Genomic DNA, 60948 nt, shown 5'->3' on the forward strand with positions numbered 1-60948 from the left:
TGGACTAGCCAAAACATCGAAAAATAGAAGTAAGAATATATGGGTGCTTTCCACATTTGCCACAGAGAGCAGTGACCTTAACAATATAAAATGAAGTAGGAAAAACAAATTCCTGGCCCATGCCATTAACTCTCTAATCATCAACTCTTTCAATAACTTGAGAATTTCCAGAATTCCAGACATGCATTACCATACATGAACTGGTATGTTTTGTTTTTTTTCTCTCACTCTTTTTAGGGGCCCGTCTTTTATTTCCTGGGGGGTGGGGTGGGGGGGTCTTGATTTTCAGAACGAAAGGATTCAGGAAAATAATTAATGTACTGATTTTTCACTATTTTGGAGGATATAAACGCCCAGTTGCTTTCCTATTAAAGAACGATATTAAAAAAGAAAATTGCCCCCCCCCCCCCCACCAAAGTATTATTAAATTGCAGTTTATGCATAAGCTTTGATGTTGACACATTACCCTTAATTGCAAAATTAAGGTATACAGACTGAAGCAAAATGTAGACAGTTGAGGTAGTTGTAAGTTGGGGTCTTGACCATTACCTTCTCCTGTCAATATTAAATTTCAGACCCCATTCTTTTGTACAGGCGTACAGCTAACCATCAAAATTTATTGAGCTAACAATATCGACCTTTTGGGTAAAATGCAATGATATGTTACAATTTATTTTTTGAGCCTCTCCTATTAATACAAGCTTCTTATTAGGGATGATGATTTATACATATGGAAATTTTAAAGAAGCTTGAATATAGTTCACATGATATAAAAATAAACTTAGATGCCCGATAAATCAAAGTATTATATATATCATGGTGAGATATGCGTTTTTTTATGAACTTGGATTACTATTGCTAATCTATTTTGGTTATTTGGTAAAAGAAGTCAAGAAATGGATAACAAATAAAAAAATTAAGTACCTTAATAGATTTATGATTGATTGCTTGCAATAATGAAAAATGGTACTAAAAAGCCCCATTTGAGTTATTTGGTCAAAGAATCACTCCTGATTACTTATAGACAATATATCTATAGCCCCATTTCCTATTTTGCCCTTATGAAGAATTTATACAAATTGTGATTTTATTGTTTTGCAAGGAATTAAAGAGGTTAGGGTTCAAATCATTAAAAAAAAATGGACAGCGTGCAAATCAAAAAAAAAAAAAAAACACTTTAAGGGCGCAAAATGCAACTTGCAACGGACTCTATAACGTATGCACTATGCTGCATTTGGGAAAGGATGAACAATCAATCCCAAAAAGGAATCCGTAAATTCCCTTCCAATCGATTGGATACTAAGCACAATGATTTATTTCACGGTCGATGTCAATTTTTTTTCTATTCTTTAAGCTATAATAGTAATTACTAGTATATTCAGCACTTCGATCGAACCGATGAGTCAAAAAGAAAAAAAGAGAAGAAAAAACTCATGTCTTAGAACAGATGACTAAATGGTTTCATTTAATGACCATGTGGTTAAGTTATGACTAGTCATAGTCGTCAATGACTCTATGATCGCACTATTAATAGTGTTTCAATATTAATTGGACAAGCTGGTTATGACTAATTCGCTGACAAAGAAATATTTCTACTTAAAAGTTAAAACACTTTTCAATGCCAAAATAATAATATGGATTTTGGATTGAAGTTAACTAAATAAAAAGCTTACCAAGTTGAACCACTAGTAAAGTTTCACAAAAAGCTACTTTTCCATTATTATTATTATGACCAACAACTTTTGTACAAACTGTAAATATTTCTGTGCTGCAAAAATAAGTTATGAACAAGTCCACCAACTCTCTACCATTGACTTGGTGAAATATTTATGATGCATGGCTTGAGCTGTGAGAAGCTAGCCTTTGGCTCAATTAATAATATTGTGGGGTACAAATTGGCTCCATTTTCACTTGCATTTCTGTTGTGAAACTTGAATGCGCTAGGTACTGATCGCCAACCCTAATCAATTATTCCCCATTATTCAAGTCAGAAACTATTAAAGTCCCTCTTTTTAATTAACATTTCATCAAACTTTCATTGCCTTTTGATTTTGCCATCTAAGATAAACACACAAGTTGCTAAAAAAATTCAGTATTTTGTTTTTTTCTTTCTAGAAGACGTGCACTTCTTGTTGATGTTTACTAGAAATATTTGATCTCTCTTCTCTCTTGTCTTTTTTTCTTTCACACTCTAAGCAAACAAAATCTCAAGATATGGAAAAAAAAAAAAAAATGACCCCCAAAAATAAAGGGATGCACAGTTTTTCCACTCATGAGTTTTAGATAGAAATATGACATTTACCTACTTTTAATATTAATTAATGTTTCATCTTTGTACACATGCCTATGTTCTTTCAATGCGTGCACATATAACACTTGCAAATATTACAACAAACAAAATTCAGGTAACGATGTACTTTGGTCTCCAACTCTCCATGCTCTGATTGATCATGCATGTCCTAATTATACCTTTCTTTTTTTTCCTTCCTTTTTTCCCCAACGTAACTAATTCTTGCAATACATTTAGCTGAAGAGAAATTGAAATATAGGACCTGTTTTTGCATAAGCAAACACGTGTACAATAATTCCAAGAGGATATGGTGCAGCAATTTGGAGTGGAAGGTACTATTTTATGTATGGCGTTAAGACGTGGCACTTGAGATGAATTAGTATATAATTACTACTTATTATATACGTTTTAGATTACTCACTTGACATCCTTGCCCAAGAAAATATTGTGAACATATTTAATTACACGACGAAACCTGATAATGCATATTAAATTAATAGCAAATCCCTTTTCTTGTTGTAGGAGTTGGGTTTTTCGTGTGGTTTTTAACTTCTACGTACTAGCTAGCATGATCTGTGTCCAATCTAAAGGGTAGTCAAATTTGAGACAATTAAATTCACTAGTGATTTAATGGACAATACCGACAACCTCAAAGGTCAAAACTGAAAATTAGGTATGTGTTGTATGCTGAGATTTATATGCTGAAAATTAGTTCAGCATAGAAATGCTATGGGTTAATAGCATGATTCTACTTCTAAAATCAGCTTATTTTGAAATGTGATTTTCAAAAAAGTACTATTTTTTATGAGAAGTATTTTGTGTTTGGTTAATCAATTTGAAAATCACTTTTGAGCAATAATTAGTGTTTGGCTAAGCTTTTAGTTAAAAAATATTTCTAAGTATATTTTTCTCAAAAATGCTCTTGGGGGAGGCTATTTTTTTCTCTTTCTCAAAAAATGTTTATGCTTTTACTCAAAAATACTTTTTTTTCCTTCTAAAGCTTAACGAAACACCTTAACTTTGGGAAAAAAATACTTTTAACAAACAAAAAAAATACTTTTGGCCAAACATGGTTTTGTAAGGGTCTAATTATTCAAGTAGTAAACACTAGACATTTAAGTAACTAGTCTCTCGGCACGTGCATTGCACGTGTATGCCGAGTTATGTAGTACACAATATTTTTAGAATAATATAAATATTATTAAAGTAATTTTTTGAATAAATAATTATATATGAATGAATAAAATATCAGTCGGGCGAATGACCAATGTGGATTTTCGTATAGTCACTTATTTGCCAAGGTCAAGATGATTGGATATTGTGGGTGACTTATTTTTATTAATTTTAATTTTATGAGGTATAAATATATATTCCTAGTGTATATTACTATCATCTGTTTTGGTTGCGCTGTCATAATCATGATTCTTGTTGTCGGCGTTGATATCTCCCTTAAGAGTAATGTAAAGTTGGCTATGTGAAAACGCGATGTGGTAGAGACTGTCCGATATTGGGATTTGTTTGACGTATGTTTTATTTATCGTCATTGCAAAACATAAAAGTAGATGAAAATATTTTCTGATAAAATTGAAAGGATATCCTTCATTTTCACGGAGGAAAATAATAAATTCTTGGAATAAACACATGCTTGATAGCAGTTATAATTTCTGCATGTATACATTGTTGTCATATCCTCTACAAATCATCCATGTACTATTGTATAAGCTTTTTGAAAGGTCCAATATTTAAGTCATTTACTCGGAAATTTAGATTATGAACTTAAAATGTAGTAATTGTTCAAGTGCTAAAATAGTTATTAAAGAACGACCAATATCCCTTTGATATTTTTTTAACAAATAATTAAGTGTCACAAATTTAAAACTATTGTTTTCAAATTACAAATTTTGTAGGAGTTTTAATATGTGTCTTTTATAATTTGAGTTTGAATATGCACGTCTTTTGCAATAAATATGACTCGATAGTGCTTATTGACTATTCCATTCTCTCTTAGCTTGTCACCCACTTCTTCAATGTAATTTGACAAAATAAACATTTTGAATCTCATTCTTCCTTCAAGGTTTAATTTCTTTAACATTCAGTACATTTGGTGGACAAAAAGTAAATTACTTCTTCATAAAACAAACTAATTTATTAGTTCATAATACCAATCATAAATACCACATTGAATAATTATATAAAATAGTACTTATTATATTCAATGATATTATCATAAAATAAACATAGATTTATCGTTTCTCTCCTAAAGAGTCGTGTCTTTCAATAAAATAACTAACCTTTCATGTCATTCTCTCGTGTTCCATAGAGTTCCATGAACCAGAGCTATTCCCAAAGTTCGGACAAATTTTGATACCGTTGTAGTCCCTTTCACTGAATGGTCTTGCGAGTGCACATTGTTATACATATACAGAATTATGTCAAAATAATAAGCCATATATATATATAAAATCTTATAATATTAATAATTCATGCGCTAATTCTGAAAAAACCAAAATAAGAAACAAATGGAGAAACAAAAAATTATGAACTTCAAATTGGGATCCATCAACAGCGGATCTACAACATTCTGGACTTGCTTTCTTTCATGAATCTCCCTTTCGTCAACGTGATGTCAGTGTTGAACACTTTATTTTTCATTATTTTTATCTTTTTCCTTCTCAATTGGTCGATTACTCCTACAATTACTCTATCACGGACATGTTGGTATAACTTGCAAAACAAACAACACACTTTTTAATCAAAATAATTACTATTATTGTTCTATAAATATTGAAAAAGAATCTAAAAGAACCAAATTGTGCAACCATTTTTTTAATAATGAATAATTGTAAGAGACTTGATGAAATTACGAAATCGGTGTTAGGCAAAGGGATTTTAGGAAGTTGTCATTAGTATTTTATGCGCCAGAATATAGTGGCTACTAAAGAGGCCGAAGTTGCACTCTTTAATACTTTTTTACTACAAGAATTTAACCCAATGAAAACAAATAAGACTACTCCTACGAATATAATGAATATTTTTCATCATTTTTTTCTTTTACTATTGGAGTACAAGACTTAGGAAAAATGAATGTCAATATTTCTAAACGTTGGTTAATGAGTTGGCCGATGATTAAGAAAAATGACTCATCTGTGTGCATTTGCTGCAACAGAACAATAAGTCTTTAAATAGGTGTGGCATTTAGAATTTAAAACCGCCAACAGTTTAAACTGATTTTCAAAAGGTTAGTTATCAACTGGAGCATCACAACTTTTGGAAATAGACATATCTAATTGGTTGCCTTCTTTCACGTTAAGTCTTATTTTTAGTATAATATTTTAGTAATTAAATGATATTTCTACATATATTTATTAGAAGGATATTTTGGGATTCAACTTTTTAGTTTTGGGGTTCCCACTTTTATAATAATATAGATAATGTCACATAAACAACTACGATACACATAATTTTTCGTAATACATACATTAAAAATTGGACTCACCATAAATACATAGTTATATATTTACATATGTACACATGTATATATAAACTTGTGACAACAATAAAGTTACTAAACAACTTTATAACTTTAATATGCTAGGTTAATTGTCAGTATCTTTTTAAAACAAAGTAGATTAGCCAACGTGAATAGTTATTGGCTTTGACTAATTTTCATGAATGAATGCTAATCGACAGATACATTATATTATAGTAAGTATTACTTTAGTTGATATAAAATCATGAATCAAAAAATAGTATTGATATGACTAAGCAAGCCAATAATAATCATACAAATCATTAGCCAATATTCAAGGAAAATAAAAGGATTGAAAGAGTCCATAGAAACTTATCTGCTAAGAAGGTTCCATATCACAGATAGATGTGAACCAAAACCATGAACTTTTTTCTTTTTTAATCTCAATTGCATTTCTAGAATTTTGCCTTTAAGGTTATTTTCTTATTTATAATTTCAATTGAATGCCGACCAAAAACGTTTGCCTTTAGATTTAAAGATTGTGAAGAGTCATCACTTTTACTAATGTAAAGGATCACATCCCTTCAAATAAATTTGGTGTTTATTTAAAAAATTTGGTAAAAATAAAATATTTAAATTACTTAGAAGGGAACTTTTTAGTTAAAGGCTTCCCACTTTTATAATAACTAGTCTTACGATACGTGTGTTACGCGTGTATACTATCTCAATGGATAAAAGTATTCTAAAATGTCGTATAGATATTATATTGAAATATTGTTTCTAAGCTATAAAATAAAAGTTTATTTTTCTAAAAATGATAAATGTTAATCCTATGTACTTAACTCAATAAAAAAAGAAACTGCTCCATAGAAGTTCTCAATAATTCGTCAATGTGTTCAGTCAAAAAGTTATTCTAATTTTATAATTTTACCACTTAAAATTCAAAAATTATCATTCTTCCTTCACAATTTCAGCAGATAACGTTTTTAAAATCCTAATTTAAGAAGTTCACTAAATAAAATTAAGTTGATGAATACATTGACCAACAAGGAAACTAAACCTTAGTGTCCATAGAGAGCAAATTAAAAAGTGAGATATTAACTACGGTTTCCTATAAAGATATTTTATAAATATATTGCATTTAAGTTTTCTTCTTGTTCTTTTATTCTTTTTTCCTTTTGAACGGACGACAATTTTGAATTTCCTTAATAGGGATATTAACTAATTTATTTTCTTTTTTTAAACCAACGACAATTGCTCTTTGTTAGGGATATAGTTATTGAAGGAGTTTCCACTTATTCTCTTCTTCTTTTTCATTTTTTGTCATATGGCAGATTTATTTTTTGTAAAAATTAAACTGTATTTGTATTTACTATTTTGTCCAACCAAATATGTACTTATGAATTTCGTTATATATATCTAGGATTTGCATAATTATAGAACAAAAAAGTTCTTAAAAAACGATTGAGTAGGAATACCTTCGGATTATGTAAGTCCTTTTAGATTTCGTATGACTTTTTCAAAATTTTTGCTCTAGAATATTGTATGTCAAGATATTATTTTGTTAAGGAATATAATTGTATTCCTAATATTGAGAAATATAAATAAACGATAGATAAAGCTTTTGAATAAATATTTTAATTGACTTTAAAGTCTTAATATGAGGATTCATAAATATAGTTTGTGATAACATACTTTAAATAAGGAAAGAATATTTATAAATTAAAATTTAATTGATTTTAAAGTCCTAAGTTGTAGGACTTTTTTTTACATAGTTCAAATAAGGAAGGATTTAGTAATTACGATTTTAGTTGTTTTTAATGTCCTAAATATTAAGAAAAAATCATTCAATGACTATTTTATCCGGTATAAACTTTATGTTTAAAGGGTAAAAAAGGCGAATATCATTTAGCTAAGGGTTTTCGTACTTTTAATATAGTATAGACTAGTCTTAGGGTACGCGCTTTGCGCGTATACCCAATACAAATGAATATATTATTTTAAAAAATATAAAATATTATTAAATAATGTGATTGGCTTGTAAAATAAAAGTTAAAAAAGTATAAGCTACTAAAAAGATGAATGTTGATCGCGGAGAAATTTTTGCCATAGAAGTCCTCAAATACATAATTGTGATTATGAGGACTTCTGGGAGAATATTTTATGAAAATTATTGATATATTTGTGACCTAAGTAAACAAATAATAAGATTTATCAAATAAAATAAATTTAAAAATTAAATATTTTGGTCTTTTGGGAATAAAGATGTTGGCTTATAGCTCATAAAAAATTGGATAAGTCAAAACATCTAAAAATTACTAATGTGGGCTTAATATTTTATAATAAATAATTAAATATATAGAAATATCGAAAATCGTCATTTGTTGAAATAATTTAAAAGACGATGACAATTCGTTAAGAATAAATTTCGTCTATAAGTTGAATATATTTTTTTTTATTAAAATTAGGACACCAACGATGATATCTTTCTTCTTTCATTGGTTAACAAAGAAAATTGCATCTTGTTGAGCCTTAAGTTTTAGTTTTCTCATAAATGAAATGTCACGACCCAATTTCATCTATAGGTCGTGATGGCGCCCAACACTATATCTAGGCAAGTCAACTAATAAATTAAACATATATAAAAAAATTAAATCCAAGAAAAATAATAAGACACAAAATTCTACCAATGTGTGTGCCAAGACCTGGTGTCACAAGTGTATGAGCATCTAGTAGATTATACAAAATCATTAATACTGTCTGAAATAAAAATAGACAGAATGAAAAATACAAGGAGAGACACTGGTAGCTGCAGAACGGCTCAGAAAGGCAGCTCACCACTATGCCCCTCGATAACGTGGGTGTAAGACGATAGGTCCTACCCAAAAAGTGCAGCAAGTGTAGTATGAGTACGTAAACAACGTGTACCCAGTAAGTATCAAGCCTAATCTCAAAGTGGTAGAGACGAGATGACCGACTTTGACACTCGCTATGGGTCAATAATAATAATTGAAACAAAACTAGAATATCTAGATTAGCATGATTCACAGAATATATCAATAATTTATTTAACCAGTAGCAATAATTAAATTTCTTTCAATTTCAATAAATTTCCAAATTTATCAATTAGTCTCATTTACAGGAATAACAATAATTCCTTAACAAGCAGGAATAATAATTCATTAAATTCCAAAGATTTTTAATTTATCAATTAGCTTCACAAGCTTCAATAAACTATCAAAATATCGTGTAATTATTATTATTAAGCACGATTTCTGCCGAGGTCGTACGGCCCGATCCAGAGTTTCGTGTACACTGCCGAGGGACGTGCGGCACGATCCATAGATGCATCTATCATGCCGAGGCGTTCGGCCCGCTCCACAAGAAAGGAAGATATTTTCTTATGTACCTCCGGAATTAGAGTATATTTATTATAAGATAAATTCACGAGGAAGAATAATTTCTCTTAACAATTAATTAATTTAAACAGAAAATCAACTATATGAGATTTTCTCTCTCTCTCTCTCTCACAGAAAATCAAATATATAAATTTTTCATCCTTTAATATTTTTAACTAACAATTCACAACATATATATAAATATATCAAATAATATTAATTAAACAAGGAATACAATTTACACAAGTAATTCATGCTTTGAGTCCTAAACTACCCGGACTTTAGCATTAATAGTAGCTACGCACGGACTCTCGTCACCTCGTGCGTACGTAGCCCCCACAATTAGCAACAATTATTTAATTTTAATCACCTATGAGGTAATTTCCCCCTCACAAGATTAGACAAGAGACTTACCTCGTCTTGCTCCAATTTAATCCACTCGAAGGCCTTTTCCACGATTATCCAACTTTATCTGGCTCGAATCTAGTCAAAATAATTCGATACAATCACTAAAAATTATAGGAATCAATTCTATAAGAAAATACTATATTTTTAATAAAAATTTTAAAATTAATTAAAAACTTTGTACTTGGGGCCCACGTCTCAGAATCCAGCGAAAGTTACGAAATCCGATAACCCATTCAATTAAGAGTCTAACCATATCAGTTTCACTCAAATCCGACTCCGAATCGATACCGAAATCTCAAAAATTCGTTTCTATGAGATTTCTAAAAATTTTCCAAATTTCAATCTCAAAACACTAATTAAATGATGAGAAAAATGATATATTTGTGTTTATAGACCAAATCCGAGTTAGAATCACTTACCCCAATGTCTTTCCTTGAAAATCTATTAAAAATCGCCTCTGCTCAAGCTCCAATTTGTTAAAAATGGCGAATGGGACGAATGCCCTCTTTTTATAAAACTGCCTAGACAGCCTTCGGAACGGGGCCTCAATCGTGGCTTCGATCATGGCCCTCGAGCCTAGGCCTCGATCGTGGCTTCGATCACAGGCTCGAGCCTGGACCTCGGTCATGGCTTCGATTATGGCATCGAGCCTGGTCCTTCTATCATAGCCTCAATCATGGCATCGAGCTTGAGCCTTCGATTGTGACCTTTGATCTTGGGTCTCGATCCTGGCCCTCGAGCCTTGCCTTCGATCATGGCACTCGAGCTGGACCTTCGATCATGGGCTCGATCGTCCTTGATTCTGGGCTCGATTTTCGGGCTCGATTTATTTGGGCTCGATTCTGGCAGAAGAAGTTTCCAACAAAAGGAAATTGCAGCAGCTGTTGTAGTTCAAAATTTGATCCGTTAACCATCCGAAACTCACCCGAGACCCTCGGGACCTCAACCAAATATACCAACAAATCCTAAAATATCATACGAACTTATTTGAAACCTCAAATCACATAAAACGACGCTAAAATCACGAATCATGTTCCAATTCAAGCTTAATGAAACTTAAAATTTCCAACTTCTACATTCGATGTCGAAACCTATCAAATCAAGTTCGATTGATCTCAAATTTTGCACACAAGTCATAAATAACATAACGGAGCTATAAAAATTTTCAGAACTGGATTCCGACTCCGGTATCAAAAAGTCAGCTCCCCGGTCAAACTTCCAAATTTAAATTCTTGTTTTAGCCATTTCAAGTCTAATTTCACTACGGACTTTCAAATAAAATTCCGATCATGCTCCTAAGTCCAAAACCACCATACGGAGCTGTTGGAATCATCAAAATTCTATTCCGGGGTCGTTTGCACATAATTTGATATCTGGTCACTATTTGAACTTAAACTTTTAATTTTTTATCAAAATTCCATATCTCAGGCTAGGGACCTCGGAATTTGATTCCGGGCATACGCTCAAGTCCCAAATCACGATACAGACCTACCGAAGCTGTTAAAATACTTATCCGAGTCCGTTTGCTCAAAATATTGACCAAAGTCAACTCAGTTGAGTTTTAAAGCTCTAATTCATATTTTAATCTATTTTTCACATAAAAACTTTTCAGAAAATTTTACGGATTACGCACGTAAGTCGAGGAATGATAAATAGTACTTTTCGAGGTCTTAGAGCACAGAATTAATTATTAAATTTAAAGATGACATTTTTGGGTGAAACTATTTTGTTTTTGTTCTTCATGCTTATAGCATGGTTGAGCCCTTTATATTATGACTATTGCATAGAAGTTCATATATAAAAGGATTTAATGTGCAAATTTTTTAGTTGATTTTAAAATTTTTAAATTTTAGAAAAATAATTTAATAACTATTTTGTCCAATGTGAAAGTTATTTTTTAAAGGTAAAAAAAGCAAACGATATTTCGCTAAGGGTTTTTTGCTATAAAAAATTATCATTTGTTGAAATACTTAGAAAAGAGATGATGACAATTCGGTTAGAATAAAATTTGTCTATAAGTTCAATAACGTTTTCTATCAAATTATGGACACACAAAGATGATATTTTAAATTCCTAAAAATTTGGAAAAAAGCTTAAATTATACTTTTATCTAGTGTGAAATTTATTTTTAAAGGGCAAAAAAGACGAACGACATTTCACTAAGTGTTTTTGTGCTTTTAATATAGTATAAATATAGATATAGATTAACGAGCTGTTTAAAGTTGACCTCGACCCAATATGTTGGATCTCACGGTCCTCAAACTACATCTGTTAATTTGTATGGTGTGTCATTATGAATTTCTACCCTGCCTAGAACTAGTAATCAAGAATATTAGTTAGAGTAGTAATGGTGTTGTTTGTAGTTGTACCTGTGATACAGGGTTCCGGCATTTTCTTCTCTCTCTGCTTGTAGTTCTTTCATTAGTTTATACTATTTCCAGTTTATAATAAGTGATTTTTTATTCTTTGACATACCCCTTAATAAAATATTAACTCCTAGAAAAAAAAAAAACTTTTTTGACTAAATTACCCATAATATTGCATATTGTTAACTTAACACATTGGGATATGTAAATAAGGACAAAATTTAAAAAAAATAAAGTTAATTTCTTCTAGATTATGTAAAAGGTCACTTATCGTGGACCAAAAAAAATGGCAAAAACAACTATTTATTATGGGAGTAAAATTCTTTTATTTATAAAAAAATGTTCTAAATGCACTAACTTGCATGATGTTTGAGATCACCTTGTTAATTAACTTACACACGTGTCATCAATTTACACAAGTATATGACCCATTGGGTTTTAAGGGGTTGGTTCAATGATCAGGGTTCGTTCTTGAACTCGAAGGTCCTCTAAGCTTACCATTTTCCTTTGCCTACCCTTAACCACTCCAGAGAAGAAAATAAATAAATTAGCGAAAGGGGTATTTCTATCTCACATGTAATTGCTTAGGTGGCGGATCAATTGAATGGATGAATTAAAATTAAATCTTAACGAAATATCTTAAATTAAACTTGTTTAATATAATTTTTATATACTTCGTTTTATGTCATTATATGTTCTAATTTTTCTTTTCAATTGACAATACAGTCAATCCACTTAATTTTTATTGATACAGTCAATCCATTTTATTTTTCTTTTCTAATTTTTTCTGTTGAGGCATGCATATGTTTAGTAACCTAATGCGTTGAAATTTTCAATCTTCAAAGTTGTTTTATTTACGAGAAGAAAAAACCAACCAATGCTATTTGCTCTTTATCTTTCAACTGATTTGATCTGATGATATATATATATATATATATATATATGTATGTATGTATATACGTGCCATTTGAGTAATGAAGTAAGCTAAGTAACGTACTACTACTGTGAGTATCTGTATTCCATTTAATTTCGTGCAGCAATAGCCAGTAAGTCTCTGTCTTCGATTTTCTTGTGGTTTGTACTCAGTTGACTTAGACTTTTGCAATTTCATAGAAAGGAGACCGAGTCACATGCATATCAAGGGTTATGACTGCGACTAGTCAATTATTAAGGCAGAAAAAAATAGAATTAGAATTTGGAGATACATTTTAATGAGTTAATTACTTAAATGGCCATCCAAGGTAGTAATAAAAGAACACAAGGTATTAGAGGTGCTTAAAACATTTGTTCTGATCAATTCAAGTAGATTACCCTTTTTTTTGTTAATTCCGTAATTTTAATATTTCATATCCATCACTATTTTATGCTAAGTGTAAATAACTTTATCCCACTTTCTTCTTGTTTAGATCGAACTCCTTTCTTTTCCTTTCCATTCAAACCAAAATCAACATCTAAACCAACTAGCTACTTGAATTTCATGATTAAGATTTTTTAAAACGGTAAGTCAGAAATATTTGTTATGATAGGGTTGAATAGAGACATTATCCCTTCATTGAAAAAAAAAAAAAAGAAGAGGCGCATTATCCAGGTTGAGCGACATAAAAATCTAATGAAAATAATATTGATGTCCAAGCTAATCGTATAATCGACAATTGGCTCCAAAAAACATGATAAGTTATGTGATTATGATTTTGATGATTTGTCAAACTTCGTTGAGGAACTAGATATAGGAACCTGATACAAATCAGTTCCTTTGCGCCCGGTGGACATGCTAAGTTGTTTGATCAAACTCTCAAAAAATCGGAAAAAGGAATAGATAAGAGAATAGATGGGATCAGTTCCCACAACTGTCGTACAGTCAACTCTACAACTGTAAAAGTTATTTCACTATACCGACTGGCAGCGGTACAACGGCACAGTCGCTGCTGCTAGAGGCCAAACCAAAAGTTGAAATGTCCTTATCTCTTTACACATGCTCTCTCATATATAAACATCATTATACAAGGTTTGACCTAATACTTGAGAATCTGAAAAACCCTATCATTCAAGCGTCAACAGCCATTGTTTCTCCAAGTGCACTCAAGAACAAAGCTGCTACAAACCAAAGACCAGATTCCAATACTGAAGATGTCTTGAGTCCTTAAGTTTGTTGTGTCTTTGTCTTTTGTTCTTTACTTGTATTACTGCACAACTTTTCAAAAGTATTTCGTAGGACCACTTTTAACCATTATTGTTTTGGTTGTTTGACTAGAGTTAGTCAAGAGTGTTGCTATATAATAGAGTTATTGCAAAGAGGTTACAATAGAGTTATTGTAAGGGGTGAGAGATTATAAGTTTAATTCCTAAATTGCAATAGGTTATAATCTGAAGCTTGCTCAGTTTTAGTGGAGTTGAAATCCTACCGGGGTAGGTCGTGATTTTTAATCCCTTGAGAATAGAGTTTTTTACGTAAATATCGTGTGTTCTTTATTTAATGCTTGTGTTACTGTGTGAACTCATAGAGAACCCGATTCTCTATACTGTTTGGTAGACTCTTCGTTTCTATCAAAACATTTTTAAGTCACATAAGAAGATGAATTTTTTAATCAAATTTCTTTTATCGGATGTCCCGCAGGGACTTGTTAATCCAATAATCGTTCCCAAATTATTTTTTCGAAAAAGAAGAATTAGAATTCTCTGCAGATTCATTACAGCATGTTCCGCTGTAGCACTGGCAATTCCAATATCAATCACGGGATCCGGGTTCGAAACCAGGCAGCGGGAATCATTTGAACAATGCTCTTAAATATCTTTTTTTGTTAGTTTTCCCCTTAAATTTCTTATATGTAATTTTAGAATATTCTTTATGTTTGTCTTTTAGCTTAGAAAAGTCGTATGATATTATTTTTATCCTCTTAATCTGGATGATATCATTCTCCTTTACCATTTAAAAGTAAAATGAGAAAAAGAAAATTGTTTTCAATATCTAGCAATTAATTTTTCCTTAGCATATGGAAATAGTCAATACCCAGAGAAAATAGGATATTAGTTGATTATAATAGAATTTGAAATAGCTAAATATACCTTTTCCTTTTTTCTTTTAATGTCATTGTCCTCTCTTCCACGGACACTACTTTAGTTAGTGTCATCAAGTTTTCTACTACTTCAATTCTTGCAATCGGTATTTACAGTTGGAAGACAAACAAAGACACAAATGTTGTGGTTTTAAAATACAACAGCAAGGCAGTAAAGGCCTACAGAAGAAGAAAAAAAGCAAGTAAACAAACCAGTATTTGCTGTATATGCTTTCATTACATTTAATGGCAGTCGTAGCATATATTGCCACATAAATACTGCTATATATATATACACAGAAGACACACCATATAAAACTAAATGAATGAATTATAAATAAATTTGCTGGCCAATAAATGCATGCTGCTATATGATGGTCTACCAAACTGGGCGAGTCCCAATTTAACTATTGAAGAAATTTCTAATATATATTTATATAAAATATATATCTACTGCACAGAAGAATAACTAAAGTTGCAGCCACTGTCACAAAATAGACTCCTTCTAGTCCATATAATCGTGTACAAATCGAACCGAAAAACCGCATCAAACCGAAAAGCCAAATCAAATCGATTAAAAAAATCTGACTATGCTTGATTTGATTTGGTTTGGTATTGAATAAAAAAATCTGAACCAAATCGCATATAAATATATATAATTTTTATATATACTTTTAAGATTTTATATAGAATTTTCTAAAAAATGTCTAGAAATATTTGGGATTCTCTTGCGTGATATAATATTTAATAGTATATGAAGTGTTCCATATTTATTAACCTTAAATAATGGGTTGTATGATCACTTTCTCATCAAATGTTACTGAAATGCGTCAATCTCTTTGTTCTTCAATATTCATATCATATGTTAAGATCTATTAAATTATTATATCTTTTTCGAATTTTGTAAAATGATTATTATTATTTAGGTATCATATTGATTTTTATGTTTAATTACTAAATTTGGTTAACCTTGAAAGTGTACATCAACGAAAAATTATTGTCAGACGACTAAAAAAATAACTATTATGTGCTACTAAGAAAATTTTCCCATAAGAAATTTTAATAGATAATATGTTTGTCAATTTTTTATATTTTTACTAAATATATATTTACTTATAAAGAATTTAATAAAGTAACATTGAAATAATATTTAAATAACAAAAAACTCGAAAAATCCGACAAAACTGAACCAATCCAAACCGTTATATAGTTGGTTTGATTTGATTTTGATAAAAATCGAACCAACCCGATTCACGTACGGCCCAAATGAGTATTTCAATGTTATTGCACACCCTCTTTAAGAAAGACATTTAATTTAATCACATGAGTATTTATTTAAACTATCTTGTTATCACCGCACACATTTATTTAAAATCTTGAATCTTCCTTCTCCCTTGTCATTTCTGCTTAGAGGAGAGGGAGCAGAGGACATAGTAGAGTAGCAAGATTTGACATGTCAACGCTAATTAGATCAAGTAATTCACATCCAAAATGAGATTCTAGACTTGTATCCAACTCCCAACCACTTAACGTGATCGTCATTTTTCTTTATATCCCTTTCTGTACAATACAAAAATACGATCACTTTCAATCATAAAGCTAATAGAGTAGGCAATAGGTAGTCATATTTATTGCCCCTCCCCCACGGGGTTCTTTTGTCATATTTGGTATCTCAATCAAGTCAACCCTTTCCGCGAGTGTACATAAATTTACAACTACTAAAAAGCTTTTATGGAATTTCACATTTTGACGGTGTGTAAAAACGACATCACAAGGAAAAAAAGGGTTAAAAAATGATTAGCCTAAATGTTTTGTTTGCTACATCAAACAAATGGGTCAAAACAAGTCGCAAACAACTTCTACCATGCTTTCTTTGCTACATCAAACAACCCTAGACCCCAGAATCATGTTAAGATATAACTTTCACAACACATGTTTTCGATATGAAATTAACAAATAAATTTGGAAGTAGATGAAACAATCCCTAAACAGAATAATCTTCTCAACTAAAAGGTCTGAATAGGACGAAGAGTTAAAGTCAGCTTCCTCCTCAAAGCCCCTAACTTTTCAACTTTCCTAATAATACAGTTTGGAGCATTGATTAACTTGATTGGTATATGAAATAAAATGGAAAAGGACCTAAACGGCTAAACCAAACTGGACTTCAAAGAAACTGCTGTCATTGTTCACTTAAGACACCTCAATTTGACTTCAAAGTGTGAGCGGCTACACACGTTCACACATACAATTAGTCAATTACAACGACTATAGCAGTAAACCAACTGAATCCCTCAAAAAACTAGAAAAGGAGAGACAATGAAACAAACACAAACTCCTCAATGACTCCCGCCACAAATATATCACTTGCTTGTGATTTGTAGCCATTTCCCGAAAAAAGGAGAGGGTGGATACAATTTAGCAAAAGGAGTAACATATTATTACCGCACATATTATTCGTATTGTCATTAAGTTCAAAATTCTGCAAAGCACTATATCTCCATTACGTCATATGATAATATCAATCTGAAGCCATAGCACAGGATTTTCAATTGCTCATAAAAATGACAAACAGTTTTTCCTAGGAGATAAACATTTTGGATAGAGCAACTGAGCAAGTGAGAGAGCTTAGGCAAGTAGTTCTTACGCCAGTGTTATCAAAGGCGAAAAGCACAAAACAGCTCTAACGCCTCGCGCGGGCCTTAATGAAAAAATGTGCAACTGGAGAAAAAATAAAAATATGTATATGTAGTACAAGACCAATAATTATAAGCATAAATAACAAATATATGGACAAAAAAATTAAAAAAATAATTATGATAAAGTGTAATATCAATTATTTAGTGTCGCCCTTTCAAGATTACATTCAGGAAAAGTATGCCTTAGAGCCTTGATACGACATTGAAGCGCCCGTAAAGCAAGGCAAAGCGCTCAACATGTTTTGAGTTGCGCTTCAGGGTTTAAGCACGCCTTTGACAATACTGCCTTACGCTCACCAAAAAATAAAATAAAATAAAATAAAGGAGAATTACGAACTTGATATCCATCCCTCTACCTATTCTATTCGTTCTTATGCTTTAGTTACACAAATATTGAAGGAAAGACCAGCCATGACCATGATCAATGCATTGGGGAAAGGTTAATTCAATTAAGGGGTACTCGTTTCTTTCTATCACCAAGTATCTGATCTCTTTGAAGCTAAAACGTTCGTCACCAAACATTTCACTTTAGACATAAGAAAACAACGTAGAAAACGTAGTTAATCATGTCAGACACAAGAGAACCACTTACTGGATATCCATCCCTCTTATGACATTCAGATAACAAGCATACCCACACAAAGGTGGTGCAATCATAGAGAGCAGGAGTAGGGGTCAAAGAAATAAAGGTAACTCGAAAACAATGAAAACTAAGATTAGGCCCAATCAAAATCCACATGAAATGGGCTAAAATAGGAGAGAGTGGCCTCCTACTAGTTCTTCTATGCTCAGCAGTACAAGATAAATCACAAGTGTTCCGCAGACTTGAAATTATAAGCATCTTTCATATTTGAAAGTGAAACTAAAATCTTTCATTTACAAATTCTCTGTCAAAACAACTATATGGACCCTTCCAAAAATATACTCCAAGAAAATCACCAAAGTACTATATATTTTTCTTTTCTCCAACTGTTTGACTAGAAAACTTCAGAAACTGCCATTGTTTCATGTTTGTGTACATAAAAATAAAAAAGAACTGAGAGAAGCAGAGGAGCATCATTACTGCCTCAGAGAGGAAAGGGTACCTTCTTGGTGGAGTTACCATCAAGTAAACAATATGCAGAAGAATAGAGCAGGCGATGAGAAAATATTTTAAAGTTGTAAAACGAGAGCGGGTCTCCCTTATGTCTTTTCTTTGAACAGGCGCATTGTACAGGAGGACGAAGAGACCATATAAAGCAATATATGGAAGAATCAGTTCATCACGCCTTAGAAGAGGGAACATAGAGAGCAAGGCAAAATATGTTAGCCAGCGAAAAATAAGAGGCTCATCTATCGCCAAGAAGCTTGCTGGAAGAAGAGGCAGCAGAATAGATTTCTCGTGAACTGTAATTTGGCCAAAAAAGCATCATTTAACGTTATACTGAAAGACGCCAATCACATATAAGTAGAAACACAGGCAGATAAGGGAAACAAACTAATTTTTTTGTACCTTGAAATGAGAAGAAGTAGAATGATAAAGCACTGCTGAGCAGTCCAAACAGAAAATTTCTTCTGCTCGGCGCCAATATTAGCAGCAGCATTGAGGGTAGACATGTGGAAACAGTTGAAACAAGACTAAGCATCCTTAGTGCTTGCGTACTGAACAATCTCTTCCACTTCACAATGACTGAAGTGGTACACCAAAAGTTAGCCACGTAATCCTCATATATGCCCCTCTCAAAAGGAGCTAGGCGGGAGAGAACCTGCATCAAGTATCAAAAGAAACTGATTAATAATCTCGCAGATGGTGATGGAAATCTTTGTCAAACAAGATGGACAAGGACTCAACCCTCAATCAAGTTGGCAATTTCTATTCAGAAAAGTAAGATATAAATATAATCAGGTTACAACTTTAGGGCCATTGTGACTATGAGAGTGTATTAGCACTGTTAACAATTTCCCAAACAACTTTTTATAAACTAAAAGGTATAGCTCAAAATTCCTGAAGTTCAATTATTTACTGGTCATTGTATAAATTTGATAACCCAGGGGTGCCGCCTAGCAGTCAATGAAGTAGGATGAAAATCATGGAAGACCAAAGTTTAAATCCCAACATAGGCAAAAAGGCTAGGTGATTTCTTTCGATCTGCATAACCCTTGGTGGGGAAAGTTACCCGATACTAGTGCTGGTGGGAGGTAGTAGGTAGCCGGTGGAATAGTCTAGGTGGCGCAAGCTAAACAGACATCACCATTTTCAAGAAAAACATAAATTGGTAAACGGCTTCAATGGTATGTTAACTTGACTTTTGTGACTTCTGTGCGTTTGATTTTGACATGAACTAAGTGGGTCGAGAGGATGTCGAATGGAGTATCTACCAAGTTACAAGAGAGACAATGCTTGCTCCTAGTAATCACAACAGTTACGTCTCAGTTTAACTTTTAGTTCTTTAATGTTTTCATGTATTATCCACCAAATCCTCCCTGCGAACCTCAAGAAAATACACCTCAGACAGAGAAACTCACCAACTAGGTGAACTTTCATGAGAAATCAGAAGGCAAGAAGGATGAAACAATCAGCAGAAGTTTACATAGACAAGTAAAACCTCAAATCAGTAGCCCCTGTATATGATCATCTTACTAGTGTTCTCATTCACTCAACCTCTTTTTGGAATTTTCCTCCTGTACTTTACCTCTAAAAGGTTGTAACTCATCTATCTAATATAAGAAAGCCCACTATATGCTCCTACTATAGTCATTCTCATTCTCCTATATTTTACGGATAAAGAAAAGGAAGAATGTAAACAGTAGTTATATAAATGATTAGTCGAAACGGTGGGTTAATACGGAATCTCCTTATTTCTATATTTTTATTCATGGAAACAATATTGATTATAGTATATAAAAATGGAATATGTGTAAAAATTTTAGTTGTATAATTTATGTATTACTCTGTCCTAATTTATGTGTCATACTTCCCTTTTTAGTTTGTCCAAAAAAGAATGTCGTACTTTCTTATTTGGCGAAATACATAAACGTCCCCTTTAAGTTGTCATCATCGATGAACTGAACACCACAATTGAGGCCATTTCCAGATAGACACTTTATTTGTTCACAAAGGAAGATCAACTAAACACCTGACCATGTCAGCCCACATCGCGTGAAATGGGACATGAGTTGCCTACCTAAAATTAAGTTTTTCTCTTTTCTTTTCCTAAAATAATGTGGACCCCACCTAATTTTCACACCTCCTTCTCCTCCAATTTTATCCTCCACCAATCGACACCCTCCTCTACCCTAAATCACCTCTGCCTCCATTTTCTCGTGCTTAATTTCCTTCTGTTTCATTCCTTTCCACCATACCTTCACTTCAGTATACAATTCAACATACACTAGCTGGTTGAACAGAAACTACTTGCTAATACAACTCTTCAATATATTTACTGGAGGTTTACATTTTCTCTGCCCCCTTCAAAGAAAGACAAGATTTTGAGGAAATCACAAGATCCAAAATCAAGATCGGTTCAAGTCAAAGAATTATAAAAGAAGAGAATTTATGATGGAGGTTTTGTTCAAGATTCAGTTTTTTAAATATCAATTATCAATTTGTTAGTTTCAGTCTATCAATTTGTGGGAATTGGTTCTTAATTATCAATTTGTTGGTTTTAGTCTATTATCTTTTCGCCGAATGCATTTTATTCTGGGACAATCTGGTGGATTTGAGTAGAGGGGACGGGCAGAAGAAGAAGAAGGAGAAGGGGGGAGGGGAAAGTGGGGAGCGCTAGTTTAGGAAAAGAAGGTTTCTTTTTTTAGTAATTACATGTGTCAAATTCTTATGGTAAAATTACACGTGTCATTTTTTGATTGGTCCATTTGACATGTCATTGGCAAGTGCAACTCATGCATATGGTCTGCTGTACTCGGGTGTTTACTTGACCTACTTAATAGCCACTTGAAGTGTTAAAATGAAAAAGGGTTCAGTTGAAGTATTTGTCTGATCGTTGAGGACAACTTAAAGGGGTCGTTTATGTATTTCGCCTTCTTATTTGGAAGTAATTTAACTTTAAACTTCTTAATTTACCCTTAATGAAATGAATTATAGCTACACATATGTAAGACTTGTTTTAGACCACAAATTTTAAAAGTCAACCAAGTCAAACAACACCACATAAATTAGGACGAAGAAAATAATATATGTATTAGTTATAGTTTATATAATTAACTCTTATAAATCTTGTATTTACGAAAATTTCCCTTATAACTTTAAGTTAGTGTTTGTGGGTTCGAATGTACACAACAATGGTCGAAATCATTTGATACCATGTAATGGAGGGTAAGAATTAAGATTTATGTCCTCTTATGTGTTATTGTTTTTTGTTTTGTTTTTTTGCTAAAATGTGTTATTGTTATTTTGGATATAAACAAGTTGGCGTCATGGAATATTTTGATAGAAATAAAAAATAAATAAAATAGTAACTATAGAGTATCAAGTTTACTTACCTTTCAACACTAACTCAGTCTTCCTTATTCGTTTATTAGATATGACTAGAAATCAATTGTTCTTTTTTATATGCAAATTCCACCGTGGGCGTGAAATTACCCCATCACAGCATAAGTCATTCCCATCCCTACCCTTCTGGGTGGTATGGTAACATCTGCAGTTGCCACTCTAACGTCATTGTGAGGCACTAACATTACTTCTTTTATAAAACCGAAAATGATATTTAGCGCAATAAAAAACTGCTAAAGCATCTTTAGTATGTAATTAAGAATTTATAATGTAATCAATATGGATAATCCTGAACTGTTTTACTGTACATGCAAGTTCTACAAATGCAATAAGCAAATTCAAGACAATAAGGTAAAATCATTGTTTTAAAAGCAAACCTCTATCTGCAGGGATATAAACCCTAAGGAAAGAGGCGTGACAGCCTAGAGTTTTAAAAATGCATATATTTAGTACAGTGATACTATTTCAATAAGAAAAAATACCAAAAAGGGTTAGAAACAAGATAATGCTCATCATTGCTAAAGAATCTTTGTTAAATTTTTCTATTGATAACCGAGAAATTCCCTTGGGCCCATGGTGCACGACAGAGGCGGACCCATGTGTATGGGTGAGGGGTCACCGGACCCCGTAAACTTCGGCCGAAATCCCGTATATATATATACGTATATATCTTGAAAATGGTTAATTTAAAGCAGTTGGCACCCTGAATACTAAAAAGGCACTGGTTGAGCAGAATAATGTGCCCCCGTCGCGTAAAAATTGTGGGTCCGCCTCTGATGCACGATTCGAAATTCAGTGGATAATAGGTCCACTCTTCTACCCTTTGCCATTAAAATACCAAGCTTTTGTCTGTGGCAAGGTTTGAACCCGTGACATGCACCTATTCCACACATCACATCACGTGTTGCGCTCTTACCACTAGACCAAAGCCCTAGGGGAAAAAGAATCTATGTTAAATTAAATAATGTTTTACATGAAATTATTCTTTTCTCATAGAAATCAATTAAATGGCAAAAAAATTATCAATCTTAGAAAGAAAAGCTCCATTTTCACATAAACCTAGACACTAATATTGGCATCGTGACTTTCTTTTGCTCTCCCCTTTTTCACCAAAAGTTAAACTTAAAGCAAATGTTTATGATAAGATTGTTAGATAGTAAAGTGTAAAATACTCATATGTTCATATAGTGTTAATCTCCGATGTCACAAACATAGCTATACACATTGTACAATGTGCCTATAAAAAGATATCGTAAGACATAAGAATTCATGTCTTCACCCAATTCTTTTCCCATTTCGCTTTTTTCTCAAAAAGATTTTCAACATAAGTGTATCATCTATTTTCATTATTTTTTAACAAAATTGAGGCCAAAAGGTTACTTGCTTAGGCTTTTGCTTTACCTCAAGCAATTTCAGCTCGCCATTCACCAAGGCAAGCCTTAGCACGAGTCCTGAAACTGTATTTTGAAAAAGCAAATATAATAATCGTAACTCCTCCAACTATTAACTGAGGAGATTTTAGGATATTGGATGTCATCTTTCAAACCAATGGAGCCAGTAACCCAAAGCACGTAAATCATGATTCAATGTACTTGTAATTTAAAGCACCATTCTTTTACCTCCAAAGGTGCTTCCAAAGAATAAAGATATGGCCACCAAAGAACAATGAACGTTCCTAACACCGCCAAGCCCAATTTCAAGACCTCAAGAAAAGGATTCTGCCGCCTTAAGCATTTACCAAAGAGATAGCCAAAAAATGCAGGTGCAAAATAGGCACTCATCTGCATAAATCATGATCTGTAAGTAATATTTGATAATACATCAGAGCTAAGAACCACACATCAATAACTTTAAAGAGTAACTCCCAATAAACCTAGTAGATAGTCAATCATGATAACAAACCTTTGGCATAAGTTTAAAATCACATTAAGTTACTCAAGCAAGATATCATAAATTCACCATCAAACTTAAAAGCGCGTAGCTAAATATGATTCCAAGTAATTATTACCATACAATTCAAAGCATACTTTTGTCATTACCATACCATTCAATTTCGTACAAGGAGGTATACTAAGTATGAAGATTTTGATGTGTCAACCAGTCAGCTTGAGGACATATAAATGTATTCAGATCTATCAAACTCATAAATGACCCTACTTCCTCTCCTAGGCAATTCTGTCCTTTTCATCTATGGAAAATGACTCTACTTCCTCACTTTAGCAATTTTGTCCTTTTCATCTCTCGAGAATGGCCCCACTCCCTCTCTTTAGCAACTCTATCCTTTTCATCTCTAAAATTGGCTTCATATTGTTAGAGCCCCACATTGGTTGAGGGTGTGAATGGGTTCTCTTTACGTGGTATTGGATAATACTCACCTCATAAGCTACCTTTTGGAGTGGAGTTAGGTCAAAGATCCATTTTTTCCTAAGACATACGGGATACTACCAAATATAAATTAGCATAGCCATTCAGTCACCACTCATAAATAGCTTTTCCACCAGAAATGAAAAGTAAACGTGAACACCCACAATTTGGTACTTCCTTTTTTTTTTTTGATTTTGTACCGGGTGTCCGAGTCTCTTTGAGCCCCGACTAATCCCGGGGGTGCACAGGCCCTCGGCAAGGAGTTTCCCGCAAGTGACAATTTGGTACTTCCTTATACAACTATACAAGAAAAGATATGCACAAAGTACATATTCAGATTTGCTTTGAGGTAAATATGCACAGACAGATATATTACCTGTTTATGGTTAAGAGCAAGAGTGAACAAAATAGAACCAAAAATGTCTCTATCAGATAGGATTGCAGAAACAGCAGCAACAGTAAACCCCAAGCTAATACAATTATACTGCATCAAAGAAATTGAAATCAAAAATCAAAGCTTTCGAACAAATGAACAAAAACTTCAAAATCTAAGGGGCAAATCACAGGCCACGAGAGATATAGTACCTGAAAATGACCATGATCAATCAATATGAGACATGGATTCAACAAAATCATGGCAAAGTGCCACATATTACCACTTTTCGGCCCGTCATGAGTACCAGAGTAATAAACAGTAACAAAATAAATAACAGCGGGAAAAAATATTAGGACGTCGGATAATAACACTGTCCACCGCATCAACAATTTTCTGCATAAAAAACGCATCAAATTCTTTTATTATCTCATCTCCCAGTAGATACTCCGAAAAAAATCAGAACTTTGAAGTTAAGTCATACCCAATATAAGATTCGTAGCCGCGGGAAGTGAAGAGTGCAACTGACTGTGGATCAAAAAATCTAAGGAAAAGACCATGAATGTAGCTTTGGTACGCTGTAAGAGGAGGGTAATCAAGACCCCAATATTTCAGATCATTGACAGTACTATTTTGGTACCATTCTTTAACCGGGAGATTGAGTGTGATCTCCATCCAATGACGCTGAGCTTCGTAATCTCCGTATTTGGGAGGAGTTCCAGCGCCTGAATAAGGGTGGATTGATACTGCTACTCGGACTAAAATTGCAAAGAGAGTGATGCAAACGAAGGAAGCTGTAGTGCCCCTTTGAGTCAGAAAAGACCAGAGGTTGGATTCGGAATCGTCACTTGTTGGATACGTTGCTTTTTTCTTCTTCTCCATTTTACTCTGAGAGATTTCACCGGAGAGAAAAAATATAGGAGCTTAATACTCAATTTGGGCGGAGACGGAGAGCGCAATCGGTTGGCGGAGGGGGGAAGAATTCAATCACCCCGAAAAGGAATTCGGGCTGCTCCTTTCGTGTAAATAAAAAGGGACGGACTTTTGTATAATGAGGGGGAAGTGCACAGTTAGCTGTTTAGCCACTATTTAAAATGTATTTAATCTTTAGCCGGTATTTAATAAATTTTTATCCATCCGGATGAAAATACCCCTGTGCTAGACATGAATATTGTGTAAATATAAGGACATAGTGTCCTTAACTTTATGAATGATGTGTAAATATTAAGAACAAAGTGTCCTGTATATTCACCTTCCTTTGTTAAATTTTAGGACATCATATTCTTAACTTCATATGTGCTGTGTAAATATTAAGGACATGACGTCCTTAACTTGTATTTGCACTTTCTGTTGTTAAACTTTAGGACTTCATGTCCTTAACTTCATATGTGCAGTGTAAATATTAAGGACATGGTGTCTTTAACTTCATGTGTGCAGTGTAAATGTTAAGGACATAGTGTCCTTAACTTTATGAGTGTTGTGTAAATATTAAGGGCATGGTGTCCTTAACTTCATGAATGTTGTGTAAATATTAAGGACAAAGTATCCTGTATTTATACCTTTCATTGTTAAACTTTAGGACATCATGTCCTTAACTTCATATGTGCAGTGTAAATATTAAGGACATGACCTCCTTAACTTCACGTGTGCAATGTAAATGTTAAGGATACCATATCCTTAATATTTACACAGATTTACCCGTATACATATATATTACGAGTCTTCTTTAATTTCTTAATTTCGTAACTTATCAAATATCATCACATAAAATTAAACAAAGAGAATACTAATTAGTATACATATTATAATTTAAATATGTGTTTACTTTTTTAATAGAATAAAACTTTATTTACTATTATAAGGATTAGATTTGCCATCTTAGTGCTTTTAATCCATGTGCTATTCATTTTATTTTGCATTTATCCCTCAAAAAATAGCAAAAATTCTCGCATATTATTTATTGGAAAAATAAAGTAACAGCGACGCAACAATTAATCAATGTTAAATTTTGTATGAAAATTAAATATTCTTAGTATACCAACCAAACAAATCCTACGCTTATTAATATATGTAAATTAAATAGGTGGTATCACATTATCTTCGAATTTTCTCTAATTCGTTTTTCATTATCTAACAAATCACTTGGATGGGAAGACAGTAGGTTGTTAATATCCCAACTGAAAATAAAATATTTGCACAAGTCACAAAACAATCAATAATAACTTAAATCACTATAAAATTATTTCGAACATATATGGCGCATACAGTCGACTCAATTATGGCAGCTAAAACCTACTCTACATATACAGAAAATGCCATGCACTTAATAGCAACTTATTTGCACGACGATTTTGCTTTATCTTAAGAAAACTCTCTCTATATATACATATACTGTTTAATTTTAATTTTTAAAAATTCAGTATACAAGAAAATAAGAGACAATTTGTTTCACTACTATGTAGCATTAAGAATAGGAATCACCGTACTGTTACAACAAGATACATTCGTGCAACTACGGGTGTCATGAAAATCGAACCAAACCACAAAAAAATCGATACTTTTTAGGTTTGGTTTGGTTTTGATTTTGAATTTTAAAAACCGATCAAGTTTGGTTTGGTTTGGTTTTAATAAAATAAATAACCGAAAAAATCCGAACCAAACCGACTATAGAAGTAGCTATTTAAATTTATTATTACACATATATATATGTATCTTTTTATATAAAGTTACTAAAATTTTATGATACATATTAGTCATTTATATTTTTAGTCTAGTTCTTTGCTATTATAATAATTTAATTCTTTGCTTTTACATTCTAGTTTGATTTGTATTTTTCTTTTGCTAAGTACAAGAATTTATTTCATGTTAAAAATAATCGATTTTTAATTGAGTAATTAAATTATTCATCACTATTTGATTCAATTATCATCAATATATCTTGGTAAATAATAGATTTCTCAAAGATCAATTGGTTTGATAGTGTTACGTTGAAAATGTAGTCACCGAAATATGTGTTTGGTAGTATATGTCTCATATTTAAGAAAAAAAATAATAAATAACCGAAAAATCGAAAAACCGACAAAAACCGAATCGATAAAAAACCGATTTAATTGATTTGGTTTGATTTCAGTATTTAAAGAACCAACTTACTTGATTTAGTTTCTTTTTAGAGAAAAATCGATCCAAACCGAACTATGAACACTCGTACGTGCAACACCAAAGAAGTATTTTAACATATGAAGTGCTTAAAATAGAGCACTCTACAATTTCTTAAATTTAATTAAAAGACTTGCTTATCTTTCTTTTTTTCTTTTGGTCTTTTTTATTTTCTTGGATCCTCTTTTGTCAAATTAGAAGACTGTAGATACTGCGGATAACAGTAAACCGAAGAAACTGGCGGAAGCTGCACTCCACACGGCATCATATTATTGGCCAAATATGAGCTGTCAAGTTTGGGCGTTCACCAAATAATTGCCTTTCCATCGGCTATATAAAGCACGACAGAGAAGTCAGCTACGGTTTTCACTGTGATTCCGACTTCAGATTTTCTTCCCTCTGCAATCTTTCCGCCTGCGACGGCCGGCGGCCGGAAGTTGCACGTGCCGGTTCCAAAAAAAAAAAAAAGAGAGTAGAGGAACGGGTAAACAGTAGCTTGAAGATGAAGATTTTTGTGAAGACTTTGAAAGGCACTCACTTTGAGATCGAAGTGAAACCGGAAGACACCGTAATTATCAACCTTTTTCTCTTATTTTATATCGTATACGCTGCTCGAAAATTTTAATTTTTAGCAATCTAATTTGAGCGTCAAATTAATTAGCTCTAGCGGCATTGTAATCTGATTAGGGTTTTAGTTGCAGCTCATGTTGTTTTAGGGAACCACTTCAGTATACGTTTGAATGCTGCTTAGTAAATATTTTGGGTCATGCTTATGTTACTGCTTAAATAGTACTTGAATTTGGCGTTTCCCGAATAATTGTTTACTTCTCATTAGTTTTTAATTGTTGTACTGCAAATATTGCAGTACTTGACGATCAATTACTTGTTGCTGGTGTTGTAAAATGTTCCCTGTACCATTTTGCATAATGGCCATGGTAGTTGGACTAGTTGCATAAAAGTTGGGTTGCAAAAAGTGCTTCAACTTGTGGTTTGTTCAAGAGGTGCAAGCTTCGATATAGTTTATCTTTTCTTTTGTGTGTGTGGGGGGTTTTTTTTTTTTGGGGGGGGGGGGGGAGGAGGGAGGTGATCTGAATTACTTAGCTTTTTTATATTTGCTGGGGACAGTGGTTGTGGATATAGGTGTTTTGGTTTTAAGACTTCTTATATCAAGTTGCCTGATCAGGCATGTCATGCGGCCATATCATACTTAGTTGAAATAGGGGATATATGTTTGAATATAAATGTATTAATCCTACTATTAGTTTTAGTGTTGCATTATGTATCATTTCTCTGGTAATGTTCCCTCTTTTCCCCTCCTTTCCCTCCCTTGCCCTTTCCTTTGCATAAGCTGATGACCAAAATGGCTGATTATTCAGGTTGCGGATGTGAAGAAAAACATAGAATCAGTTCAGGGACAAGATTTCTACCCCGCTGCACAACAGATGCTTATTCATCAGGGTAAAGTTCTAAAGGACACTGCAACGCTTGAGGAAAACAAAGTTGCTGAAAATAGTTTCGTGGTCATTATGCTTTCCAAGGTACCAACTGTGCAGTTACAAGCATGTGCTGAGCAATAGGCTCTTCTATTGTTTAGCTTGACTTGAGAAAAGTTTAGGGGGAGGGGCTTGAAATTGGAAGGGCAGTTCTTCTTCTGTGAGCTGTGTGAATATGTCTTTTGTTTTGTTGGCTGATGTTGGTACTGTCCATATTTTCGTGGTTATTGTAGAATAAGGCCTCATCAACTGGAACCTCGTCTTCTCGAGCAGCTCCTTCAGATACGGTGAGAGCTTAATACCTTCCTAAGTTTCTCTTCTCTTGCTTGCATCACCACCACACTCTTTGCTTTCAGAATAAAATATATCTTCGCTTTAGATGCATTTATGCACCTCTATCTATTGCTTGGTGTGGCGATCTTCAGCCCTGGTTTGATGGTTGAGACTACATTTAAGTAATTTTTGCCACATAACTTATTGCGGAAAGAGATACGGCTTTGAGTAATGGCTATATTTTCATTTTCTCTTGTAGAATATCGATTCCCATGCCATTTCCGTGTAGCACTGCAAGTGTAACAATATTTTATTCAAGCAGTTGAAAGATGGTTATGTCAATCTAGATTTTGAGAGCTGATAACAACTGTTTGACTAGGCACAACCAGCTAGTTCCACTGGGCAAGCCCAAGCTAGACAGACAATAACAGCACCTCAAGCTCCCGCTGCAAGTGCTGCACCGTAAGTTTCTCTTCCTGGTATCTTTGGTTTCGTCACTGGTAGGTTTTACTTGAAATTTCTTTTCCCTTTTGTTGTTTTTGTTGGTTTAGTTTTAAGATTTGTTTGCTTTGCAGTCCACAATCTACTTCTGAGTCTGCTACTGCTCCTGCCCCTGTGCCTGGTGATGCTAGGTGAATACATATGACATGATTGTTTTAGGGACCTCCCTTTTATTTATGCTCGCGTTTACTATGTGATTAGTCTTGTCTTTATTGAGTATTACTCCATTCTGTCAAACAGTACTGTAACAGATGTGTATGACCTAGCAGCGTCAAACCTTGTTGCTGGAAGTAACTTGGAGGCCACAGTTCAACAAATTCTTGATATGGGTGGTGGAAGTTGGGATAGGGATACAGTTGTGCGTGCTTTACGTGCAGCATATAACAATCCGGAGAGAGCTGTTGACTACTTGTATTCTGTGAGTCTGCAGCTAATTTTGCTTTTGAGATCCTTGTCCATGTTCATTCTCTTGCACCTCATTCCTGGTTGGACTTTCTATGTGGTAAATTCAAACTTACGTGGTAGTTGGTTGTGCAGGAGTATCTGTGTATCATGTAGTACAGTGTTGATTTTCTTCTCCTTCTGCATGATCACCTTCCTTCTCTCTCTATGTTATCCTTCTCTTTCCCTGGTTTGTCTTCCACGATGATATTTTTCTTCTGCAATTTCTCACTTAATTGGTTAAAATGATGAATCTAGTTGTCTGGTTAATGTGAGAGATGCGGATTAATTCACCTTCTTGACCTTGGAGAGAACCTTCCCTCCCTTTTCTTCATTTTGTGCATTTGTTTTTTGATTAATGAGTTATCCCCTCTTTCAATTTTTTTAACGGTGTTTGACTGGGCATGGAGTTTATAATACTCATTTTGACTTGTGTGGTATATTAGTCGTAGTGGATGAAACCAATAGAGTGTTAGGTAAACTATTGCGAAAAATAACAAAAGCTCATATCAAATTGATTTGAATTCATGGAAGTTGTGAAAGATGGATAGAAATGGAAAAGCATCAAAACATTTCGGAACATCCTAAAATGAAGAGAGAGATAAATTGAAATTACAGGGAGTAGCTTTTATTGACAAAAGAGGCTTTTATTGAAAGCCCCGATTTACAAGTTGTATACAAGAGAGAGTTCACTATACAAAAACAGCTTCTAAAATCCTATCCAATCATCTATATAAACATGGGGTTTGCTGTGTACTCCAAACATACACAAAAATAACATAATGTTCTTACTGTGTAGCATTGAGTTTTTCCAACTCCTCAAATTTCTGTTGCATTTCTTTCTAGGTCATCCAAAACATGCACTCTCTCACGTTGTGTATTGCATTGCCTTTCTAGTTTATTCATTTCTAGGGTTTAGAGCCCGTTAAGATTAGCTTGAAAAATGTAGCTTTTAAGTGTTGTAGCTTGTTTTATAAATAAGCAGTTACCTATTTGGATAAAAGTGCTGAAACTTAAAAAAAGCTGTTGAAGTGTTTGGTAAACAAGTGCTGGTAAGCACTTTTTCCTGTTAAAAAGACAGAAATATCCTTAAAGCTGTTAACATTATAAAGGAGCCGATTACTATAATATATTTAATTCTAAATTAATGCAAATAAATAATAATTTATATTTTAATTTAATTTCAATTTAAATTGATTATTTCAGATAGTTTTTATAAATATAATTCTTAAGCACTCATTTTCCACCACTTTCAATCAAGTAAACTTCCATAAAAATGAAACGAGCTCATTGTCTTCCATAAATAAGAAAAAGAAAGAACAAAAATTATGCATTTTGACTTCTTGTTCTGAAGCATCTCATAAATTAAAGCTAAAACATAAAGCTAACACTTCAAATATACTTTTAAATTGACTCAAATACAATATTCATATAATTACAAGCATCAAGCTTCATAAATTTCATTAGCAATCAAATCATGAAGATCCATCCAAGGGAGATCACTTTGTTTTTCTACATTTCTCGCATTTATGTTGTTATTAGCTCTCGAAGATGTACCAATATCATGATCAATAGATAGAACATATCTCTCATTCTCAGCTGCTCGGAATGCATCATCCACATTGCATTTTTTTCTAATATAGTTGTGAATGGCCATAGTAGCAAGTACGATGTCTCTTTGAGTGTCATAGAAAGGCATGTCTCGCAAAATAGGCCGCCTTGCTTTCCAAACTTCAAATGTGCGCTCGACAATAATTCTACAAGAAGAATGCAAATAGTTAAATTTTCAATTCGTCCTCTTGGTTCTCGCAATTGTCGTGTCGCACCGCGGCGAAATTCTGCTAGGTGGTATCTCACATTATCTCCTTTGTATGGAGCCATATATCCCTTCATGTGCGGATATATAGAGCTATATATCCCTTCAACTTGTGTAACGATTGTTCCTTAATTTAAAGAAAGGGAGATATCGTCCGTTACATGGCTTGAGCAGGATATCCACACATGAAAGGATATATGACTTCACACAAAGGAGATAATGTGAGATGCCACCTAGCATAATTTCGCCACGGTGCGACACGACAATTGCGAGAACCAAGAGGACGAATTAAATTAAATATTTGCATTCTTCTTGTAGAAATATTGTAGAGCGCACATTTGGGGTATAGAAAGCAAGGTGGTCTATTTTGCGAGACAAGCCTTTCTATCATATTGACACTGTTAGTTTACAGCATGTATATAGTGTAGTATTGTCCCACATTGGTAGAAGAGTAGTATGTCCTTGTATAGTATAGCTATAAATAAGGACCTCTTGTATTGTATTGTTCATCTAATATCAATAACATATTTTCTCTCGTGCCTTCTCACATGGTATCAGAGCAATTGTGAGAGACTTATCGCTGTGCATAAATTCCAGCGATTCCGGGAAAGAGAAATCGCTGTGCATAAATTTCAGCGATTCCGGGAAAGAGAAATCAGTACTTTTTTTAAGGCTATTTTCTATCTGCTTCATTTCTGTCAGTGTTGTGCAAAATCCAACACTACCACAAGAGTCGTCACTGTCCGGTAACCAAACCCCAATGAAAAACTCCGGCAGCAGCCTCCTCACGCGCCACCAGAAGCTCACGCGCGTGAGCTCACGCGCCGGCGCGTACGACCACTTCCGGTCATTTTTTGAAAATCTTCCTTCAGAACAGTTGGGTCGCCTGGTAATTCCGATCCTACCCCTACTGTTTTCATTTCATTCCGACAACGTTGAGTTTTTTTCCGGCAGCTATAGTACTATTCCGATAGCTACAATAGATTCCGGCAAGCTACAATATTTCTGTATTCTGTTTCTGTGTTTCCGTACACTGTTTCAGTGGATTACCGTTGATTCTTTCTCCTATTTGGTAATAATTTGCAACAATGTCTTTGGGATTTGATGTTTTTGGGTTTAGAAACATGAGTTCTGGAAGCTCTAGTGCTATTATTACCTCGGAACCTTTAATGGGAGGTTCAAACTACTTAGCTTGGGCTTCATCTGTCGAGTTATGGTGTAGAGGTCAAGGTGTTCAAGATCATCTAATCAAACAGTCTAGCGATGGAGATGAAAAGACAATAGCACTTTGGGCAAAAATCGATGCTCAGTTATGTAGCATCTTGTGGCGATCTATTGATTCCAAGTTGATGCCCTTGTTTCGTCCATTCCAGACATGTTATTTGGTTTGGGCAAAGGCACGCACCTTATACACTAATGACATATCTCGCTTCTATTATGTGATATCACGGATGACAAACTTAAAGAAGCAGGAATTGGATATGTCTACTTACTTGGGTCAAGTACAGGCAGTCATGGAGGAATTTGAGAAGTTGATGCCAGTTTCTGCTAGTGTGGAAAAACAACAAGAGCAGCGACAGAAGATGTTTCTCGTTCTTACCCTCGCTGGACTTCTTAATGATCTTGATTCAGTACGCGACCAGATTTTGGCTAGTCCGTCTGTCCCGACAGTTGATGAATTATTCTCTCGATTACTCCGCCTTGCTGCAGCACCAAGTCCACCAGTGATCTCATCACAGATACTTGATTCCTCTGTTCTTGCATCCCAGACAATGGATGTTCGGGCATCTCAAACTATGGAGCATAGACGAGGAGGAGGTCGATTTGGAAGATCTAGACCCAAGTGTTCTTATTGTCACAAACTTGGACACACTCGTGAAATGTGCTTTTCCTTACATGGTCGTCCACCCAAAAATGCTTACATTGCTCAGACCGAGACTCCAGGTAACCAAGGATTTTCTTTATCTAAAGAAGAATATAATGAGCTCCTTCAGTATCGAGCAAGTAAGCAGACATCTCCACAAGTAGCCTCAGTTGCTCAGACTGATACTTCTGTTACTGGTAATTCTTTTGCTTGTGTTTCCCAGTCTAGCACTCTTGGCCCATGGGTCATGGACTCCGGCGCTTCTGATCACATCTCTGGTAATATATCACTTTTGTCAAATATTGTATATTCACAGTCTCTTCCCACTGTTACTTTAGCCAATGGATGTCAAACTAAGGCAAAAGGAGTTGGACAAGCTAATCCCTTGTCTTCTATCACCCTAGATTCCGTTCTTTATGTCCCTGGCTGTCCTTTTAGTCTTGCATCTGTTAGTCGTTTGACTCGTGCCCTCCATTGTGGTATATATTTTATTGACGATTCTTTTATTATGCAGGACCGCAGTACGGGACAGACAATTGGTACAGGACGTGAATCAGAAGGCCTTTACTACCTTAACTCACTCAGTCCTTCCACAACATGTCTAGTTACAGATCCTCCAGATCTAATCCACAGACGTTTAGGACATCCGAGTTTATCCAAACTTCAGAAGATGGTGCCTAGTTTATCTAGTTTGTCTACATTAGATTGTGAGTCGTGTCAACTTGGGAAACATACCCGAGCCTCCTTTTCGCGTAGTGTTGAGAGTCATGCAGAGTCTGTCTTCTCCTTAGTTCATTCTGATATATGGGGTCCTAGTAGAGTCAGTTCATCCTTGGGATTTCGTTATTTTGTCAGTTTCATTGATGATTATTCAAGATGTACTTGGTTTTTCTTAATGAAAGATCGTTCTGAGTTATTTTCTATATTTCAGAGTTTCTGTGCTGAAATCAAAAACCAATTTGGTGTTTCTATTCGCATTTTTCGCAGTGATAATGCCTTAGAATATTTATCTTCTCAATTTCAGCAGTTTATGACTTCTCAAGAAATTATTCATCAGACATCTTGTCCTTATACCCCTCAGCAAAATGGAGTTGCTGAGGGAAAGAATAGGCACCTTATTGAGACTGCTCGCACGCTTCTAATTGAATCTCGTGTTCCGCTGCGTTTTTGGGGCGATGCAGTTCTCACAGCTTGTTATTTGATTAATCGGATGCCTTCATCTCCCATCAAGAATCAGATTCCGCATTCAGTATTGTTTCCCCAGTCACCCTTATACTCTCTTCCACCTCGTGTTTTTGGGAGCATGTGTTTTGTTCATAACTTAGCTCTTGGGAATTCAGAAGGGATATCGTTGTTATTCTCCCGATCTTCGTAGGTACCTTATGTCAGCTGACGTCACATTTTTTGAGTCTAAACCTTTATTTACCTCTGCTGACCACCATGATATATCTGAGGTCTTACATACTACTCTTCTACCAATGTGGGACAATACTACACTATATACATGCTGTAAACTAACACTCCCCCTCAAGCAGGTGCATACAAATCATATATACCGAGCTTGTTACATATATAACCAATACAATGGACAGATTGATCGACTTAAGGCCCGTCTTGTTGCTAAAGGATATACTCAGATATTTGGGCTCGATTACAGTGATACCTTCTCTCCCGTGGCTAAAGTGGCTTCAGTCCGCCTTTTTCTATCCGTGGCTGCGGTTCGTCATTGGCCCCTCTATCAGCTGGACATTAAAAATGCCTTTCTTCACGATGATCTTGAGGATGAGGTTTACATGGAGCAACCACCTGGTTTTGTTGCTCAGGGAGAGTCTCGTGGCCTTGTATGTCGCTTGCGTCGGTCACTTTATGGCCTAAAGCAGTCTCCTCGAGCCTGGTTTGGTAAGTTCAGCACGGTTATCCAGGAGTTTGGCATGATTCGTAGTGAAGCTGATCACTCTGTGTTTTATCGGCACTCTGCTTCAAGTCTCTGTATTTATCTGGTAGTATATGTTGATGATATTGTTATTACTGGCAATGATCAGGATGGTATTACCAATCTGAAGCAGCATCTCTTCCAGCACTTCCAAACTAAGGATCTAGACAGATTGAAGTACTTTCTAGGTATTGAGGTTGCCCAGTCTAGCTCAGGTGTTGTTATTTCTCAAAGAAAATATGCTTTAGACATTCTTGAGGAGACGGGGATGATAGGTTGCAGACCTGTTGACGCTCCGATGGATCCGAATTCTAAACTTATGCCAGGACAGGGGGAGCCGCTTAGCGATCCTGCAAGCTATAGGCGGCTGGTTGAAAAATTAAATTATCTCACAGTGACTAGACCCGACATTTCTTATCTTGTGAGTGTTGTAAGTCAGTTTATGAATTCTCCCTGTGATAGTCATTGGGATGCAGTTGTCCGCATTATTCGATATATAAAATCGGCTCCAGGCAAAGGGTTACTCTTTGAGGATCGAGGTCATGAGCAGATCATTGGATACTCAGATGCTGATTGGGCAGGATCACCTTCTGATAGACGTTCTACGTCTGGATATTGTGTTTTAGTAGGAGGAAATTTGGTGTCCTGGAAGAGCAAGAAACAGAATGTAGTTGCTCGGTCTAGTGCAGAAGCAGAATATCGAGCAATGGCTATGGCAACATGTGAGCTAGTCTGGACCAAACAATTGCTCAAGGAGTTGAAATTTGGTGAAATCAGTCGGATGGAACTTGTGTGCGATAATCAAGCTGCCCTTCATATTGCATCAAATCCGGTGTTCCATGAGAGAACTAAACACATTGAGATTGATTGTCACTTCTTCAGAGAAAAGATACTTTCAGGAGAGATTGCTACAAAGTTTGTGAGGTCGAATGATCAACTTGCAGATATTTTTATCAAGTTTCTCACTGGTCCTCGTATTGGTTATATATGTAACAAGCTCGGTACATATGATTTGTATGCACCTGCTTGAGGGGGAGTGTTAGTTTACAGCATGTATATAGTGTAGTATTGTCCCACATTGGTAGAAGAGTAGTATGTCCTTGTATAGTATAGCTATAAATAAGGACCTCTTGTATTGTATTGTTCATCTAATATCAATAACATATTTTCTCCCGTGCCTTCTCACATGGTATCAGAGAGACATCGTACTGGCTACTATGGCATTCACAGCTATATTAGAAAAAAATGCAATGCGGATGATGCATTCCGAGCAGCTGAGAATGAGAGATGTGTTCCATCTATTGATATTGGTACATCTTCAAGAGCTAATAACAATATAGATGCGGGAAATGTAGAAGAACAAAGTGATCTCCTTTGGATGGGTCTTCGTGATTTGATTGCTAATGAAATTTGTGAAGCTTGATGCTTGTAATTATTTGAATCAATTTAAAAATATATTTGAAGTGTTAGCTTTAACTTATGAAATGTTTCAGAACAAGAAGTTAGAATGCATCATTTTTGTTGTTTCTTATTTATGAAGAACAATGAGCTCATTTCATTTTATGGAAGTTTACTTGGTGGAAAATGTGTGTTCAAGAATTATATTTATAAAATTATCTTAAGTAATCAAATTAAATTATTATTTATTTGCATTAATTCAAAATTAAATATATTGTAGAAATCAGCTCTTTTATAATGTTAAACAACTTTAAGGATATTTCTGTCGTTTTAATAGAAAAAAGTGCTTACCGGCACTTGTTTACCAAACACTTCAACAATTTTTTTTATGTTTCAGCACTTTTATCCAAACAGGTAACTGGTTATTTATAAAACAAGCTCCGGTACTTAAAAGCTGCTTTTAAGCACTTGTGCTAATAAGCTACTTTTTTCCAGCTAATCCAAACGGGCTCTAAGTAATTTCGTTGGTCAAAATAAAATGACTTTTAAGCTAAAAACGGAGAAGTTAGGTTCAGCCAACTTTTGGCTTTTTTTAAGCAGTTTTTTCTTTTGCCAAACACTCCAAAAAGCTAAAAAGTGCTTAATAGCTGGTTTGACTAGCTTTTAAGCCAATCCAAACGGGCTCTTAATATCCATTTTAAGCTGTTATGCTTAGGAAATGGGACTAATAAATGAATTAAGAAAATATCTTATATGGTCCTCCGTCCTCGTTTGTTGTCTTATTAAAGTGTACACCGCTATGTTCTTTTATTTTCTGTGGTTGCATCTTTAGCCTATCCTGAAAACACATGATTTTCTTTCAGGGTATTCCTGAACAAGCCGAAATTCCGCCTGTTGCCCCTACAGCTGCTGCTCCTGCCAGCGGACAGGCTGTAAACCCTTCAGCGCAAGAGGCTTCACTACCCACAGTTCCTTCCAGTGGGCCAAATGCTAATCCTTTGGATCTGTTTCCTCAGGTAGTAAGTATACCTGGAAGGTTAAATTTGCTTACTTATTGTTCGTTCTGGCCTTATCCTAAATTTGTATTTACCCAATCAGGGTCTACCAAATGTGGGTTCAAATGCCGGTTCTGGAAATTTGGATTTTCTACGCAATAGTCCACAGGTGGGTTATACACTTTCTCCAAAATAGATTATATAAATTTGAAAGCATAATTTTATATCCTTCTCCATTAACAGTTCCAGGCCCTTCGAGCAATGGTTCAAGCCAATCCACAAATCTTGCAGGTATTGGATTATACATGCTATGACTAATTGTTTGTTTGCTCCAAGTACTTTCAGACTTGCTAGAACCATGACATTTGTTTATCTGCAGCCTATGCTCCAGGAGTTGGGTAAGCAAAATCCGCATTTGATGCGGCTTATTCAAGAGCATCAACCCGACTTCCTGCGCCTCATCAATGAACCTGTTGAAGGGGAGGGGTGAGAACATCTGTTATTACCCGCCTAAACTGTTTTTCTGCATTTTAGAGCTTGTTCTATATGTGTCTTAGTCAATCTATTCTAGATCCTTTCTTTACCATCTTGAGCATGTATGCAAGACTGATTTTCTCACTATATGGTGTATCAAGGAATGCGCTCGGGCAGATGGCAGGAGCAATACCACAAGCGGTGACTGTTACACCTGAAGAGCGTGAGGCTATTGAACGTGTAAGTTATTTAGTTATCCTTTAGCTTTCATCAAATAAGTCGTCAATGGTAGACCTTATTTCATAATAGAATCTAGAAGGTTAAAATGTCACGGGGAACTTAAATGGGTAATTAACTGTTGCAAATGTTTTGACGTAACACTAGGCCATATTGAGAGTTGGGTTTTGAATTGTGTCACAATCATTCTGAGAAAGATTGCATTTGCAATTATTGATGTTTTAATGCGAATGTTTTTACTTTGATAGCTGAAAATGCTGATGGACCAGCTATGCAAGATATATAGTCAGCTAATATAAATTTCATGTATTGTCTATTACGGTTAGTGATATTATTTTGGCAGCTTGAAGCTATGGGGTTTGATCGAGCTTTAGTATTGGAAGTATACTTTGCGTGCAACAAAAATGAGGAGCTGGCTGCAAACTATCTATTAGATCACATGCATGAGTTTGACGAATGACATGGATTGAACTGGGTGCTATTTGACCTGTTATAGTTTCCATTATACGTTGTTTTTCTTCTCTTCATTTTAAATGTGTGTGACTTCCTTCCTATATATCTTGCCGTGTGGAGTACATTTTATTTCCTCATTCCCAGTGGCAAATCTTGGATACTCGGACCCTTTTGTATAATGGATATTATATCAGTAAAATCGTGCCCTAAAGTTAGACTAGGTACTTTTTTCCCAGTTGCCAAATCGGCTCTTGCCTTACCTCGGTATCTTTTGTGCTTAATTTACAGAATGTCCCTTGTAGAAAAAAATATCATCGTCTCAAATGCTGATAGCTACTTAACTAATTGGCTGGGACATGAGACCACAATACTATTATTCCTACTTCCGGGGCAAGGAAGGTGTACGAGAATTCGCTCCCCTTAAACAGATAGAATTCTCTCGTACATAAATAACCTTTTACTAAAGTGAAAGGAGAAAAACATTGGTGGATAATTTACTATTTAGTCCTTTTTCTTAACTATCCAATCAAATGTATAAACGTTAAACGAAATAGAATGTTCTCGTTTACAGAATATGGTGAGATAACAAGAGCATCTCTATTGCCTTTAACAATCAAATTTCTTTGTTTTTCTCAACTTCTTAATCAAAGAACTACTATGGAAGACAAGCTGGTCTCCACGGAAAGTGGCATTATTGTGGTCCTTTTTTATCTCGTCTGTTCTTCTGTTGCTTTTCACAAAGTGGGAATGTTGTTACATCCACTGTCTTTCCCGTTATGTCAAATTTTATTGCTTAAAAGTTTGACGGAAACTATTGAAACCAACTTATCTCACTTTAAACTTTTAGTAATGTGCATCTAAAGTGAATGGTTGCAAGTTTCAATTTAAACGTATATCGCAACACAGACCAATATTTTCCTGCTTAATGGCCACTCCAGCGGAAAAAGAAGACATCATTAAATAGTTTTGGCTGTGCATTCGAAATTTTAGATACCTGGTTAGATTTTTTAGTCCCATTGGTTGCTTTTTACATGGTTCTTATCATAAAATAATTTTCTAGAACATTTATTTTCTGAGTGAAGAAAGAAAAATGTAACTGGAAAAGTGAAAAGTTGAAAAAAGAACGATACCAATGATGCTGAACAAGTCAGCACGAAATAGCTGTTGGATTAGTTAATAAACATGAAAACGTCTTAATCAAAAAATAAACAGGAAAAAGTGTAAAAAGGCTGCCAGGTCTTTCTAGCACTCGCCTGTTCTTTAATAGTAGTAGTTTTAGTTTATCAAATGGAAGGCTATCGAATTGAAGTATTTGACATGTTCCACAACAGCCGTCGATCATCCATGAATTGAACAATGTCGTTGACAACTTCAAAGGTTGGAATAATAGAGTCTAATACGTTATCAAACAAAGGGAATTAAGATATCAACTTGTCCACAACAGCTGCTTCTCCTAAATAAGACTCCTTCAATTTGCATGTGTGCGTGCTCGCTTATATATAAACAAGCTTTCACTCCATCAGCAGCCTATCTCAAGAGCTTCATACAAACGAAACAAAGAACAAACATGGGACTTTTTGGAAGAAAATTCAAGGCATCAAGAGTTACAACACTGTCTAACCTTGCCATCTCAAGGATTGCCATTCTCAAAAATCAACACCAAGTTAGGTGCTCACTTACCCGTTCTGACGTTATCCAACTACTCCATCTTGGTCGCCAAGAAGATGCCCTTCATCGAGTAGGTTCTAATGATATACCCTACTCCCCCTTTCTTGCATGATGGTTTCTTCTCAAGGCTCAAGCAATTCAACTTCTCATCAATTTTACTTCACAGGTCGAACATGTTATCAAGGAACAGAACACACTAGATGCACTTGCAATGATGGAAATCTACTGCCATCTCCTAATCGAAAAAAGGGTGCTGATACAAACTAAAGGGTGAGTACTTCTCCTATCTTATCGAGATCTACAACTAGATTGGGCCTCTCTCGGATGGCTATCCACTACTAGAAGAATCCTACCTCCTTTTTTTACAATGCTTGACGATGTACCCGCCAATTTTTAAACAGGCAATGTCCTGAGGAGCTCGCAGAGGCAATCTCAAGCTTGATTTTTGCAGCTTCAAGATGGGGAGAATTCCCAGAGCTGCATGAACTTCGAGAGATTTTCACCTCGAGATATGGGAATGAATTTGCGGCTCAATGTGTTGAATTAAGAAATAATTGTAGCGTGCATCCTAAGGTAGGAGCTGAATGATGTGCACTTTATCCCCCTGCCCCTAAAATCTACAGGAGATTGACTTCTCAAACTAATCTGATCATGACATTTCTCCAGATGATACCCAAGCTATCGAAACGTCATACAGGATCAGGGAAAAGAAGGAATATGCTTCATGATATTGCGGCCCATTGTGGTGTCACTCTGTGTGCAGAGGATGAAGAAACTTCAGATATCATAATCGAAGTTAAGGTTAACAGCAAAGAGGAATGTTCTCAAGGTACTTTTTTTTAAAGAACTATTTTAATGGCAATCACTAATTATGATTGAAACTTCAAATGGCCTGAGATTTCTTACTATTATAGGTGAAGAGGGAGGCACAGAAGCAGCTTCAGTGATCATATTGGAGAAAAGTCAGATAGTATGAAATGCCTGTTGCTTCTCTATCAGCAGCACTACCAGCAAGAATTGTTTGGATCTATCCAAGCCTAATAAGAGCAAGGATTAAGGCATGGTTGACTGCCAAGCATCTTTGCAATCATGCAACCATACATTTTCAGTAGGGACAGAGTCGTGAAGAGATGCCACAGGGCCCAGAAAGAAAAAAGCAGCATCAGACAAGGTTCCTAGGGAAACATCAATAGAGCAGCTGCATGCGACAGAAGCTATTCAGGGATGAACTACTAGCTCCAATCATCTTATTCATTGGTGCTACATTGAGCACCTAGCTTTCTTCATATTATTTTTCTTAGGATCGGAACTTGCTTATCAGACAAGTTCCTAGGAAAGCATCAATAGAGCAGCTTCATGTGACAGAAGCTATTCAGGGATGAACTACTAGCTCCAATCATCTTATTCATTGGTGCTACATTGAGCACTTAGCTTTCATCATATTGTTGTTCTTAGGATCGGAACTTGCTTTTGGGGGGAGGGGGGGGGGGGAGATCGGAAGCTTTATGTTTAAACTAGATCATTTCTGCAGACAGACATACTTTAGATATAGATCAGTAAACAATCACATTCGTTCTGCAGACTTAGAGTTGAGATAATACCTTTATTACATTCTCATCTTTTGTTTGGCGCATCAGAATTGACGTCTAGTTATCCTTCTTAACATGAGAGTATTACACAATGATTACAATCAATTGGAACATAAGTGAATCAAATAGCAAGTTTTGGATAAAGAAAATGCAATTAGATTTTCTCCAATCAGATAAGTAACATCATGAAATTTTGAAAGATAGTTAAGTTTGTGAGAGCAGAGCGTCTATCGGAAAGAACCTCTCTACCTTTATAAGGTAGGGGTAAGGTCTGCGTACACACTACCCTCCCCAGACCCCACTTATGGGATTAGGGTTTGATGTTAGTTAAGTTTGTAAGAGTTCCTCAGATGGGGATCTCATGTAGGAAATAGATCATAATGAAATCCAAAAGAACAGAAGCAAGATTCACAATTAGATGTTTCACGCAAACAGTTTCTTCATTTAAGATCTAAGCAACATATTACAAGTACTTGGTGAATAGTGAATACAAGTTTAAGGCTCGCTGATTTTACTAATGTTGATTGTAAATAGAAGATGTAATTGCACCTAAAATGGCCAAGAGAAACTCTTCTTCCTTCCTTTTTGATGATTTTAAATTTTAAAACTGAATCAGTCAGTAATATTAATTGAAATAGAGCAAATTTCAGAAGTTCTGAAACAAGCATCGACCACATTCAGCTTACAAAACAACCAGTACAACTATAAAAGAACCCTATCACCAATAGGTGACCATACTACTTACACCAAAACAGAACCCTAATAAAAAGCAAAACAAAAAGTTACAGGAGGCAACAGGTAATCTTATCTGTTATCACTAATATAATCAGCAACAGCGGTTACAGCCAAATTTATAAATTAATATAAATTTATCCTTGTGTGTTTCATATTAATCTTCATGAAGTAGAATTAAAACCAGCAGTAACCACATAGGAAAAAAGAAATCATCTTGGGATTACAAAAACTCTGTAACATCATCAATTACAAGGTCTAAATTGCAATTCATAATATGAAAAGAATTGAGGAAATCTACAAGAATCAATTGCACACGATTGACTAACATTTTAAGTGATTTTTTTTAATAGGTACTAACCTTTTTAAGTGAAATAAGTTACAACAAACAGAATTATGACATTCAGTGGCAGCAAGATAAATCTTGTTCGATGACAGCTTACGCTAAATCACCACCACTCTGTTGCCACAAATTGATGATATCAGTGGCCTGGTTAAGGAGAATGATCATCTGCTTCTGGGATATCCAGGGCTTACTATCCAGCAAAACTTTAAGCTCCTCCCAAGCATCTTTTCTAGGCCAGAAATAATAAGGGCTCACAGGAACTGTACCATGACCAGGAATTACCTGGTCCAGCGCAATTCCAATGTTCTTGTCCATCCAAATAAACTTCAACACTATCCTAGGTTTCTCCATTGGCTTCACCATCACCCCGAGTTTATGTACATCCTACAGATTGTAACAGTTATAACAACAATACCAAGAGCAGCAAAATGAATCATACTAGATTATACTACTTATAAGATATATACATATATATTATACACACGCACACACAATGTGTGTGTTCACTCTGTCCCCTCAAAATTGGCACATTTTATAGTTAGAAAAAAGTTAATTTTCACATTCACATTTTGACATAGACATAAGCTGTTGAAGGTCCAACTGATTGCAAAAACAAATTGTTTGGTACAAGAATATATATGGTGATTTATGCAGACATAACTTTATGATTTCAAAGTCATCATCTTTTCGTCCATTCAAACAATGCCAAGCAATTTCAGATGAAGTATGTGTATCTAGAGAGAGAGAGAGAGAGAGAGAGAGAGACCTCTTTCTGAAGGAGAGCTGAGGGGGCAGAACCATCAGCTGAGGTTTCTTCCGCAAAAGCTACGGCACCGGCAGCTTTGGAAGCAAAAACGCCAAGATTTCTTTTGGGGTTCAAGGCAGAGATATGGAATGACGGAGAATATGAGCGGGGCTTGGGAAAGATGATATTTTTGGATGGAAAAAGATTGTGAGAAGAAAACGCACAGTGAGCCAAGTTTACTTTGGAATGTGTTGCTACTGATAACATCATCTTTAGTCTTGACCGCTTTTATCTGTTGATCAGTAAGTTTCAGACAGAGAGAAAGAGAGAGTGGAAACCTCTGGTTGAGACTTGGGAATTCTGGATAAGAGAGCTCAGTTTCCCTTCTACCACAATGACAACCTAAAGTACCTAACTGAAGCGCAATACTTTGCAATATTTCGATTTAGATTGTAGTCTTTTGAGAACTGCATTTTTGTTTCTCTTATAAAAAGAATTCGAATAGGCATGGCAAGTTAAATAAGAGGGTGTTCGGATTGGCTTAAAGTAGCTTATCAGCTAAAAAAACAAAAGTAATAAGTTGTTAATACCCAATTTGTCTTTTGGCTTATTTTTGTACTTTTTATACCAAAAAATAAATATTTTTGAGCATTTTTTATCATTGTCAAACACCACAAAAACTAAAAAAGTCCTTAAAAGCCAATAAATACTTAAAATAAGTCAATCCAAATACCCTCTAATACTAATATTATTATAAACTTTCTCCCTACAATTAGTGACGGCTATTAACATATTTCATCATCTGGATAATACCGTAAAAATAGCACGGACTAGCCAGTTTTCAGACTGGTAATTTAAAAATAGCCGACATTTGAAAAGTAATTGAAAAATAGCCACTATTTTACTGCAACACGGACCGGTCCAGCATAATATACTGGAGATTGACGCACTTGTGTATGAACTTCCAACATATTATGCTGGAAGTCCAACACGCGAAAAGTTCCAGTATAATATACTGGAGATTGGAGCACCTGCGTATGAACTTTCAGCATATTATGCTGAACCGGTATATTATACTGGAACTCCAGTATATTATACTAGAATATTTTCTGAATTTTGAACAGTGTTTACATTCAAATTTATCTTTACATGAAACATGGCTAACTTTCGATTCATTTTGAAACTGTAGCTATTTTTCAATTACCCCTTATAAATCTAGCTATTTTTGAATTTCTCCCGATAATACCTGTTACTCCCAAAAATTTCTCAACATCCAATAAGCGTGCGTTACAATTTAACTTGTAACCTTGACCACCCTATCTCTAAAGAAAATGATTGTTAATCACTCTCCAAACTATGCTTCATATATCTTCATTCTTAATCAAATAAAAGAATCTGTCAAGTAGTCTTAAGCTTGAAAATAGGAAGAGGAGAATGACCAAATAGTAGATCAATTATACAATTTAGCCAAATCCTCCTACATTTCTTATCATGCTAAAGAAATCAACCAAGCCAATTGAAAATATTGAGATACTTTCTATCGGTTCAATCTTATTTCTTTTATGCCTCTGGATTCCTGCCAGAGAAATACATCTTCAAAATCTCTTAATCTCACACAGACAAAATACTCATATCATAAATAATCTCCCCCAACATAAATGCTGCACCATACTGAGGTTTGCTCTCGATTTAGAGCTCCTATTGGAAACTCCATATTGAACTTATTCCAACAAGCAGATAAAAACCCTCTCCAAATTGATAAGAGACCTCATCCTTGGGAATAACTGACTTGTCTTACTAGTGACTGTTCTCTCAATAGGCCAGCTTCTTTCTGAGAACACTAGAAACAAATTTCACTAACGAATATGGTTTAAAAGAATCATGTAGAAATAAGATGACTGAGAAGGGCACGGTTTTTTGGCTAATCATCCCTAGATTTTAAGGTGAAACTGGAAAAAATACCAAGGAGTGCTCAAGACCATGCTTCAACATGATACTTGCCTGCCTTTTCCAATGCCCTAAGCCACCTTACTGCAGCTTCTTTTGGAACCCCGCCTTCTTTAGATACAATTTCTTCAAATGCCAACAGCACATCAGAAGGCATTTTGTTGGCAGAGCCTGCGACATACACAGCTGCACCCTCAGTTAATAGATTCCATATCTTAACGCTTTGTTCTCTCATTTTATGTTGCACGTAGATTTTCTGTGGTCGGTCTCTGGAAAAGGCAGCAAAAAAGCCTCCACCTTTTTCTTCAGAAAGGACTCCACCTTTTTGTGAATGAAACAACCAAAAATCTCGGTACAAAAAGTCATTTTCTTCATTTCTACAACCAAAGAAGAAAAGAAGGGGAGCAGTTGGACCCGATTGACTCTGCAGGGCTCTTTCCTCCACAAATCCACGAAAAGGTGCACATCCTGTGCCAGGTCCAACAACAATAACCGGAAGTGAAGGCGGAGGGGCAGGAAGAGAACCCTTTTGAAACCAAGCCGGTACGAGGACTCCTGTTTAGCATAATCCAAAAACCATCATCAGAGAGCTACAAGAGGTGCATGAGTAAATGAATGAGGCATTTTAATTATAAATTACTCCAAAAACCATACTTTTCTGAGGATCAACTCCAGCTAGCCATGATGAGCAAAGACCTGCACGCTTCCTCTTATAAGGTGTTGTCCATGACACAACACTAACTGTTAAATGTACTTGATTTGGATGAACTGAGTGAGAAGAAGAGATGGAAAAAGCCCTAGTTTTAAGTGGAGGTACCAACTGAACCAACCATTCAAATGGCATCTGAACGGATGGAAAATCCTCTAATACCTGCATTGCAATATGGAAAGTATAAAAATCAAACAACGAAAGAAAATGAGATATTAACAGTAGAAACAGTTTTTTCCGAAGAAGGTAACAGATAACAGCAGAAACGGTTTTACAGTTCATTTCCAAATTATCTCCTGTGAATCAATAACTTAACCATAAAACGGCATTATTAGTTAACCATAAAAAGGCATTATTGGTTAATAGAAGGATCATTCCATAGGAGAAGACCAGGGGCCTCCATAATTTCAAAAAGCAAAAAATTTAGAATTCTGTAGCTTGCTAAACGTAGTGTTGGTAACCTAACTAAGGTATCAAGCTTCTATTGCTTACAAGTAAAAGGACTAGTGCAAGATACTCACTTACAGATTTCACATTTATAGAGACTAGTTTTCTAATTTGACAATCAAGATGCTGTAATGTGAACGTATGACAGAGTTGGTGTTGGCTAACCAGTTTCACTTCCAAAAGAACTGGGCCAACTTCTTGCGTCTTAGTATGTCTTCTTAAACTATGGTACCTATACATTTCATGAAACAAAAATCTACCATAAGAGAAACCATATTATTGAAGAATCCAACAATAAAGGAAAATGTCAGTGACCACTCAAAGGCAACTTCATTAATCTATACAAAGAGTGGAAATATTTTCATCACCTCCAGTACAGTTCTCCGTTCCTTCTGATTGTACTCATAAAGATCATCTCTTCCTTCTGGAGAGGCAAAATATTGAAGCCTCTCCTTCTCATGTTCGGCAGTGGCAAAATAACTCATAACCTGAAGAAATGAACGATCCAAATGGCTTATTAAATTACTCTGATATGTGGTGATCATGCATAACGTGCTACTACACAAGCAGAACAAGGAAGATGAACACAACATGCATCAGTGAAGTACAGGCAAATAATAAAGACAACAGCAGAAAATATCAAATATACCATGTCATCGGATATTACTGTTTGAAAGACAAGAAATTCACACACTCCATTGTCTTACCTCAAAGAAATATCGTCTAGGGGAAGCTGATGCAACATCCATTGCCAGTTCCACAAAAGTTTTTAATCTTATGGGGACCTTCAATGTATTTCTCAAGTCATGACTTTGTCCATTTTCTTTATTATCTCTAGGCTCAACCTGAAAAAAAGTTCATATTAGTAATATAAGAATTCAAGAGTTGATACATGATAAATTTGCCCTTTCAATTGATGTAATAGCCAACACTGCAGATCCAAAGCTCACCACAAAGAAGGTATAAAAGAAAAGAGACAACAAATCTCAAATTCGACATTGTAAAACAGATTTGTATACATGTTCTCGTTAACTAAACCAAAGCAAATGAGCTTCAGGTACTTCAATGCTTTTACTAACAAGGCCTTGATTCTGGTGCTCAGGAACTTATCCTAGATGTTGAAGTAATCTACCGATTTTTTCGATATGATACCCATGCAAGAAGTACACCCCCCCCCCACCCACCCCCCCAAACCCCCCTTATATCAGCTCTCCTACAAGGGAGGTCTTGGTGGTGCCTCTGTTGTAACAGTTTTTGCTGCTGCTTACCTATCTATTTTTGATTTCTTCAACTTTAAAGAGGTTCCATCTCATGGGAGCCCAATAATGGTTCTTTCCCACTTGCTCCCTTGGTTACAGAACCCAACTTAGAGGTGGAGGGTCTTTACCACTAGGGTATCCCTCCCATCCTAAAGCTTTGCAATACTTGTACACTTCTCCTTCCAGAGACACTTAACAATTCAGAGTACTTTTCAATCCACATGATAATTTTTTTTATTAGGACAATAGACCCATATTAACATGGAAATGTAAACCATACGAATCATGTTCCACGGAAATTTTACACAATAATAACCTTCAAAGATGCATGAACACAAAATAATATCTAGGAGGAAGATTTGAAGATTAGCAGGGTCCTAGTGACAACAAGAGAGTCAACTGTCAAGAACGTAAGACAAGTACATACTCTGATGTATGATTCAGGGTTCAAATTACAGCGCTTTATGAAAGCATCAACTGCTGCAGCATCTTGCCCAGGGAGAATATGAACAACATCACCAACCTCATACTCAATAGACTGATATTACAAAGGAAATCATTAGATGTATTGTATAAAGTGAAGGAGTAAAAGAGATATAAGAATGTACAACTTGACTTACAGATGAAATAGCTTCAAGTTCAAAATGGCGGACATCTTTTCCACAATCAGCTTTACTTAATGGATCATTTTTACCCTACATCAATAGAGTTAATAAGAAAAACATGTCAATGCCTAGATCACAACCATCGCATTGACGAGAAGAATGATCTTACACCTCCAAGTAAGATCATAAAAGCAGCCTTTCTGAAAATGCACAATATACGCCAGTGCTTTGTAGAATAGAGGACTCATTTCAGAAACTGTTCTTCTAGTTATGATACATTCACATCTCATTTCTGTGGAAGCTTAGAGATGTTCAGTATATGTGCTACTTCTAGTGAGATACTATCAATTTGTCACATCACTTAACTTCCACTATCGACTTTCCTGGTTAAGGACACGAATAGATGCGTTTAAGTAATGAACTCCACTTTTGCTTGGTATAAACCACAAGTGGATCCACAACCGAACTCCCTGATTCAGAGGGAAGGAGTTCCTTAACTTTTGCAGGCAACAGCTCCATTGCATGCCCTGACACATAACAAAAGAAATGTAAATGGAGATCACCTACCATCTTTAAGAAGCAATCAGGTGGGTGCTTTCCAGAAAGTTTTCCTGGTAATATGAAGCGCGTGCTCTCAATCTGCATCTCAAGAAGTTTGAAATCTGCAAGTTTCAGATGTTTCGTCACTACTACATGTTGGAAGACAACTGGCAGAAAACCTTTCGGCCAACAAAACCATACAACAAAATATGAAAAGCACAAGGAACAATATTGAGATGCACTTGTGCATCAAAATGATATCAAGAAAATGATTTTCCAAAGCTCCATAGTGAAAGCATAAAGTAAAAATCTCAGGATAAACTTATGGGTGAGTTCTCTTCTGTATCAATCAAGGTTTTAGAGGGGGACATTGATCCTTACTTTTAGGGGTAAGTTTCTCTATAAATCCATGCATGTAAATGCTTTCATGCATTGATATTTTATTGACTATCAGCCAGAACTCTGAACCGACAATGACCTGAAGGAGAAAATGATGTTGATTGCTGAAGTCCAATTTAGCAAGTTACCTGGGATAGATGAGAATTGTAAAGCCCCTTCATCAACATCATGATATGTAATCTGTACTTTAGGTTGATCCATCAAACTCGTATTTGAAGTCATGCATTCTGGACCTTTAGGGAATAGTTTCGGATCTTTTTGGTACAATGCCTTCCACAAGGTGGACATCCAAGGATCCAGAGCACCTTCATACCTGCAAAAAGATTTTTTTTTATTAGAGCTTTTACTAGAACAACTGCTAATTAACAAGACACTCTTCAGGTGCCATGATAACCAACAGCATTATAAAGTACAAAATTCTTTGTTATGATAACCAAGTAATCCACTGTTTTCATCATCGAAACTCGGTGGATAATGGTCCTGCCCCTCTACCTCCTTCAACCTCCCTCATCCTTTAACCTGAAATTCCACTCGAGTATTTGCAGAATTTTAGAAGAGGCGAGGGAAGAGGTGTATTCAACATAAGTAGGTGAGCCTTGCCAAAGTAGTAAAGCTATTCTAGCCCTAAAGTAAAGAGGCTTCAACACATGTATTCCACCTCAATCACCTTGATGGCAAAACCTTCGGGATATATAAAACACCATTTCTTACAAAGCTAGGAAGATTCATGATCCTATAATTCTTTCAGATCTGTCTCCTGAAAAATTAGATAGAAGAAATTTAATGCTATCCAATCCCTATGGTTTGGACAAATAAATGGGCAAATAATCATCCTGCATATCAAATTGGATTCTCCTATTTAACAGCTTTAAAAGACGAAAACAACAGCATCTGGTGGATAAGATAGTTTGGACAGAAGGAAACATAAGGTGTTTTGAAGATAGTGCTAACTCAATCAAAAAGATCAAGTTTAATTGCATAATTTTGTTTTACTTTGGTGTAGAAAGGAATTTGTAAATGAGGCTGAATCACCGTTAGCATTCATGGAATTGGAATCCCTACAGAAATATAAGGGAATACTTTTGCTTTTTGCTATACCAGTACAGAAGTGTCGCACCATCTTAGTGCCGTACACTATCAACAAAATCCATACTTTTTATTTTTGATAACCGTAGTGTCCGGGCCAGCCTACGTGCACCTCACCGACTAAATGAATCAACTATTCCTCTACAAGATTAAACCATAACATTACCCTGAAGGGTGCTGATCATCTCCAAGACCTCTTTCCACAATTGCTGTAGCACCAAGATCTGAAAGTCTTTTGTCAAGTTTCTTTGCAACAAACTGCAGAAATAAAATTCATACATCAACATTGAAAGATGGAATACATAATTACATAAAGCTAATATATTCTCTAGATTAAATATTTGGTTGGACGACAAAGCAAACGACAAGCAAAAAATCATCTAGAAACACATAAAGTACAGAAATTGACCCGTCTTTGCAATAAAGGGACTAAACATATCTTATGGAAAGACAAAGTTGAAAAGCAATTCCTAATAATGAACTGATAAGCCTAAAACCCCAACAAGAAATGCATAGACCAGAATTATATTTAAGAAAAAGCTGGAGTAGTAAAAGCTTAGGGACATCAAGATCCTCTGGTGGACTTGAAACAGTTGATTTTTTTCTTTTTTGGATCATAGTGAGTTGCTTTCAGAGAATCTTATGCTTAAGTGGCAGTGAAACTATGAAATAGAATTTATTAGGTAGAGTCAGCGCATACATTATACTTCTGGTAGCTGGAATCACCCAAACCAAACACAGCATAGCTGACACTGGCAAGCCAATTCTGGGTTAGATTCCTTTGCAAGAGAAACTTCCAAAACACCTACAAGCAAGTTAATAAAACGAACAAAAAAGGTTAAAATATGTACACATATGTCTATAGATAAACACAGGAGAAGCTTAAAAGAGATACTGACAAACAAACCTTAATAGAATCAGGGTTGTCCCCTTGACCTGTAGTTGACACCACAAATATTACAATTTCCTGCTCCGGCAGACAACTCTAACAAAAATTATTAACAACTAGTCACACATAAGTCATTAATCACAATCTATAAGCTCAAATAAGAAAACGAAAAAAAAAAAAACATGAACTTGGCATTGGGTCCGGTAGATTGACAGTCAGCTAAAAATAATCTAAGAAAATAACAACTATTACAAAACTGAATTTTAACTAGTTTAAGATTGAGGCGTAATAGTTTAGGGTAAAGGAGAAGTTACAGGGTCAAAATCGTCAATGGAGAGCAAAGAGACGGGGCATCCTCTGCGTTCAGCTTCACGGCCAACACGCTCAGCGGCGTCTATGGCATTACCTGTCTGAGATGCATATAAAAACAATATCTTCTTTGGCTTCTCCTCCATCCCCATTGATTTGGTTACTGCTATTGAAGAGATAAAAATGGAGTCTTTGTAAATTGTAAATTAAAGGAAGTCAAGTCACAAGTGTCATGCGCATGGGCGTGGAGGCTATTGGGCTAACGAAACGACAGCGTTCTAGAGCGATGTGCACCAGTAGCCACTTTTAAGGCTGCTGTTAAAATTATAACCGACGTTTATAGAATATTTAAATTTTAGCCATTCCGTTGCTCCCTTCTTCTATTGCGCTTCTTCCTATTCTTCTTCTTCTTCTATTGCGTTAAAATCACTTGAATGATTCCTGCTATGACTCTTTGTGTTTTTAATAATTTTTTCCTAAGTTTTAATTATTAAAGTTATCGTGATTGTCCTTTAATTAACCTGATGGCGTAAAGACTTTTATGCTTTGATAATGCAAACTGAAAGTGCTTGGTAAGAAATCGGTTTGCTCTTCTCAACAAAAGTCGATTTTTTTTTTGTGACTCCCACTTTCCATCTGTCAAAATCATCAAACCAATTCATCTTCCTTCAAGTTTCTTTCAAAAAAGGCATACGAATCCAGCTTCAATGATCCTTCTTCATGAAAAACAAAAGATCCCTTTCCGGACCAAATAGATACAACATACAGAATTAGAAATGACGCAAATAAAAAACTCAGTTACTAAAAGTTTGTTCTTTGATTACCATTACCACCTCTTAAATTCGGACATTTTGCTTCAAAGTTCAAAGTAATAAAGGAAATTACTCATGGCAAATAATGACACGCATGCCCTTTATTATTCTTATAGCCTATTAGTTCTTCGATTCACTAAGCATTAGGAAAGTTGCGCATATTATTGCGTCAACTTTAAGACAATGTTTTATATACATATGAACACTTCTTCTGAAGTCTTCCTCTTTAAAGTTCTGCATTTTAAATATTTTATCATATTTTGTTCTTATTAGAATGCTTGGTTAAGTTGATTAATACTTATACAACTAATGATGCATATATAACTCATTATGTAGACATGAGGACACACCATCTTCTCCTTGATTTAAAGGCAATATAGTAAAAAATGTACCTCAGTTATGTTCTTTATTTAAGACCTTTTTCATATATACTTTTTTCTTGACTTATATTATCCAATATGTATGACTTATAAACATTGAACAATTTCATCAAAGGTATTATCGAGGTCAATATATGAACTTAGCTTATAAAAGGACTTGATCCTGGAAAATGTGATTTGGTTTTACACATTGAAAGGCCAGCTTCTTAGTAGGCTACCGGAAAATAAAAACTACTGCAAATAAGACATGCTAAATAGCTAAGGAGCAACATAATTTTCGGGTGGACGGACAATTTTTTTTATATATTTCTGAACACTTATCAAATCATATGTTATAATAACTTTGAACTGTAAAATTTTTTCAAGATTAATCTTTTCAATTGATGAATCTTTGAATGTTATCACCAAAAGATAAATGGGTATGTATTAATTTTCATTTCAAATATTTTCTTTTTTGTTTCTGTATCGTTGTTGTTGCTATTTTATTAATAAATTTTTTGGCTTTCTTATTCACTTTGATTTAACTTCCTACTTTCAATGGGAAATGCCAGAGTTCATATTATTTTCTTGTGCTTATTACAGAAAAAAGGAAACTGAAAAGCACTCTACCATTTTCAGCTTTTTTTGGGACAAATAGGATCTGCAATAGAATTAGTTCATAGATTATAGTAGTAATTTTTTTTTTATATGTATTGTCACTTCTAAAATCTGACTTAAAATAACATACAACTCTCTCATACATATAAAGTTGAACTTTCCAAAAGCAGAAACTATTAAGTCGAACGTGAAGAAAGAGTTCCTCATATGTAATAAATGGTGAGTGACACTATCATCGATTTACTATATTTGTAATTGTGTTATTAGAACTTACTTTATCATAATTTATTCTTATTAGAATGTTTGGTTAAGTTGATTAATAATTATACAACTATTGATGCATATGTAACTCAGACATGACAACACATCATCTTCTCACTGATTTGAACAAAATCTTTATATTGCGAGGTTAGTACCTCAGACTGTCCTTTATCATACTTAGGCCCCAATATTAGCCCCAACGAAATTCACGCTCAGCGGCGTCTATGGCATTACCTGTCTGAGATGCATATAAAAACAATATCTTCTTTGGCTTCTCCTCCATCCCCATTGATTTGGTTACTGCTATTGAAGAGATAAAAATGGAGTCTTTGTAAATTGTAAATTAAAGGAAGTCAAGTCACAAGTGTCATGCGCATGGGCGTGGAGGCTATTGGGCTAACGAAACGACATCGTTCTAGAGCGAAGTGCACCAGTAGCCACTTTTAGGGCTGCTGTTAAAATTATAACCGACGTTTATAGAATATTTAAATTTTAGCCATTCTGTTGCTCCCTTCTTCTATTGCGCTTCTTCCTATTCTTCTTCTTCTTCTTGTTCTTCTTCTGTTACATCTCAAAGGCCATATTTTCAGATAAATTCAATACTTCAGTTTCTCTTGGAAATGCTGCAATCATGCTTCGTGTTTGTCTTAGTCGTGAGTTAGTATACTGTATATGTAAACTATGCGAAATTGTACACATTTGCCCATCGTTAAAAGGTGGACTCAGTCTTATTCTTATCGTGTATAAGTTGGGTCGCATATGCCTTTTTTTAACAAACATCACTAATAAAATATTTAGCACCAGATTTTGACACGTGTCATAATTTGGTGCATTCCATCTATACCATAATTTTAAATAATAAATCAATCCGACCCATCACTTTTATTTTATTAAACTGACCCGACCCAGTCTTCTTTTTAATAGACCCTAATCTTATTTTATTAACCCACTCTTTCACCTCTCTTTCTTCTCTCAGTTTCTGCTCAGCCGATCACACCACAAAGCTGGACCTCTAGGGTTTCCTTTTTAGAGACAATTCGAAGGTTGGATGCTTTTTCAAGGTATGTTATCTTTTTGTCTTATTTTCTTTTTTCTATTTGTGGATCAGAGTTTGTTTGTTAGTGTTTTATATGTGGGGTTAAGGTTTCTTGTCTTATAATGGGGCTGTTGTTTATTGATATATATTTTGTACTTTATCTACTAAAGAATACAATAAAGTGAATAATGTGTTGTAATTGATGATTTTGTTGTCTTGTTGTGGTCCTGCATTGAAGCTGTTTGTTTTTAGGTTTTTTTTACTCGAACTTGTATATTGCTTATGGCTTTCTACTTACGGTTGTGGACCCCCACTTGTCCCTCTTTTATACCTTTGCATGTGATACAAACTGAAGATGATTACTAAAGTGGACCTGGTATTTTATTATGGGAGTAATTGGGTATTTTCACCTGAAATAGTGTATGATCAGAAGCATATGTACACTTTGTCTGGTTATGATTCTTGCCTTGTCAACTATAAAAGTCTGTGTGAAAATTTACCACACAGACTTTTAGTGACTGGACCTTCGGAGAGGTACTACCTGGTAATTAACGGATGATGATGGTGTGAGGACTCTTCAGTACTTATTCTCTAAAGAGTTCAATGTGATTAACTTTTTTACTGTGGATGAGTTTGAAGCTAGGGTGTTTTCTCAAAATATTATTCATCATAAAGAACTATATTTTGTAGACATTGATGTAACCTCTCAATGTGAAAGTAGTTTGGGTGGTGGTATTTTTGATGATTCGGAAGGTTCTGAATATGATTATTCAGAACTTGAAGCTATTAGTCTAGAAAAAAGAGGGTTGTAACTGATAGGTTATAACATTTTAAGGAGTTAGAGTTATGTATGATATTTAAGGATATTGAATAAGCTAGAAGGACAGTAAACTTCTATGCATTAGCTAATAGAAGAGGGTTGCATGTGATCAAAACTGATTCAACTAGTGCTAACTATAAGTGTACTACTGGTTGTCCATTTAGATATTATATTTCACAGGATGGCAATAGTGATAGCTATCAAATGAAGACATGGAAAGATGCCTATACATATAATCCTTGCTTCAAAAATCCTAGGGCTGATCAGAATACTTTAGCATACCTATTTAAGAGAAAAATATAGTATAATCCTCAATATAGCCTGAAGAAAATGAAAGATGATTTAGAGACTGAATTTGAATTTAATGTGTCAATGTCTAAGCTTAAAAGGGCCAAGAATTTGACACTTAAAGAAGTTATGGGGCAGTTTTGTTGATAACTACAAGAAATTTGAGGCCTATGGACAAGAACTTAGACAATCTAATCCTGGTACTGATGTTATAATTAATATTTCTAAAGATGCTCTTGAAGAAGGGAAAAGAAAGTTCTTAAAGATGTATATATGCTTCAATGCATTGAAGATGGGTTGGAAAGATGGCTTGAGACCACTTATTGGGCTGGATGGTACTTCTTAAAGGGAGATATAAGGGCCAGTTGCTAGTGGTTATTGGTCAAGATAATATGAATCATTTTTACCCACTTGCATGGGTTGTGGTAAGAAAAATTCTAGAACTTGGGGATGATTTATTGAGCTTCTGAAGCTTTCTTTGAAGCTAAATGATGGTCATGGAGTTACTTTCATCTTAGATATGCAAAAGGTATTACTTTCATCTTTTATTTATTTTTTTTTCAATTCTGTCCAGTTTTCTTTCTCACATTTATGTTTCTTTTGTCAATAGGGTTTACTTGATGCTGTGAAGAATGTACTTCCTAATGCTCACCACAGTTTTTGTGTGAGACATATTGAAGCTAATTGATAGAAAAATGGAGAAGTGGACAGATGGAGAAACTTTTATGGTGGAGTGCTTGGAGCACTTATGAAGAAGATTTCAATGATCAACTTACCAAGCTGGGTGAGATATCTGATGATGGTGCTGCTGCTAAAGACCTATTACATTATTATCACGACCCAAAATTTCACCACAGGCGTTGTGATGGTACTTAGTCTCTAAGACTAGGTAAGCTGATTACAATTACATTTCGAACCATTTTTTTAAATAGATAATTTAATACAAGTGTCGAAACCAAATGCGGAAAACAAATATAACCACCTCCCAAGACTGGTAATACTGAGTCACGAACCCTAACTGAATACATGCAATGATCTCAAGGATCATATATAATACTGTTCGAATAAGAGTTGACAGTACAATAAGATGGAAAGACTCCAAGGGACTGCGACGACAAACAGCTCTACCTTGAATCCTTACGATCAACACACTAACTCTGCCCGAGTCTGATATCTCCAATACCTGACTCTGCACAAAAATATGCAGTAGTGTAGTATGAGTACACCATAGTCGGTACCCAGTAAGTATCAAGACTAACCTCGGTAGAGTAGTGATGAGGTACGTCAAGACACTCACTAGTCAAATAACCTGTGCAATATAGCAGTATACAATAGTACTAGAAAATAACTAGCAATGATAGCAACAAAAATCAACCAGTGATATAAACAATAAGGCAATAAGAACACCATAATTATTGCTCAAACGAATAAGGAACACAAGTACAAATAATTAATCAAGTCCTTCAAATATAAATCTTTCACATATAATTCTTTCAGATAAATATCTTTCGAATATACTTCTTTCAAATAAATATCTTTCGAATATACTTCTTTCAAATAAATATCTTTCGAATATAATTCTTTCAAATAAATATCTTTCGAATAAAATTCTTTAAAATAAAGTCACTCCGTGACACCTCATTTCATAATCATAAAGCATAGGTCTCACTCCACTTTCATATTTTCGTAACACGGGTCTCAGCCCACTTTCATATTTCCACGGCACCTCGTGCCCATATTTATATCACAACCGCACGGATAACTCACGTGCCATTAAATATCAATATATAAGATTCGCACGGACAACTCACGTGCCAATAATAAAATCATCATTTACTCACGGCAACTCGTGCCCGCATCTCATTTCACAACTGCACGGATAACTCACGTGTCAATATCATAATCATTATATACCCAAGGCACCTCGTGCCTACATTTCATATCACAACCGCACGGACAACTCACGTGCCAATAACATATTCCGCCCAGCAATAGCCACAGGCTCACAATTTCAACATGTATCACACTATTATCAAATTTACTAAATTAACAAAATAAGTTGCACAAGATATAAAAGCAATCACACGAAAATCACAACATCACGTGAAAATTACCATCACATTAACCCCACATCATCACATAACATCCCTGACAATAGCCATCATTATCTCTCCTATAGCCACCCTTATCACTCCTATAATAGCCTCCCTTATCCCGCCACCCTCATCTCTCCTATATCCACTCTTATCACTCCTATAATAGCCTCCCTTATCCCTTCGCCCTGACAATATCAATAGCCACCCTTATCGCTCTTATAGCCACCCTTATCACTCCTATAATAGCCTCCCTTATCTATCCATTTAATAGCCTCCCTTATCACTCCGCCCGGATAATATTTCAACACATATAACAACAGTGAAATGCCACCCTTATGCCCGCATAATATCAACAGTGGGATGCCACCCTTATACGACGTATAACAGTAACCCAAATCACACAAAAATTCACACAGAATATTATCACAACAACACAACGTAATCAACTCGTATTTAAAAATTGCCCGTAGGCCACAACCTTTCCAAAGATACAACGGAATCAATTAATTTCACAACAGATATCCCACGACTCAACATAATGTATATAAAATCTCAAAAACAATAACAAGGATAGAAAAGTAACTCAGCAAGAACAACGCTTTCTTTAATCCAAATTTTTGATAAATATATTAATGCCTCTTAAACTTATTCAATTAATTATTTACAGATGAAAAATCCATAATGTAATTAATTCCAGGAAATGTCAACTCAACAAGTACACGAAATTCACATAAAAATCAAAGTAGCAATCATACCAAATTATCATATAAAACAAATTCGACAAACAAAGAACGAAACATGACAAATAAGGATTAATAAGTGCCAGCAATTTCAAATTTAATACTTAAAAATGCCTACGACTTTAAACCAATAAAATTTGCACATATAAGTTCGAGTACGTACTCGTCACCTCGCGTACACGGCTTTCACATTATACAAATGGTACATACGACTCAATGCGTAAGGGGTAATTCCCCCACTCAAGGTTAGGCAGGATACTTACCTTTTTGAAGTTAGGCCGATATTCCAAAATAACCTTCTTGCGTGAAATGAACTCCGGACGGCTCAAATCTAGCCAAGTTATTTACATAACTTCATTAAAATTTATTGAAAATAATTCTGGATAATATAACTTCGACTTAAAATTTAACATAATAAAGTCAACCCGAAAGTCAACGCGGGGTTCGCCTCTCGGAACCCGACAGAATTTTCACGAAATCCGAACACCCATTCTGATACGAGTTCAACCATACCAATTTTATTAAATTGCGATAACGAATCGACCTCCAAGTCCTCAATTTAAGGTATAAAAAATTTCTACCAAATTCACTAATTTCATGATTCATGTATTTTAACAAAAATTGAGTTAGGAATTCTTACCCCAATGTGTTCCTTGAAAAACTCACGAAAAATTGCCTCACTTGAGCTTTCTTCATCCAAAAATGGAA

At 34.8% G+C, this 60948-nt stretch overlaps 5 protein-coding genes across 5 annotated transcripts; 2 read left to right on the top strand and 3 right to left on the bottom strand.

Moving 5' to 3' along the window:
* Positions 1-18505: 18505 nt before the first annotated feature.
* LOC107809475 (putative dolichyl pyrophosphate Man9GlcNAc2 alpha-1,3-glucosyltransferase) lies at positions 18506-25923 on the bottom strand. The gene is made up of 6 exons (XM_016634123.2): positions 25391-25923; positions 25119-25302; positions 24910-25017; positions 23789-23950; positions 19173-19425; positions 18506-19066 (listed from the first exon to the last, which is right to left on the bottom strand). Exons 1-6 carry the CDS (start codon positions 25786-25788, stop codon positions 18627-18629), a joined length of 1545 nt encoding a protein of 514 aa, XP_016489609.2. The 5' UTR covers positions 25789-25923; the 3' UTR covers positions 18506-18626.
* A 2485-nt stretch (positions 25924-28408) lies between these two features.
* Positions 28409-40160, top strand: LOC107796487 (ubiquitin receptor RAD23d). Its single transcript, XM_075235240.1, has 12 exons — positions 28409-28630; positions 29439-29600; positions 29789-29842; positions 30208-30290; positions 30404-30460; positions 30570-30747; positions 38645-38797; positions 38880-38945; positions 39020-39067; positions 39156-39262; positions 39412-39490; positions 39831-40160. The coding sequence occupies exons 1-12, from the start codon at positions 28565-28567 to the stop codon at positions 39945-39947; spliced, it is 1170 nt and encodes a 389-aa protein (XP_075091341.1). The 5' UTR covers positions 28409-28564; the 3' UTR covers positions 39948-40160.
* Positions 40161-40987: 827 nt separating this feature from the next.
* LOC107796486 (uncharacterized) lies at positions 40988-42918 on the top strand. The gene is made up of 5 exons (XM_016619272.2): positions 40988-41678; positions 41775-41878; positions 42010-42181; positions 42275-42437; positions 42523-42918. Exons 1-5 carry the CDS (start codon positions 41418-41420, stop codon positions 42582-42584), a joined length of 762 nt encoding a protein of 253 aa, XP_016474758.1. The 5' UTR covers positions 40988-41417; the 3' UTR covers positions 42585-42918.
* A 1211-nt stretch (positions 42919-44129) lies between these two features.
* Positions 44130-45508, bottom strand: LOC107796488 (small ribosomal subunit protein cS23). Its single transcript, XM_016619274.2, has 2 exons — positions 45042-45508; positions 44130-44659 (listed from the first exon to the last, which is right to left on the bottom strand). The coding sequence occupies exons 1-2, from the start codon at positions 45288-45290 to the stop codon at positions 44369-44371; spliced, it is 540 nt and encodes a 179-aa protein (XP_016474760.1). The 5' UTR covers positions 45291-45508; the 3' UTR covers positions 44130-44368.
* Positions 45509-46443: 935 nt separating this feature from the next.
* On the bottom strand, positions 46444-53489 carry LOC107796485 (NADPH-dependent diflavin oxidoreductase 1-like). Its single transcript, XM_016619268.2, has 12 exons — positions 53216-53489; positions 52920-52997; positions 52713-52817; positions 52179-52270; positions 51055-51239; positions 50555-50649; positions 50003-50077; positions 49810-49920; positions 48831-48968; positions 48492-48611; positions 47622-47838; positions 46444-47522 (listed from the first exon to the last, which is right to left on the bottom strand). Exons 1-12 carry the CDS (start codon positions 53360-53362, stop codon positions 46993-46995), a joined length of 1893 nt encoding a protein of 630 aa, XP_016474754.1. The 5' UTR covers positions 53363-53489; the 3' UTR covers positions 46444-46992.
* Positions 53490-60948: the final 7459 nt, after the last annotated feature.

This window comes from Nicotiana tabacum, chromosome 17, assembly GCF_000715075.1.
Source record: "Nicotiana tabacum cultivar K326 chromosome 17, ASM71507v2, whole genome shotgun sequence".
Classification (NCBI taxonomy): Eukaryota; Viridiplantae; Streptophyta; class Magnoliopsida; order Solanales; family Solanaceae; genus Nicotiana; species Nicotiana tabacum.

Coding starts and splice junctions, on each gene's coding strand:
- LOC107809475 (XM_016634123.2), bottom strand. CDS start 25,788: ATGGAGAAGAAGAAAAAAGCAACGTATCCAACAAGTGACGATTCCGAA. Junction 25,303..25,390: donor GGCTACGAATCTTATATTGG/GTATGACTTAAC, acceptor TTTTTTATGCAG/AAAATTGTTGATGCGGTGGA. Junction 25,018..25,118: donor TTGATCATGGTCATTTTCAG/GTACTATATCTC, acceptor TCTTTGATGCAG/TATAATTGTATTAGCTTGGG.
- LOC107796487 (XM_075235240.1), top strand. CDS start 28,565: ATGAAGATTTTTGTGAAGACTTTGAAAGGCACTCACTTTGAGATCGAA. Junction 29,843..30,207: donor GAGCAGCTCCTTCAGATACG/GTGAGAGCTTAA, acceptor CTGTTTGACTAG/GCACAACCAGCTAGTTCCAC. Junction 38,946..39,019: donor TTCTACGCAATAGTCCACAG/GTGGGTTATACA, acceptor CTCCATTAACAG/TTCCAGGCCCTTCGAGCAAT.
- LOC107796486 (XM_016619272.2), top strand. CDS start 41,418: ATGTGTGCGTGCTCGCTTATATATAAACAAGCTTTCACTCCATCAGCA. Junction 42,182..42,274: donor ATTGTAGCGTGCATCCTAAG/GTAGGAGCTGAA, acceptor ACATTTCTCCAG/ATGATACCCAAGCTATCGAA. Junction 42,438..42,522: donor CAAAGAGGAATGTTCTCAAG/GTACTTTTTTTT, acceptor TTACTATTATAG/GTGAAGAGGGAGGCACAGAA.
- LOC107796488 (XM_016619274.2), bottom strand. CDS start 45,290: ATGATGTTATCAGTAGCAACACATTCCAAAGTAAACTTGGCTCACTGT. Junction 44,660..45,041: donor CAGCTCTCCTTCAGAAAGAG/GTCTCTCTCTCT, acceptor TACAATCTGTAG/GATGTACATAAACTCGGGGT.
- LOC107796485 (XM_016619268.2), bottom strand. CDS start 53,362: ATGGGGATGGAGGAGAAGCCAAAGAAGATATTGTTTTTATATGCATCT. Junction 52,271..52,712: donor CCAGCTACCAGAAGTATAAT/GTATGCGCTGAC, acceptor TTATTTCTGCAG/TTTGTTGCAAAGAAACTTGA. Junction 47,523..47,621: donor TGGAGTTGATCCTCAGAAAA/GTATGGTTTTTG, acceptor TATGCTAAACAG/GAGTCCTCGTACCGGCTTGG.